Consider the following 72,089-nt stretch of genomic DNA (forward strand, 5'->3'; position numbering starts at 1 on the left):
TTAACGGAGTGGAAGGGGGAGCGGTGGCCAGGCCAATGGCTCAGAATGTAAAGGGCTACAGGGCGACTTTCTGGTGGAGGGCAGGGTTGGGCAGTCCAGTGGCAGAATGCGCTGTTTCTTTCTCCATCTGTGCGTGTCCCTTCAACTGCCATGTTGGAATCCAACAGGGTGGTAATATGGCCAGCTAGTGGCTACGAACTACAATTCCCAGTATCCTTTGCTTTTGGTTAGGTTCAGCCAATGGGAATGAGCCTCCAGTGGGGGGCGTGGCCGGGTTGGAGGATGGGCCCATGGGAGATGCTAAGATGTTCCCACACTCCGTGCTTTCTCTGATATGAGGGACTTTTCTGTGCCTAATGGTGACTCCAGCAGTGATTGTGTTTCCTACGTGGTTCCAGCTTTCTCTGTGTCCCTCCACGTCCCAACTCCCTGCACAGCCAGCCCCAGCTCCCGGGTTCTGGTAACGTCCCTTCCTTCCTTGGTCTCTCCCGTCTCAGATGTTAGTGACTCCCTACTTTTTTTTCACTAAGCTGAGTTGTCTCCTAGGCTGTTTGCCCTTTTAGTTCTTCCAATATTTCTGTCGCTGCTGCTGCTAAGTCACTTCAGTTGTGTCCAACTCTGTGCGACCCCATAGACGGCATCCCATCAGGCTCCCCGGTCCCCGGGATTCTCCAGGCAAGAATACTGGAGTGGGTTGCCATTTCCTTCTCCAGTGACCTATATTAAATTCTTTCTCCTGAACTGGCTGAGGAGGTCTCTTTGTCTTCCAGACTAGTGACTGACCAATAAACGCTGAGACTCGGCAACATTAACATGAATGCTGTCAAATGAATCAGTATTTAGAGACCACTCAAGGATCCAGTGACTCAGGCTAACTTGAACAGTGTAGGACAAGGACACAGGTTATTCCCGTGATTTGAAAGCGAAATGAAACAAGAGTGTAAACCCATCTAACATTGTTCAAAACAGTGTAGCGCCTGTCAAGGGTCTCTTATCAAGTCTCTTTCCAACACCCAAGGCCTGGAAAATTACTGAAGACAAGAAGTTACAGATTCTCAGAAAAACCACATCTTATAGAGACGTGCAGCCAGCCCAGCTACTGCTGGGAACCAGTATAGATATGAACACACCCCGTTTTTCCTGCACCTTCCCCTTTTTAGCTCAATAGAAGACCCACTCTATGTATTTGGCCCCTTTCCTCCCTTGGAAAGTGAATAAAAATTCTTTTCTTCCCTTGTTAATACTTCTGTGAATTCTTTCACAACCCACATTGGCTCACCTAACAAGTGTGTTAGTTGCTCAGTCATGTCCTACTCTTTGTGATCCCGCTGACTATAGACTGCCAGGCTCTTCTGTCCATGGAATTCTCCAGCCAAGAGTACTGGAGTGTGTAACCATTCCCTTCACCAGAGGATCTTTCCAACCCAGGGATTGAACCTAGGTCTCTTGCATTGCAGGCAGATTCCTTACCATCTGAGCCACCACTGCTGCTGCTAAGTCACGTCAGTCGTGTCCGACTCTGTGTGACCTCATAGACGGCAGCCCACCAGGCTCCCGTCCCTGGGATTCTCCAGGCAAGAACACTGGGGTGGGTTGCCATTTCCTTCTCCAATGCATGAAAGTGAAAAGTCAAAGTGAAGTCGCTCAGTTGTGTCCGACTCTTCGTGACCCCATGGACTGCAGCCTACCAGGCTCCTCTGTCCATGGGATTTCCCAGGCAAGAGTACTGGAGTGGGTTGCCATTGCCTTCCAGGACCCACACAAATAGAAAGCACAAGGTTTCTGCTCTCTAGGGAGCAGAAACTACTAGGAGAGTCTCCTTAGGATACAACCTTTGAGATAAATCAGCTCCAAATGCTTTCCTGGCCCTCATGAAGAGAGAGGTTCTCATGGTCTTAGCTTGGGTCACCTCGCCACTGGCTGACCAGAAAACCCAGGGCACCATGACTGACAGTCCCACCAAAACCTGAACAAGTGGGAGAGGAACTTGTATTCATTGGGGAGCCCTGTGATCTTGTAGGGGACACAAACCTTCTTTCTGTGGTAGTTTCCTTCCTTCAACTACAAGCTCAGTGTACCTTGAACATGTACTCTGTCCATGGAATTCTCCAGGCAAGAATACTGGAGTGGGTTGCCATTTCCTCCTCCAGGGGGATCTTCCCAACCCAGGGATTGAACCCGGTCTCCTGCATTGCAGGCAGATTCTTCACCAACTGAGCTATGAAGGAAGCCCATCTTGAAAATAGTAGGTGTTTTTAGTAAACTGTGTTGATCTGGATGCCCACCATCTCCTTTAGATAGCAGCACCTCAGTTTTCTTTGAATACTATCTGTGGTTAAACTACAATTTTTTCCCAGTGTTTGTTCTCTTTCTCTTCCACAACAAGGAAACAATTACGTCCATAAGAACTCTGTAGTTATCGGGAACAGAGAGTAGAGCCGAGTAAGGAAACAGAGTGAAGAGTGCAGTCCAGGTCAGTTTGCCTGGGAAGGTAGATTCAGCAAAGACCTGAATGATTTAAGTGGATGAGCCATGCAGATATCCCAGGCAGAGCATTCTAGGCCAAGTATACAGCAAGTGCAAAGGCCTTGGGGTAGGAGCATGATTTTCGTGCTGGATGAAGGGCAGAGGTCAGTGGTCTTAGAGCAAGTGGAGTGAATGGTGGGAGCCAAGGTAGAAAGATCAGCTGTAGCAGGTCTTAGAGATAGCAGGTGCTGTAGAGGTTGAGAATCACTGTTAGGACTCTGGATTTTACTCTGAGTGAGAGGACAGCCAGTGAAGGTTTTTTCATAGGAGAGGTGGGATGGGCTATGTTGTAGGTCAGGTTGCTGACCACTATATGAAGAACAGACTGTGGTGGGGAGTGAGACAAAAACATTATTCTGCACAGTGTATCATACATCTCTCAGGCAGAGGATGAGCGAATGTGAGAAGGTAAAAGAAAGCAAGGATATTGAAAGGTTAAACAGAAAGAAATTTAAGTAAGAGTTCCAGACAAGATTGGAAGGGTCATTCCAGGGCTGTGCAGGAGTCATTGCCAAATGCTGGGAGTAGACAGGATTTACTTTGGGAAATCCGAGGTGGGAGCAAACACTTCATCCTGGGGAGAGAAGGAAAGGCGTTATAAAGGAGGTGGAGTTTGAGCGAGGCTTGAAGGATGAGGTAGACAAACCCCAGTCCGTGCCACCGCAGGAATTTATAAGCAGGGGAAAAGCTTGGGGCCAGATGGGTCTACCAGTTGTTTTCTGGCCAACCAGGATTATTAATCCATCCAGTTGTCACAGGTGGGAGAGTGATGGATGGCTCTTAACTCTATTAGCACTGCCTGGGTCTCGGTCTCTTCCTCTGAAGGCTTGGGATTCCAGCCTCTCTGGCTGGCAGAGTCTGGGCTTGTAAATGGAAGATGAGTGGGTGAGTAGAGGGGGGTCTACAAGGATGAATAACACATACAAGCCCCTTCCCCAAGGAGCTTATAGACAGAAGTGCAATGTTAAATAAGCAAAACAGGGGAACTGTTTCTTTTTTTATTGGAATATAATTGCTTTACAATGTTGCATTAGTTTCTGCCGTACAACAACATGAATTAGGTATAAATATACATATATCTCCTCCCTCTTGAGCCTCCCTCCCACTCCCCCATCCCACCCCGCTAGGTCATCACCGGGCACTGAGCTGAGCTTCCTGTCCTGCACAGCAGCTTCCCACTAGCTGTCTGTTCTACTCTTGCCTGGAGAATCCCAGGGACGGGGGAGCCTGGTGGGCTGCCGTCTATGGGGTCGCACAGAGTCAGAAATGACTGAAGCGACTTAGCAGCAGCAGCAACAGTATATATATGTCAATGCAACTCTCTCAACTTGTCCCACCCCCTCCTTCCTCTGCTGTGTCCACAAGTCCAAAAGGAGAACTATTTCATTACAAACATTGGTGAATGTGATGAGGGAACACATCACAGTGGGGTCTTCTCTGGGAAAAGGGACATGTGGGTTGAATCTGATGAAGTCTCAGCCTTTGTGCAAAACTGGAAGGAAGAGCACTGGGGGCAGAGAGAACAGTGGGTGCTGAGTTCAGGGCAAGAGCAAGCTTCCTGGATTCAAGGAAATGAAAGAAAGCAAGCGTGCTGGGAAGAGAGTATATTAGAGGAGTTGCAAATTCTACAGCTATTCTTTTTCTATTTATTTGGAGGAAAGGCAGAAACAGATGCACAGGTAAGAGCATGGGGTGTCTGGGGATATTTTATTACACGAAAGAATGATTGTAATTTCTTATAAGCAAAAAAGAATGGTTCCTTAGAGCTGGAATAATGCAAAATGAGGGTGTGAGTGGTTGCCCATTGATGACGATGGTCACTGTACTGAGTTTCAGTACTCTCATGGCACCCTACTCCAGTACTCTTGCTGGGAAAACCCACGGACAGAGGGGCCTCGCAGGCTTCAGTCCACGGCGTCGCGAAGAGTCAGACACAGCTGAGCAACTGACCACAGCACAGCGTTAAGAAGTACGCACTTCTCAGACTGAGAAAGTCATAAAAACCCATTCAAAGCTTTATTTGGCCAAGCACAGGGTTTTCGTCTTCCTGGCTTCCTGGTTTGACTTGCTCCTTCGAAGGGTGTTTTATCCCCAAGGCTTCGATGGTGATCTAATTGCTACTGAAAGTTAGCTAAGAAGTCTTTTTCAGATGCAAAAGGACTACCCTGTGGCTTACTCCATGTTGCAAAAAAACAAAAACAAACAAAACCAGTCCCAACTACTTACCAGAAAGTGCCTGCGGTCAGTTCTGGAACAAACCTTAAACTTTAAAAATCCATTAGTTTCCAGGACCCGGACATTGCAGTCCTTTCTCATTCCAAAGCCATTTTGTGTTCCAAGGGATTTTAGTTCCCGTGATTTCGATTCATTTGCACCCAACTCATCAAAACAGATTTGTTTGGTTTCAAAAGCCACACAGCATCCTTTGATACCCAGGAGACTTCACCATCTTTGTAGCCTCACCAGACAGTTCTCTCCAGAATGAAGTTGGAGCCTGGGAGACAGGAGCCTCATTAATTGTTGGCAGCTGTCTTCTTTGTTTTTCATTTTGTTTCCAGTTTGAGAAAAGGATGGGTCCCTGGACAGTATTTTAAAGAGGTTCTTCCAAACCTCTCCATTCTCTGTGACAAGAATGATCTCTCATTCATTCAACAAGCGTTTAGCCAGTGCTTACTATGTTCCAGACTCTGAGCTAGAACTGGAAAAACAATATACAGCTTGACGATGACTCATGCCCTGCACTAAATGGAATTCCGAAACGGAGTTTGCAGTCAAGTGAGAGAGACAGACATTAAATTATAATGACTCGTAAAGTACTTTGATTGCAAATGCAATTTTTCAACTATCAACAAATGTCTATAGAGCATCTCTTCATGCCAGATGTCATTTGGCACTGGAGATTCAGTAGTGAGCAAAACAGACATAGCCAAAATATGGATATAAGTAGTACTGAAGTTTAAATGAGATCAGGCACTGTTATTATGAGTTTACCTACCTGGTTTGAAGTCTTCACTGGTTCCCCAAGGCTTAGAGGGTAACAATGTTCCATCTCTTTCGGTCACAAATAGCTGGGCTCTTCTTTTTTACAGTCCAGTCCTGGTTTTACCACTTAGCAGCTGTGCGGAAGTCACATGTACTTCTCTGAGCCTCAGTTTTCTCTTCTGTAGAATGGGGATACTGGAATCTATCTCAAAAGGTGGTTGTAAAGATTCAAAGACCAGAGTGAACGCTCAGTGAATGTAAGTTATTATTATTAAAATTGCTGTTTTTAAAATAATTGCTACTTCTGGCAGAGAGTCTTGATTATTTGATTTCTCCCCTTCATGATGGGGCTTCCCCTATGGCTCAGCGGTAAAGACTCCCCCATCAATGAAGGAGACACAGTTTCAATCCCTGAGTCGGGAAGATCCCCTGGAGGAGGAAGCGGCAACCCACTCCAGTATTCTTACCTGGAAAATCCCATGGGCAGAGGAGCCGGGCTGGCTACAGTCCAAAGGGTTGCATAGAGTCAGACATGACTGAGTGACTGAGCATGCACGCATTTCGTGATGGTAATAGAATCTTTAGCTGGACACACAGCTTCTCAGCATACATTTCCCAGATTCCTTTGCAGTTACTTGTGGCTATGTGACTTAAGCCCTGGCTTATAGGGTATGCGCAGAAGTGATCTGTGTAAATTTACTCTGTGTTCTTAAAGGGAGGGATGTACCTTAAGTTGGCTCCTACTGGACGTTAGGCTCTGTTTTGGGCTTTTTGGATCTGAAGGAGATGAGTAGATGGTCTCTGTTTTCAAGGAGCTTCCAATCCTCCATCCATTATTTCATTCAACAAATACTTTATGGTCCTAATGTGGGCCAGGGACAGGACTAGGCTCTGGGGATTCAGTGGTGAACAGAACAGAAAGGCCCCTGCCCTCATGGAACTTAGGTTCCAAAACATTCATTTATGTTTGGGTTGAGGGGCAGGGCAGAGAACAAACACATTGATAAAAGGGCAAGGTAAAGACACAATAGAGTAATATGATACAAAGTGAAGATGGGAATGCCAGGCTGGAAATGACCATCAGACAAGGTCTCTCTGAGGAGCTGACCCTTGAGCTAAGACATAAAGATAAGAAAGTCTGGGGAGATACATGTCCCAGGCAGAGGAACAGCAAGTGCAAAGGCCCTGAGGTAGCAATGAACTTGTTAAGCTTTGAGTCATGGCATAGAAGGCAGAAGGTTGGGCTTCCTGGTGGGCCAGTGGTTGGAGCCCACCTGCCAATGCAGGAGACATGGGTCTGATCCCTGGTCTGGAAAGATCTCCCATGCAGTGGAACAACTAAGCCCGTGTGCCACAACTACTGAAGCCAGCGTGCCTGCCCATGCTCTGCCATGAGACACCACTGCAATGAGAAACTGGGGTGCTGCAACAAAGAGTAGCCCCTGCTCACTGCAACTAGAGAAGGCCCGCTCATAACAACAGAGACCCAGTGCAACCAAAAATAAATAGAGAGGCTCTTTAACAAAAATATAGCAGCAGGTTGGAACAGGGCTGAGAGGTCAGGAGATGATGCTGGAAAGGTGAGCAGAGACCTGACTATGTGGGGGTCCTATGGCCAGAGTAAGGAGGTTAGATTATCTTCTTAATGAAAAGGGAAGCCACTGGGATTGAAATAGAGGAGTGAAAGAATGAGATTTGTACATTTAACATGATTCTGGACTTCCCTGGTGGCTCAGACGGTAAAGCATCTGCTTGCAATGCAGGAAATCTGGGTTCAATCCCTAGGTTGGGAAGATGCCCTGGAGAAGGACATGGCAACCTACTCAAGTATTCTTGCCTGGAGAATTCCATGGACAGAGGAGCCTGGGAGGGCTACAGTCCATGGGGTCGCAAAGAGTCAGACATGATTGAGCGGCTAACACACTGGGTCACAGGAGGGAACAAGGGAGTGTCTGGGAGACCACTTAGAAGCCTATTGTAGTCATCCAGGCAAGAGAGGAGAAAGTGGCTCAGGTCATAGAAAAGCAGAGAAATAGATGGATAAGGGGTATATTACAGAGAGAGAACTGACAGCACATTGCAGAGCTATGGCGGGCTCAAAAGCCATCCTCAGGCAGCTCATAAAGCTGTAGAGGAGACAGATCCCTAAACACATAAGTAGAATACGGTAGGCTACCTGTGATGAGAAAACTTCACCTTCAGAACTATTTCATACTGAAATTGCCCTTGACCTTGTCACAAACCAAACTTTTGTTTCCTGTATCAAATTCCTTTGAGAGCTGATTCTCCTTGGCATCACTGACAGTCCCCTGCACTGCATGTGGGGACTGTACCACAAATACTTGCTGGATGTCTTGAGGGTTAAATCAACCTACAACATTTATTATTTCTATCAATACAATGATAGTTAATGTTTTGTCGTTGTTGTTGTTCAGTTGATAGGTCATGTCCGATTCTTTGCGATCCCATGGACTATAGCACGCCAGGTTTCCCTGTCCTTTGCTATCTCTTTGAATCTGCTTAAACTCATGTCCATTGAGTCGGTGATGCCATCCAACCATCTCATCCTCTGTCGTCCCCTTCTCTTCGACCTTCAATCTTTCCCAGCATCAGGGTCTTTTCCAATGAGTCGGCTCTTCACATCTGGTGGCCAAAGTTTTGGAGTTTCAGCTTCAGCACCAGTCCTTCTAATGAATATTCAGGGTTGATTTCCTGTAGGATTGCCTGGTTTGATCTCCTTGCTGTCCTAAGCACTTAGATCATGGACCAGGCTTTGTGCTTCATCTTTATTATCTCAAATCATCTCTACAATGGCCCTTTAGGGTAGATTTCATTGTTACTCCACTGTGCAGCAGAGACAACTGACGCTCAGAGAGGGGAGGGAAAGTCTTTCTGATCACACAGCTTGTCTGTAAAGGGCGGCATCAGGATTCAAACTCAGCTCCGCACGACTGCCCAGGGTCTTAGCTGCAAAACTGTATTTGCTCTTCCTTTATGGATAATCGAGCCTCAAATCCACCTTTCGTAGGAGTCGATGGGTGTGCCACAGAACCCCTGGCCTGTCTCTCCATGAGGTCCCTCACATATTCCCACCTAAGTTAGAGAATCTGTAAATTATGGTGGGTTAGAGTGAAGAGATGGTCCCAGGTCGCAGGGGGCCTGATCATGTGTGTTCCTCTGCAGACCTGGAGTATGATGGATGGAGACTCTATCTATGGTCGGATGGGTCAGCTTTGCCACTTATTGGCTGTGTGGCCCTGGGCAAGTTACTTTACTTCTCTGAGCTTCATCTGCAAAATGGGGATAATAGTGACAGATCTATTTCAGTGAGTTTCTAGAAAGATTCAACGTGCCCATAGCAGGCACCCAAACCATGCTGGCTGTTATCATTGCCATCCTAGAGGTGGCAGGTTCGAGATTAACGAGGTGAAGGAGGAGTTACTTCAGGGACCTCTTTCTAAAGTTTCAGAAGGAGGAAACTGCGTGGTGGTCCAGTGGTTAGGACTCTGTCCTCTTATTGCTGGGCCCAGGGTTCAATCCGGGTATACAGTGGCCCTCTAAGGTAAAAAATAATAATAATAAAGTTACAGAAGGAGGTAACTGAATTCCCCAAAGCATGAATTATTTGCAAGTCCAGTGTCCTCCTGACCTGCCCCTCCTTTCCAGGGCTCCCCTCCCTTCCCCTCTTGGGATTTGAGAGATTGTGAACCCAAGGATTTTGGCCTGGGAACCAGCGCCCAGCAGCACTTTGGAATTATAAGAGTTAAGCATCTGTCCAGCTCCCAAACACAGAAAAACTCCACCAAGACACGGGAGGGAAGTACTTCCATCTCTGATAAGGAGTAAAAACGGAGCAACTCATTCCATATGGGCTGTCGAGAGAGGCAGGCAGGAGCAGGCAGGGCCTGCAGAGTGCAGGGCTCAATGGGACTGATGAATGAGCCACCGGCTGGGACAGGCCTCCACTTCATAGGGATCAGAAAAGAACGGGGACAGAGGAAGGGAATCTGAGTCCTGCACAAGGAAGGGGTGGGCTTCGCAGGAGCCATCTCCACTTTTCTTGTGGGTGGCAGCAAGAATGGGTGTCACTGTCTGTTTGGAAAGAAATGGCAGCTTTAACTAGAGAAGGATGTGGTGAAAGCAGCATTCACTGTGATTCAGCTTTGAGTCCATCTCGGTTAAGATCTGGATGAATTTTAGAGAAAAATCACCTGGTAGGCAGGAGACCCCGGTTTGATTCCTGGGTCGGGAAGATCCCCTGGAGAAGGGATAGGTGGCTCAGCTGGTAAAGAGTCTGCCTGCAGTGCTGGAGACCTGGGTTCAATCCCTGGGTTGGGAGCATCCCCTGGAAGAGGGCATGGCAACCCACTCCAGTATTCTTGCCTGGAGAATCCCCATGGACAGAGGAGCCTGGCGGGCTACATTCCATGAAGCCGCAAAGATTCAGATACAACTGAACAACTAAGCACCGCACAGCACCCAGGATGTTCTGGTGGGCTGTTTGGCAAGACCAAAGAATCTCAGTGGATGCCTGAAAAATAAATACTGCTTGGACTGAGTTTTGGTTAACGGGATACTTGGCTAAATACAGCTCGCGGATGTGGGTTATAGTCTGTGCTGTTCTGTTTCTGTCTTTTGGATAAATATTCAAGCTGTGTCCTTTGCCTGAGGTGCTGTTTCTCCTCATTTTTTTTTTTTTTTTTCCCAACCTGGAAATTTGCTAACACTTACCTAATACTGTTTTCCGGCCAGGCGTTTTCTAAGTGCTTTCTGAAATATTAACATCCCTCTAACATCAACTTTTTAAATCCTTGCAGTAGAGCTATCTGGTTGGTACTGTGATTATTCTAGTTACGCTAAAGAGAAAGCTGAAATAACCAACCCACCCCACTCAGATCATAGGTGGCAGATCCAGGATTTGAGCTAGGCCAGTGGAGCGCCAAATGCTATGCTCTTAATCGCTAAACTACATAATTCTTATACTTTTGTTGTACCTTCAGGTCTCTGCTTAGATTTTCCTGGCCAGAGATGCTATCAGCCTCAAACGGCAGATGATTTGATTCTCTTTGGATCTCTTTCAGTTCAGTTCAGTCGCTCAGTTGTGTCCAACTCTTTGCGACCCCATGAATCGCAGCACGCCAGGCCTCCCTGTCCATCACCAACTCCCAGAGTTCACTCAAACTCACGTCCATCGAGTCGGTGATGCCATCCAGCCATCTCCTCCTCTGTCGTCCCCTTCTCCTCCTGTTCCTAATCCCTCCCAGCATCAGAGTCTTTTCCAATGAGTCAACTCTTCGCATGAGGTGGCCAAAGTATTGGAGTTTCAGCTTTAGCATCAGTCCTTCCAACGAACACCCAGGACTGATCTCCTTTAGAATGGACTGGTTGGATCTCCTTGCAGTCCAAGGGACTCTCAAGAGTCTTCTCCAATACCACAGTTCAAAAGCATCAATTTTTCGGCGCTCACCTTTCTTCACAGTCCAACTCTCACATCCATATATGACCACAGGAAAAACCATAGCCTTGACTAGACAGACCTTTGTTGGCAAAGTGATGTCTCTGCTTTTGAATATGCTATCTAGGTTGGTCATAACTTTCCTTCCAAGAAGTAAGCGTCTTTTAATTTCATGGCTGCAATCACCATCTGCAGTGATTTTGAAGCCCCCAAAATAAAGTCTGACACTGTTTCCCCATCTATTTGCCATGAAGTGATGGGACCGGATGCCATGATCTTTGTTTTCTGAATGTTGAGCTTTAAGCCGACTTTTTCACTCTCCACTTTCACTTTCATCAAGAGGCTTTTTAGTTCCTCTTCACTTTCTGCCATAAGGGTGGTGTCATCTGCATATCTGAGGTTATTGATTTTTCTCCTGGCAATCTTGTTCCAGCTTATGCTTCTTCCAGCCCAGCGTTTCTCATGATGTGCTCTGCATATAAGTTAAATAAGCAGGGTGACAATATACAGCCTTGATGGACTCCTTTTCCTATTTGGAACCAGTCTGTTGTTCCATGTCCAGTTCTAACTGTTGCTTCCTGACCTGCATATAGGTTTCTCAAGAGGCAGGTCAGGTGGTCTGTATTCCCATCTCTTTCAGAATTTTCCACAGTGTATTGTGATCCACACAGTCAAAGACTTTGGCATAGTCAATAAACCAGAAAAACATCTATTTCTGCTTTATTGGATCTCTTTAGTACCACTTAACCGCCCTCATTAGGGTGTGGGAATCACAGAGTGCTGGGTTCGGACTTCCTTTCCCAGAGAGCTCCCTGTTCTGAGGCACAGAGCTTGGTAGCTCAGAGCCTCCAGCTGCAGCATCTTCAGGATCCTCCGTGGCTCTCAGCTGAGGCCACCTCTGCAGCCCCAGCAGACGCCTGTGGCAGATGCCTGAGGCCTGGTCAGTTTGCCCAGCTGTCTCTGCTCTGAAGCACCCCCTGTGCTGACCTGGACTGTCAACTTTGAGTCACTGTTGGAACCCTCTTCCAACCCACCTCCCATCCTACCCTGGACAGCTTCTTTGATCTGCTTCCTTCTTCATCCTTTTCCCCTGGACTCATGAAAGGGCAGAGCCTGGTCCTTGTAACTGCGGTGTTTCTAGTCTGGAGCTCTGTGCCTTGTAAGATACTCTCTCCTTGTGGTAGGGTAATATTTTTAAAACAAAAGCAAAGTGAGGAACCTCCCTGGTGGGTCCAGTGGCCAAGACTTGGCCTTCCAATGCAGAGGGTGCAGGTTCGATCCCTGGTTAGGGAGCTGAGATCCCATATACCTCTCAGCCCCCCAAAACCAAAATATAAAATGGAAATATTGTAACAAGTTCAATAAAGACTTTATAAATGGCCCACATTAAAAAAAAAAAACGGTCTTAAAAAAACCATGAAGTGTAGTATTTTTTTGGTATTTTGCTACTTCCATGTTTCAGATTGTGCCTGCTCCCCCTTTTGGTCACTTCCTACCCCCAATCTGAGCATGGTTCTGGATGCCCATTGTCTCGGGGAAAAAGTTGAGACAGAAACAAAAACAAAATTGAGCCTCATCTTGGTTTTTGAAATTCAAAATCTGACATCCTGTGACTCAGGTCATGGATTGTGTGTTTGGTATTTATTGTGAATAATAGTATGCTTTCATCCCCCTGAATTACAACAAGGATGGGAGGCAGGGGAAAGACGGAGAAGATTTGAAAAGAGAAAGAGAGAAGCGGGCTAAAGGGTATTCACAGGATGAAGAAGTTGAACAGATACAGGGGGCTGGATTAATCTCCTGAAGTGGCATCTATAAGCCAAGTAGGATCTGAGCAGCATGAACCTGGGGGCTGGTCTGTCATAGAGAATCAGAACAGGACCAACAGCCTAAGAAGTCAAGGTGGGCAGCATTAATGAGAATTCAGGGGGCCTTAATGAAAGTATATTTGGAACCCTATATAGTCCTGAAGTAATCTGTGTTTTTAAAATAAAAATAAAAGGGCACAGACAAGCCAAAAGAAACAAAAAAATATATGTGTGGATAATCCCTCTACCTAGACATAACATCATTAATGAGTTGTGGTTTAGCTTGCCAATAATTTCATTCATAAGTGTATATGCTTTTTATTAAAATGGACTTATCCAATGTATACTGTTGTGTAACCGGTCTCTCTTACTCAGCATTAAGTCAGGATATATTTCCTTGAAAATAAATGGAGAGCTACCTCATTGATTTTGATTGTTATGTAAGATTTTAACATATGGATGGCCTGTGATGAAGTAGTAGTTTAACCAAATTGCTATTGTTGACATTCAAGCTATTTGTAGCTTTTTGCACCTTGAATAACACTGCAGCAAGCATCCTTTCATGTCCTTCTTTTCATACATTTCTGCATATTTCTTTGTAATAAATGAATTTAATGGGAATTCCTGCATCAAGGATATGCACATTTTAAATGATTTTTTGATATATGCTGCCAAGAGGCCTTTCTTAAAAAAAGTATATCAATTAAATTCTCATGAGAAGTATATATGAGAAAATGCCTTGATAGAAATAACTTCAAAAGCAACGTGAAGTGAAGTGAAAGTCACTCAGTTGTGTCCGACTCTTTGCGACCCCACTGACTGTAACCTGCCATGCTCCTCTGCCCATGGGATTCTCCAGGCAAAAATACTGAAGTGGGTTGCCATTTCTTTCTCCAGGGTTTAAAGCAATATATACTTGTTAAAAAATACAAAAATGTAAACTGAAAGTTACTTGTTCAATTTTCCTTCCTAGAAAAGATCATATTTTTACTGAACTGATATCAGATCCAAATTTCCATTCAATCTTGATCCCGCCAGACTAACTCCACCCTCTTCATAAGATTTGCTTCTGAACTCTAAGTCCTGGGAGGGTCGAGGCTATATTTCTTTTGTTCATTTTTGCATGCTAGTATCTATTTCAGGGGCCTGGCACATAATGTATATTCACTGTATTAGTTATCAATTTCTATGTAACAAATTACCCCCAATTTAGCACTTTAAAGCAATAAACATTTATTATCTCACACAGACTCTATTGAGTCAGAAATCTGGGAGGTGCTTAGCCAGAGGGGTTGGCTCAGGGTCAGGGTGTCACTTGGGACTGTGGACTCATCTGAAGACTCGCCTGGAGCTGAAGGATCCAGTTCCAGGGCATTTCTTTCATACGGCTGCCAAGGTGTGCTTGCTGTCAGCAGGAGGCCTCAGTTCCTTGCCATGTGGATTTTCAAGGTGGCTGCTTGAGCATCCCCACAACATGGTGGCTGGCTTCCCCCAGAGAATCGATTGAAAAGAGGGGGTGAGGTGAAAGTTGTAGTATCTTCTATGACCTCCCCTGAGAAGTTGCACCTTTTTATTTCTCAGCAAATTTTATTTCTGTTGTTAATTCAGCAATACAGACAGACCTCAGAGATACTGTGGGTTGGGTTCCTGATCACCATGATAAACAGGTCACATGAATTTTGTTTGTTTCCCAGTGCATGTAAAAGTTATGTTTACATGATACTGAAGTCTATTAAGTATGCAATAGCATACAATCTCAGAGAAGGCAATGGCACCCCACTCCAGTACTCTTGGAAAATCCCATGGACAGAGGAGCCTGGTGGGCTGCGGTCCATGGGGTCATGAAGAGTCAGACACGACCGAGCGACTTAACTTTCACTTTTCACTTTTATGCACTGGAGAAGGAAATGGCAACCCACTCCAGTGTCCTTGCCTGGAGAATCCCAGGGACGGGGGAGCCTGGAGGGCTGCCGTCTATAGGGTCACACAGGGTCGGACACGACTGAAGTGACTTAGCAGCAGCAGCAGCAGCATGCAATCTAAAAAAAAAAAAAAAAAAAAAGCACACACCTTAATTAAAAAGTACTCTAGAAATTTCCCTGTCAGTCCAGTGGTTAAGACTCCATGCTTCCAACGCAGGGGACACAGGCTCAATCTCTGGTCAGGGAACTAAGATCCCTCATGTTGTGTGGCAAGGTCAAATATTTTTTAAAAAGAAAGAAGTACTCCATTACTGAAAATTGCTTATTATCATCTGAACCTTCAGTGAGTCTTAGTAGTAACATCAAAGATCAGTGATCACAGATAACTGTAATAAATATGTGGATGATGAAAGCATTTAAAACATTGCAAGAATTGCCAAACTGTGACTCAGAGACAGGAAACAAGCAGATGCTGTTAGAAGAAACGGCACCGATAGATTTGCTTGACTTGGGGTTGCCACAGGACTTCAATCTGTAAAAAATGAAATATCTGCAAAGTATAAGAAAACAAGATCTGCCTGCATTTTACTGGTTACTAAGATCAGCTCTATTTCATGGGGGAGGGTCCTACAGAAGGGCATTCATTTCAGGCAGCAAGGCTCATTGGGGACTGTCTTGGGTGCTGGCCATCATGTTTTTAAAATAAGCTGAAAACATGATTAAGAAAATGAATTATTGCCTCGGATTAGAAGAGACTAATGGCGTTTCCTTTGGTTTCCAGACTGTTCTATGTTCATGAATGGATAATTATCAAAGAACCCAGTTTGAACTGAGCTCTGTAGTTGCTGCGGAAGCTGCTGGTCTGAACTATTTTTGTCTTGAGTCAGGACAGGCAAGCAAGGTCTGACAACTCCCAAAGCCCTCTGGGAAATTCCCAGAGGGTTGAGGTCTTGAGGTTCAGACCACAGGCCCAGAGGAAGGCTGGTTCTTACATCTCTAAGGAATGCCAGGCCTGCTTGTCAATCAAGGCAGGGTGGGTCATTTGGCCAAAGGGAGGTCACGCTCATCATTGAAATACTCAGTAGTTTATGACCTCCATAAAGCTATTAGCCCCGGCAGATGAGGGGAAAGTGGTTACCAGCACCCTTTGCCTCTCTTGGGTCCATTAACATCAGGGTTGTAAACGCGGTCTTAGGCCATGGGTGACTGGTTTTATTATCAATCAATTACTGTGCTTGTCAGCAAGTCCGAGCATCCTGCCAGCATAGGATCTAGCCCAGATACTGCTGGGCAACTCTGGGCAACTCACCTTCACCCTCTGGGCCTCAGTTTCCCTATCTATAAGGAGTTGGACCAGATCAGAGGATCCTGCACTTCTCACTACCAAAGTCCACTTCCTTTATTTCACTTTGAATGTGTTTAGTTTTTGTTTTGAAACGATTTCCTAAGCCATCCTTTAAATGCCCATTTCTCTTCCCTATTTAATACTATAAAAGACAATTATCTTCATATAAAGGAATACACAGGGAATTCCCTGGATGTCTAGTGGTTAGGACCTGGTGGTTTCACTGCTGTGGCCTGGTTCAGTCCCTAGTCGGGGAACTAAGATCCTTCCAGCCCCATGGCACAAATAATAAATTAAAAAAATAAATCAAAAATTTAAAATTTTTGATCAAAAATTCTAACCACAGGTAGAGCTGTACCCAGAGTATATAGAGTCCTGGGTAAATATGTTTTGCAGGGCCCTGCCTATATAAATAATTGAGTTACTCAAAATCAACATGTCAGGACCATTCTGGTGGCATGATTCCATGAAAGAAATATCACACAGGTCTGCAGGGGGCAGTGGTCTGTACCCAGGTTGCCCTCCTTGCCCTGTGATAACCCTAGAAGTGCAAGTTCTGGGGTTCCTCAAGGCATCTTCTTGACCTCACGCATGGGTTCAAGGGTCAGAGAGAGCCAAAAGGGCAATATTAGAGACTAGGACCCAAGTGGGTCCCGTCCAGACTCAGAGCCATCTGCTCAGACAGCAGAACCAGTCCTGGCTGGTCCCTGGCATCAGGGGGCACTTAGAAATATTTCAAGGAAGGGGGTCCAATGCTGGGGGAGTCTGGGTCAGGGTCTCCTCTTGATCAGCTCTAGGGACCATCCTCACCATGGGATCATCAACGTTCCCGTGATGAGTTGTAAACATTCTGCCCCAAAGTGAAATAAACACATTTTTTGTTCATCTGTGAAGCCAAGTCACTGGCAAAGGAACAATTCTGTTCTTCTGTTGGAAATACAGAACAAAGTTGAGGCTCAGCCTTGGTACCTTCAGGCTTCCCAGGTGGAGCAGTGGTAAAAAAAAAAAATCCAACTGCCAGTGCAAGAGACTTGAGAAATGCGAGTTCGATCCCTGGGTTGGAAAGGTCCCCTGCAGTAGAAAATGATAGCCCACTCCAGTATTCTTGCCTGGAAAGTCCATGGACAGAGGAGCCTGGCGGGCTACAGTCGATGGGTTGCAAAGAGTTGGACACAACTGAGAGCGCATGCATGCACGCACTTGGTACCTTTGCAGATTTACAGAGGATAAAAACTCCAGTCATTTTACTCACTTATTGTATTCATTTACTGAGCAGCAAATCTGCCCAAGACCCTTTACATATACTATTTTCTTAACCTTTATAAGAATCCTATAAGGAGTCCCTCTATACAGATGCATAAACTGAGATTTACAACACTTTCTTCTCGCTGAGACCTGTAGGAGTAATTCATCTCCAGCAATTATTCTCTGATAATTTCATCCAGTGTTTATCGAAGATTTTCTGTGTACCAGGCATTGCTTCAGCATTTCAGTCCTTAGAGCTATACTTGGAGGTAGGAACTGCCCCCATTCTCCCATTTTACAGATAAGTAGACTGAGGCTCAGAGAGGTTACATCACAGGGCTAATGTCACAGAGCTGATAAGTGATCAACATGAGTTTGGAGCTCAGGTTGTCTAGCACCATGACTGAATTCTTAGCCATTAAGCCACACTACCTTTCTCTGACCTCACTTTCCCGAGATTCTACCCCGAGGAATATCTGTTGAGCAGGTCTTCTGGAACATGTGCTCGGGCACCCATGTCTGGAAGCAGAAAACTAACCTTTTGAGGATAACTCACTCCACTTCTCTGAGCCTCAGTTCCCTCCTTGGTAGAATGGGGATAATCGTATCGTGCTGAAGGCTACTGTGGAGATAAAATGAGGTTGGGTGTGCAAGGTTCTGGGTTAATAGGGTCTTGCTATGGGACTTCCCTGGTGGTTCAGTGGTTAAGACTCAGCCTTCCAATGCAGGGGATGCAGGTTCAATCCCTGATCGGGTAGCTAATATCCCACATGCCTAGTGGCCAAAAAATCAAAACATAAAGTAGAAGCAATATTGTAACAAAGTCAATGAATGCTTTAAAAATGGTCCACACTTAAAAAAAAATCTTAAAAAAAAAAGATAGGACCCTGCTAGCTTTACTATTCTTAGCCCAAACTACCCAAGAAATCAATGCCTGTCTTATGACAGTGACAATCTTTCTGACACATTCAAGATGGAATTAGCTCCTGGGTAAACAGCCAGGTGATGCATACTTATGTCAAAGGAAATACTGGCACATCATTTGGCAAGGGCTGGCATACAGAAAAGTAGGATTGGTTGGAGATTAGAAGAATTTAAGCATCCATGTTGCAGGTGTTCCGGAAGCACACATTGAGTGGCCTGTATCAGGCCAAACTGGCCAGGCCTATATAAATTTCCGTCCTGCTCAGTTGCCACTGGAAGCTGTCCCTAGAAGGGCATGACCTTGGGAGAGGTGGCAGCTGAGAGAGACCTAGGGACTGACTGCTGGGGGTCATTTGTTGACCCCATTCCCTACAGCTGGACAACAAGTCCTTCTTTGAAGAAGGATCTGGAAGGTGCATCTTCTTGTCTACCAAACCTGCCAAGCTGGTGGTGCCAAGGGCATTGGGAGGGAGGTGATGAGGTCATTGAGCTGAGCAGACAAACTGCATGTCTAGACTACTTCGGGTCCCCTCCGACTCCCCCTGCCTGAGGCTGGATACATTGTGTCTCATTGTCCGAGTCCTGCCAAGCCATCAACAGTGTCCCCATAACACCTCCCTATGTGGCTGCCAACATGCTCTCATCTCCACAGAAACCAGAGTGCTGGTGAGACAGTCATCACAGAGCCAAACTGGAAATTCCAGGAGTCCTCGACTAGCCTCCCCATGGTCCAAAGACTTGAAATGAAAGCTTCTGAGGCTGTTTGTCCTTCAGTGCTCAACATGCAAGGATGTAAGAGGTCAACCCATGGCCGAATAAGGCTCGCAAAAGCAGGCTGCTTCTGGGGAACCACAGAGTTGTTAAGTCACTCAGTTGTGTCTGACTCTGTGCAACCCCATGGACTGGAGCCCACCAGGCTCCTCTGTCTCTGGGATTTCTCAGGCAAGAGTACTGGAGTGGGCTGCAATTTCCTCCTCCAGGGGATCTTCCCCGCCCGACCCAGGGATGGAGCCCACATCTCCTGCGTTGGCAGGTGGATCCCTTATCACTGAGCCACCAGGAAAGCCCAACCACAGAATGGGAAGAGCTGAACCCAAGGACTTCAGGGACCCGTTGGCGTCCACCTTTATCCGTCGTCTTTTGTCCTCTGCAGTGAAACAAAGCTCATCCCTTCTGTGTGCGTGTGTGTGCTCAGTCATGTCTGACTCTATTTGACATCGTGGACTGTAGCCTGCCAGGCTCCTCTGTCCATGGAATTTTCCAGGTAAGAATACTGGAGGGGGTTGCCATTTCTTATCCCAGGGGACCTTCCCAAGCCAGGTATTGAACCCATGTCTCCTGCACTGGCCGGTGGATTCTTTACCACTGTGCCCCCTGGGAAGCCCTTGGGACCTAAATTGCAGCTAGAAATGTAGAGCTGTCTTTGGAGCATTAACTGGAAACTTGGGAGTCTGAGACCTGGATTCAAATCCAGCCTCTGCCAGATATTTGCTGTGTGACCATGGGCAAGCCACTTCCCGTCTGAGCCTCCACTTTCTCCTCTGTAAGATGGGGCTCATAACCCTACCTTTCTAGGTCACCGGGCGATTGTAAGGATGAAAGGAGACAGCAGGGTGTCACCTGGCCTCATGAGTGCTGGCTTCCTTAACTAACACTATTCTTATTCTCCTACTATGACAATAGAAACTCTTTTTTTTTTTTTTCTCCCTTCCCCGCTCTGCAAGTTATAGAGGCAGGGAGTGAGAGTGATGCATTGCAACCCCGTAATCCATGTATGAGCCATAAACAGCCATTTCAAATCCCATTTCCTCCTGTTGGGAGGATAACGAAGACACTTACCTTCTCAAAACCAGAGACACAAGACAAAATAAATAATAACCAAGTGCAATATTTAACCTCATGATGCCCCTGAGAGGGGGAGACCGGTAAGAAGGATTAGAAAGCGATTCAGAAATACGAGTATACTGTCTGCAGCCACTTCTTTGGCCAGCTTTTTTTTTTTCCTCTCTCCTTCCCCCACGCAGATCTCAAGAGTAAGCAAGCCAGACCAGAATTTCTTAAAGTACCACAAGCCACATTTGAGGGTTTGCTCAGGATTAAAGAAAGGCTGATCTGGCCAGAGAAGCTTGTGCCTGGATGCCTTCCAGCCCGGCTCTGCGGCTCTGGCAAATGGGGGTGTGGTTCTGATCAACACTCCAGCTTGGAATCATGTAGCCCAGCTCTGCATTGGGATGTGCAGATCACGGGGTCTGATGGTGCCCAGGCTGGGGGGAGACAGGGATGCGTGTTTCCACTGGCCCAGACTTTTTAGCACAGTTTGGAAAATGTGCCAGCTCTGAAGAGCCTTCCCGAAATTCCTGACCTTTCCCAACTTGCTTTTTGCTGTCTGGGAGGCTGGGGTTCAGCACAAAGCTCCCTTCTTGGACAGGATCAAGTGTACTACCTTTGGGGCAGGGGAGTGGATGGAAAGAATCTGGCCTCTGTGGCTGGCTGATTGTGAGCTCTGGACTCCATCTGATCCTTTCCACGCAGACAGGTGGATGGAATAAGCTTTATTCTTCTCCTTTTGCCAGATGGGAAGACTGACATCATGATGATGGCGTAGATGATAACAAATGTTGGCTAAGCCTTTTCTCTGTGCTGGGCGACATACTAAGTATTTCAGATGCTTTTTCTCCATCAAGCTCATTCATTTTTTCCATTTTACTAACGAGCCCACTGAAGCCCAGAAAAGTAAAGCCACATGCTCTAGCTAGTAAACAGCACGATGAATGTGCTACGCTATTATTCATAATCACAGGCATTCTTTTTAAACCTTAGGCACTAGAGGTTCTGATTGCCCAAGGAGAAGACGATTCCTTCCTCCAATGACATATCCATGTGGCTTAGACTAGCAAGATCTCCAAACACTTTTTTCTTTTAAATAATCTGTGCCAGTGATGCAATGCTGTTCTTAAAACGCTAACTACCCCCAAGCTTATGCACACGTGTGTGTTCACTCACTCAATCATTTCTAACTCTTTGCGACCCTGTGGGCTGTGCCCACAAATCTTCTCCCTAAATGGAATTTTCCACGCAAGAATACTGGAGTGGGTTGCCATTTCCTACTCCAGGGGATCTTCCTGACCCAGGGATTGAATCCAGTCATGGCAGAGTAAGGATGGCTCACTCACATTCCAAAACAACTGAGGTCTTAGCTGAAGTGACTCAAATACTTGAAATGGCTGGGAAGGTTTGCCAGGAGCCTTCTGTCTGGGGCTTTGGATCTGACTGTCGGCTTGGTTCCTTGTTTCTTCTTCATATGGTGTCTACTGGGGTCAGAAAACCTGAGATGGTTTCTTCATGTCATGTGTTTAAGACTAGAAACAGATGAGGCTGCTGCCTGCTCATCTGTCTTTCCTTCCATGTATCTCTGCACGTGGCTAACTTGGACTTCCCCACAATATGGCAGTCTCAGAGCAGCCAGGAAGCTCAGGTTTCCAAGAGGCCTTGTTCTAAGAGTCTCAGGCAGAAGCTACATGGATTCTTAGGTCCTAACCTTGCAAATCCCAGAAGGTCAGCCAAGGTCCTCAGTATAGCTGCCATGGACGTGTGCCATTTGGAACTCCCTTCAAGAAAGAATGTGCCCTTCTGCTGGAAGCAGGGGCTCCCATGGCATCCTCCAGCTTGCAGCGCCTAACGGAGCCCTGGCAACCCAGCCGAGGGTGTGTCCCTATGGGCTGTGCCCACAAGGTTCCTCTGTCCATGAAGTTTTCCACGCAAGAATACTGGAGTGCTTGCCATTTCCTACTCCAAGGGATCTTCTGAGGATGTGTCAAGGGTGTGTCCCACCAGTGACAGAGTGTGGTGAGGGTTCTAGGGCCTGGCCATTTCCAGGCAAATCCAGACTCCTCTGATGGGTGATTTTTGCTCTGAAACTCCACATTGAGTCACCCAAACATTATCATACCATGTCCAAGGCGTGAGGAATTAGAGCTTATCATTCAGTGGGGAAAGTAACAAACCTATGCAGGCCTCTTCTGTCTATGATGGACACATCAACCTTTTTTATCGATGCATAGCAATACTTATATATAAAACGTTCACACGGCACCAGTGTATACCTCCATGAACTATCACAAAGTAGGCTTACCCAAGTGTTTGCCATCCAGATGAAGAAATAAAACTTTACCACACCTCAGATGCTCCCCCAGCATCCCTCTTTCCAGTTTCCACCCACCTTCCTGCCCAAAGTTAACTGTGATTCCAACTTCTAATGCTAGAACTGCGTTTGGCCTGTTTTTGTATGTTATATAAATGGTATCATAAAGACACTATTTTGCATCTGGTCATTTTTTACTTTATATTACGTTTGAGATTCATCCATGTTGTTTCGTGCAGCAATATTTATTAATTTGCATAGCATTCTGTTAATTAATGCATATCACAATTTAATTGTCCAGCCTGTTATTGATAATATCTATACTTTTTGATCATGTACCTAATCATTAAGAAATCTTTAAACATGTCCAATATAGAATATATATGATATGTAATGGGGTATGTATATGAACTGTTGTAGTAGTAAACTTTGTACATTCTAAAACATATACAGAGATAGGTAGAAGTTTTGAAAAATGAGCTAATCTAGAAGTTTTATGATTTTCTTTTTGCATTCAGTAGATCATGCATGCCTCACCCCTTACTTTTTGGCTCCCGGCTTGAGGGACAGAACTCGCAACATACATATACTTAAATGGGCTTCACCGGTGGCTCAGACAGTGAAGAATCTGCCTGAGATGCAGGAAACACAGGTTTGATCCCTGAGTTGGGAAGATCCCCTGGAGGAGGGCATGGCAATCCACTGCAGTATTCTTGCCTGGAGAATCCCATGGAGAGAGGAGCCTGTTGGGCTACAGTCCACAGGGTAGCAAAGAGTCAGACATGACTGAGCAACTAACACTTTCACTTTTCACACTTTCACATTCTTAAATAAGAGGTCGTGGGATAGGGGGACTATCATAGGCTTTGAAATGAGTTGGATCTGGACTGGCCTCTGTGTGATTCTAAATCGATAATGGCAAGTCCTGGTTTATGGAGGGCAGAGTCTCTGCCTTGTTTTCATCTGGTAAATATTTCCCATGAATGTACCACGTGGCAGGCACAGTTCTAGGTACCGGGAAGTCAGCGGAGACCTGCAGAATCACATAGCAAAGAGCATCACTGTATGATTCTGATTCTGGCAGAAAGTGGAGAATTGGATGCAAAGATCCTATTTACTGGACAGGCCAAAGGGACTGGCGTGGGCATGCATGCGTCCGTGCTAAGTCGCTTTCAGTCATGTCTGACTTTGTGACACCATGGACTGTAGCCCATCAGGCTCCTTTGTCCACGGGATTCTCCAGGCAAGAATGCTGGAGTGGGCTGCCATGCCCTCCTCCAGGGCATCTTCATAGCCCAGGGATGGAACCCATGTCTCTTATGAAATGGACCTGTGTGTTTTGGTAATATTTGAAAAAGATTTGTATTGGAAGCAGACAGCAGAGCCTGCCCTTCTCTGATTTTCCCTGCGTTGGTCCCTCCAGTGCAGCGCTCTTTCTAACCAGGGCTCTCCCCTGCCCACGCTACCACCTCTCCACCCCTCAAGCCTCCCCTCCACTGTGTAGTGGAGGGGGGCTGTCTCTAGTGGCAGTGGGAGGGAGTCAGAGGAGATGAGGGAGGCATGGATGGAAGGGCAAAGGGCAGAGCGGTGGAGATTTCAGAGACCCCGTGTTTCCATCAACCCGCACACCCCCGCTGCCGCATGCCCACCTAATACTGCACTGCCTCTCCCTCCCCCTCTCCGGGTTATCTGGACAGGGTTTCTAATTGAAATTGAAGACCTGTTTAGCTCTGTGCCTACATGGTCTGCTCTCAAATGTGGGCTACCACAAAGTATGTGCTGGTACCTCATATTCTCAGGAATCTGACAAAGTGATGGATGCCCAGCAAAGCTATTTCTTCAGAGGTCTGGAGCCCGTCTCTTGTTTAAGTTGAGGAATTGAAGAAGATTCATCCGACGCAGTCTTGTGCTAATGAACCCAAGACAACTGAGGCAAAACGGGTGCCCAGATGGCCCTGAGAAACACTCAAGGCTTGCGTGAAAGCTTGGGTTTGAGCTTTAAGGCTCCCTTGCAAAGAAATCCTGAGGTTTCATTTTAGTTTTTTTTATTTTTTTTTTATTGGAGTATAACTGCTTTACAATGTCATGTATGTTTCTGCTGTGCAATAGCAGTGAATCAGCTATCAGTTCAGTAGCTCAGTCGTGTCCGACTCTGTGACCCCATAGACTGCAGCACGCCAGGCTTCCCTGTCTATCATCAACTCCTCGAGCTTACTCAAGCTCATGTCCATCGAGTCAGTGATGCCATCCAACCATCTCAGCCTCTGTCGTCCCCTTCTGCCATCTTCATCTTTCCTAGCATCAGGGTCTTTTCTAATGAGTCAGTTCTTCGCATCAGGTGGCCAAAGGATTGGAGTTTCAGCTTCAGCATCAGTCCTTCCAATGAATATTCAGGACTGATTTCCTTTAGGATGGACTGGTTTGCTCTCCTTGCAGGCCAAGAGACTCTCAAGAGACTTCTCCAACACCACAGTTCAAAAGCATCAATTCTTGAGCACTCAGCTCTCTTTATAGTTCAACATCCATACATGACTACTGGAAAAATCATAGCTTTGACTAGATGGACCTTGGTTGGCAAAGTAATGTCTTTGCTCTTCAGCGTGCTGTATACATACATCCCCTCCCTCGTGACCCTCCCTCCCACTCACCACCCACTCCAGGTCATCACAGCACAGAGCTGAGCGCGCTGCGCTGCACAGCAGCTTCCGACTGCCTGTCTATCTTACACGTGGTAATGGACACATGTCAGTCCTACTCTCCCATTTCGTCTCACCCTCTCTTCCCTGCCCCAACCCAAGTTCTCTACATCTGCATCTCTATTCCTGTCCTGTGAATAGGTTAAGCCCTGAGCTTTTTACCGGCCCAGAAAGACTGCAAGAGGACTGAAACTTTCTTGGAGCCAACTGTGGGCAAACCCCTCCTCCCTGCACGTGATCAGGGTAGGTCCACACTGGGGGACCATTGTCTCAAAGGAGCAGGGAGGTTTTTCTCATCACAAATCCCTTGGGAAATCTGAAAAAAAGGTATGGATCCTTTAACCGGGAAAAAATGCATCTTTATGGATGCATAAATTTGCACATACAATTTTAGCAGGAAAAATAAGTAAAACATAAAACAGCAGAGGTTCTCTTCTACGCTCTTCAATCCTTATTAATCTCATAGATAAATCCTGCTGTTGAAGCTGCTTCCCCAAGGTAGCCCAGTGCCAAGTGGGGCAGCCAGAACACGGACCTGAGTCTGAGGTCAATGGCATGTTTCTGGTCTACCCCGCACTGCTGTACAGGGACTCTGGTGGCAGTGACCTGCGGATCATTCACTGCGGGACTGATGATAACCTCTCACACTTGACAGTAAAAAAATTCACATTTTACACTTTCAAGTGGCTGCATACCTGTTGGTTTTGCCTGTCTGATATCTTTTCTTTGATGGGCCACCTCCCTCAGCTCCCCTGCCCCGCCTGTTTTAGTCCTGGTTGTCCACATAGGGTCAGCTGTAACCATTGTCTCCCAGGATAGGAAGATGTGTGTCTTGGACTTGCTAATGAGAGCCAGCATTCCCCTGGCTAGGAGATTGGTTTCATAGTTAGTCCATGAAAAACCCATGGAGATTAGTCCATGGATTTTTGATGATGCTACTAGGAGAGAGAAAGTCTCTTTTCTGCTGAAGTATCTAAGAGGTAGGTGTTAACATTTTGGAGCAATTAAAGGAACGAGTTTGCTTAAGAAGAAACCTAAAACCAAGGAAAACAGAGGCTGGAGATAAAGAGAATTCTCAGCAGATGAATATATAGAGAAGACGTGGTATATTTATATAGAGGAATACTGCTGCTGCTGCTGCTAAGTCGCTTCAGTTGTGTCCGACTCTGTGAGACCCCATAGACGGCAGCCCACCAGGGTCCCCCGTCCCTGGGATTCTCCAGGCAAGAACACTGGAGTGGGTTGCCATTTCCTTCTCCAATGCATGAGAGTGAAAAGTGAAAGGGAAGTCGCTCAGTTGTGTCTGACTCTTCGCGACCCCATGGACTGCAGCCTACCAGGCTCCTCCACCCATGGGATTTTCCAGGCAAGAGTACTGGAGTGGGGTGACCATAAAAATGAATGAAATAATGTCATTTGTAGCAACATGGATAAACCTAGAGATTATCAGACTAAGTGAAGTAAGTCAGACAAAGCAAGTGTCATAAAATATAACATATATAGAATTTTAAAAAATGATACATATGAACTTATATACAAAACAGAAATAGACTCACATACAGAAAACAAACTTATGGCTACCAGAGGGGAAGGGGGGAGGGAGAAATTAGAGATAAATATCCACACAACTATGTGCAAAATAGATAACCAACAAGGACCTACTGCACAGCACAGAGAGCTGAACTCAGTGTTTTGTAATAACCTGTTAAGGGAAACGAATCTGAAAAAGAATAGGTATATATGTATAACTGAATCACTTTGCTGTCCACCTGAAACTGACGTAACATTGTAAATCAACTATGCTTCAATTACAAAAAGAGAATTAGAATCTGGATGAGCACTTTTCAGCAGTCAGATGATCGCCTTGATCCATCCATGCCTGATTTCCTCCTTTTTTTGGTTTGTTAATTAATTTTAATTGGAGGCTAATTACTTTACAATATTGTAGAGGTTTTTGCCATACATTGACATGAATCCGCCACGGGTGGACATGTGTCCCCCATCCTGAAACCCCCTCCCACTTCTCTCCCCATCCCATCCCTCAGGGTCTTCCCAGTGCACCAGCCCTGAGTGCCCTGTCTTATGCATCAAACCTAGACTGGCGATCTATTACATATGGTAATATACATGTTTCAGTGCTATCTCTCGAATCATCCCACCCTCGCCTTCTCACACAGAGTCCAAAAGTCTATTCTTTATGTCTGTGTCTCTGTTGCTGTCTCGCATATAGGGTCATCATTACCAGCTTTCTAAATTCCATATATATGTGTTAATATACTATATTAGTGTTTTTCTTTCTGACTTACTTCACTCTATAATAGGCTCCAGTTTCATCCACATCATTAGAACTGATTCAAATGCATTCTTTTTAATAGCTGAGTAATACTGCATTGTGTATATGTACCACATATGTACCCATATGGACATCTAGGTTGCTCCCATGTCCTGGCTATTATACACTGTGCTGCAGTGAACATTGGGGCACACGCGTCTCTTTCAATTCTGGTTTCCTCGGTGTGTATGCCCAGCAGTGGGATTGCTGGGTCATAAAGCAGTTCTATTTCCAGTTTTTTAAGGAATCGCCACACTGTTCTCCATAGTGGCTGTACTAGTTTGCATTCCCACCAACAGTGTAAGAGGGTTCCCTTTTCTCCGCACCCTCTCTAGCATTTATTGTTTGTAGACTTTTTGATGGCAGCCGTTCTGACCAGGGTGAGATGGTACCTCATTGTGGTTTGGATTTGCATTTCTCTGATAATGAGTGATGTTGAGCATCTTTTCATGTGTTTGTTAGCCATCTGTGTGTCTTCTTTGGAGAAATGTCTGTTTAGTTCTTTGGCCCATTTTTTGATTGGGTCATTTATTTTTTTGAAATTGAGCTGCATGTGCTGCTTGTATATTTTTGAGATTAATTCTCTGTCAGTTGCTTCGTTTGCTATTATTTTCTCCCATCCTGAAGGCTGTCTTTTCACCTTGCTTATAGTTTCCTTCGTTGTGCTGATTTCCTCTTGTATAGAAATAATATTGTGCGAGACAATATTATTTTTGAGGGGAGGGGTGGTGGATTTCTGTTCTGTGCAATTGAAAAGGCCGTGGTAAATATACAGACATTTCATCATTTCCCCCTCTTTCTACCTCCAAACACGGTCTGTCTCCGTGATACAGATGACAACACAGTACAGCATTGTGGCTTAATGATGACTACATAGCTTCATAGTATGCTCATTCGCTATGAAGGCTGGAGACACCTTGCCCCCTCAGTTATGTTTCAGACCCTTGGAGTAGGTATGATGTCTCAAATATCTCTTCTCTACATGCTCAGCATGCACAGATTCTTAAACAGTAGGCGTTCAATAATTGCTCACCAGTGTAACGCGATTATAAAAAAGGACTCCTCTATCTTGGAATTTGACCCAAAGTTCAAAGCTGAAAATAGCAATGGCTGTTGAGTGCTCACACATGCTAACGGAGCTGGAGCCTGTTGGCAGCATTTGCCACAGGAGGCCTAAAACTGATTCTTATCATCTGTAGCAGAAGGTGATGAACACGGAGCAAAACTGAGTGTGAGAATTCCCTTAAAGGAAATTGTTAACAGTTGTATCTTCATCCTTATGCTGTTCTCTCTTCTGGCATCATGCTTCCCACTTTATATACGAGGTGAATTCCAGTTATCCTTTAAAATTCAGCTTACGTGTTGCCTCCTCTAGGAAGTTCTCCATGGTTTCTATAGCTGGACCTGTTGTTCTTGTCCTCTGACCTTCATCCCAGAGCTCTCAATAGTTACTTAGGCTCTAGTACTTGAAATACACACTAATCCTGTAATAATGTGACAGGTGTCATTTCTCTGTTAGCCTGGCCCAGACATGTACTATTATTCATCTCTTTACCCTTGAAGGATAAGGAGATTAAAAAGGATGAGATGGTTGGATGGTATCACGGGTTCGATGGACATGAGCCTTGGGCAAACTCTGGGAGATGGTGAGGGGCAGGGAAGCCTGGAAGGCTGCAGCCCATGGGGTAGCAAAGAGTCAAACACGACCTGGCAACTGAACAACAGCAACAGCAACAACCCATGAAGGCGGGGAACAGGGTGGACTGTGAGTGACTCTAGCAACCTTCCTGCCAAAAGTAAAGCCTTTTGTCTTGCTTAGAACTTGCCCAGCTTTGGATATGCAGAAATGGAGCTGGATCTGAGAATGGAAGTAAAGCTAGAGAGAAGGGCATCCTCAGTGAAATGGACTATGGAGGCTTTGGAACTCCAAGATGTGGAGCCTAGAGCGGGGAGTGGGGCAGGGATGAGGAGAAGAGATGGAAGGGGTAGAAACAGAAGGAGGAGCTGGGGAAAGTCTGGCACACACAGCAAAGGGCTAGGGAAGGGCTAGGGACGTGATCCTCCAGTGGCGGGAGGTGGTCAGAGATATCGGACATCAGGGATGTCTAAGTATTAATTTTAACTGTTTTGCGTGTCTGCAATGTAAACCCTGCTAGTATCTTTTAGTTCTAAATAAAAACTGTAATGTAACCAGAAACCTTATGAGATCTTTTTTTAATTTTACCTGATCTGAAATAAGAAAAAGGGCAAAATTTATACAAGGGTGGACTGTATTAAAAAAAAAAAAAAAAAGAAGAAAACAGAGTGATTAACAAACAGTAGAAGTTAATCCCTGACATTCAAGGTGACAGTGAGATCATAAGTTCCCTGGAAGTGGCAGATATCCTAGATGGGGTTTAGGTTTCTCTGAGGCATGGATGGGAGCTTTGAGCCTGTCTTGCATAGCACTTATGGGGTAAGAAGATTCCAGGTGACACTGTTTTCCATACTCCTGGCAGAGTGGTTCTCAAAGTATGGTTTGTGGCCACACGTGGAAACTTGTAAGAAATGCAAATTATTGGGTTCTACCCCAAACCCACTGAGTCAGAAACTGACAGTGGAGCCCAGCAACCTGAAATGTACAAGCCCTACCTGTGATTCTGATGCATGCTAAATTTGTGAATGGCCTGGCAAGCCCTCAGTAGCTTTGTCTGAAATTAATGAATAAAAAGCTTGTGGAAACACAGTGCCCTCATGGTAAGCCTCTATTTTTACATCTTTAATTTTTTTTCAAACTCTGTGCTGAATCATAATTCATCAACAGCCAGGCTTTGAGCTGTGCTTGACTGGCTTCCTCTCTTACAACCTCCAATCGGACAACTCACATCCCAGGGTATAGGTTGAGTGTGGCTGCCTTTGGGTAATGCAATGAAAGTGGATATTCCGAGGCCTCCCTGGGTCCACAGCCCAATGGCAGACTGCCCACCAGACCCCAAAACTGTTTTTCTGTTCTTTGCTGGGTAAAGTGAGGATAAACATGTCCAGGGACTTAGGAAAAAAAAAAAATCATTCACCCTGGCAGATTCTCCCAGAGAGGTACAGTTCTTTGCCTGTCAAGCTAGGATATTAAATGAAGCAATTTTCATCAGATAACACATCTTCTGGTTCATGTAAACGTCCCACAAATCGCTGAGCTTGTAACTCAGCCTGATTGAAAGTGAGCCGCTAATCCATTTCCCTTTGTAGGCGGGTTGTGGACTAGCGGGGGGCTTGTCCCTTGACCAAGAGTCTTGTGACATCCATGCTAGTCACCCCCTCTTTTCCCTCCCAACTCTGTCTGGCTCCACATCCAGTCCCCCTGGCCTCAGACCACACGGGCACAGGAGACCTGGCTCCCTGACATCGTAGAGGAGAAAGTGCCCAGTGCCCACTGCAGGACATGCTCGAAGGAAAGTTGGGATGTGGGTGGCGTTTGCTATGATGTCATCCACCTCCCTTTTGACAGTTTTCCTCAGGTCAAGTCCAGGGCCCTGATCCTTCCTCCTATTCCAGCCCCTCAAATGTAAGCATGATGGTGAAATGAGTATGGTGTGTGTGTGTGTGTGTGCGTGTGTGTGTGTGTGTGTGAAGCAGAGATGCATGCCCTAGTATTACTGCTCCTTCCTTCTGGTGTACCTGGAAATCTATGGCCATGTCATCCTCAACATGCCCAATCTTGTCTGAGAGTACAAGGAAGAATGGGGGAGTGGGAGCCCCTCCTTAATAAAATGGAACACAAACATATCCTGAAAGATTGACTAGACCCCCCCCCCCAAGGTGGTCAGATTCACCTAAACACACCAACTGTCCTATTTGTCACTTCCATGCTCCCACCTCAGTATCCATCACTGTGCCCAGTACAAAGCAGGTGATCCACAAGGTTTGTTGATTGAATGAATGGGCTAGAGGTTAAGAGCCCTAATTGCAAAAGGAATCCTACTTTCCCAGGTGGAGCTACATACGAAACTGATTAAACCCAGCCTCTGCCCACATTTGTGTTGTAAAAAAAAATGGAAAAGTATCAAAATCAATCTGCATGCTCACCTGGGACATCATCTTCCCAGGTGATTGCTTGGCACATGCCCACCTCTGTAGGGTTACCAGGTAAGAAATAGGATGTACAGTCAAATTTGAAATAACCAATATTTTTCTTAATATAAGCAATTCCAAATGTTGCGTGGGATATACTCACCTAAAAATATGTTTTTGAAAACCACATATATATAATATATATATTTCAGATACTAAATAAACTTCTACAGTGCCATAAAAACATGATGCAAGGGTATTTCTTCTGTCAGGATCACTCCATTACATATATTGTCACTAAGATATTTGCAATCACATAGTCAATTTCTGTGGGTTTTATTAGTCTCCTTCTTGCTCCAATGCAATATTAATAATTTTCTTTTACAAATGCAAAAAATTCAATGACATAATATTCAATTAACTGAGGGTCTTATATTTTTATTTGCCAAACCTGGCAAGCCTATCCTCTAATAATATGAAAAAACTATGAGCTGACCTTTAAGGAATCCCTAGCTCCCTCATCTCCCTCTTCTCAAACCACAATTAGTATTTGTTGACACTGTAATTCTGTAGCATAATTAATTTAATCTGGCATGCAACCCCTCCCTGTTAGATGAAACTGTATGCTGTAAACTGCAAAATCAATTTTCTTCCAAACTTATGCTTCAGTTCAGTTCAGTTCATTTCAGTCGCTTAGTCATGTCTGACTCTTTGCAACCCCATGAATCGCAGAACGCCAAGCCTCCCTGTCCATCACCAACTCCCAGAGTTCACTCAGACTCACGTCCATCGAGTCAGTGATGCCATCCTGCCATCTCATCCTCGGTCATCCCCTTCTCCTCCTGCCCCCAATCCCTTCCAGCATCAGAGTCTTTTCCAATGAGTCAACTCTTCACATGAGGTGGCCAAAGTACTGGAGTTTCAGCTTTAGCATCACTCTTTCCAAAGAAATCCCAGGGCTGATCTCCTTCAGAATGGACTGGTTGGATCTCCTTGCAGTCCAAGGGACTCTCAAGAGTCTTCTCCAACACCACAGTTCAAATGCATCCATTCTTCGGTGCTCAGCCTTCTTCACAGTCCAAATCTCACATCCATACATGACCACAGGAAAAACCATAGCCTTGACTAGACGGACCTTAGTTGGCAAAGTAATGTCTCTGCTTTTGAATATGCTATCTAGGTTGGTCATAACTTATGCTTACTATAAAAATCTAAATGCGTGAAGAAAAATGTGAAATAAATCATAATTCAACTATCCAGGGATACGCTCAGTTAATCCATATTGCTTTCTTTATTTTTGTCTGTGGACACAAGCAGTTTTTCATAGTTAAGAAATAATACATAATACTGTTTCACAATTTTTACTTAGCATTATACCATCGGTATATTCTGTGTCATTAAGAACTCTGACATTGCCTTTTTAAATGATTGAATAATATTCTATTCTATGGATATACATGGGGTTTTAAATTTTTTGGTAATATAAGTGACACAGAGATGATCATATGCATTAAACTGCTTTCAGACTTCTGAATAGGTTCAGAGGTGTTAACCTTGAACAATAAAACGGAAGTTATTTTTAACCAGACAAATGGATTGATTTGGAAGTAGCAAACAATTGAAGAAGAACTAAAGAGCTTCTTGATGAAAGTGAAAGAGGAGAGTGAAAAAGCTGGCTTAAAGCTCAACATTCAGAAAACGAAGATCATGGCATCTGGTCCCATCACTTCATGGCAAACAGATGGGGAAACAGTGGAAACAGTGTCAAACTATTTTTCTGGGCTCCAAAATCACTGCAGATGGTGACTGCAGCCATGAAATTAAAAGACGCTTGCTCCTTGGAAGAAAAGCTATGACCAACCTAGACAGCATGTTAAAGAGCAGAGACATTACTTTGCCAACACAGGTCCACATAGCCAAGGCTATGGTTTTTCTAGTAGTCATGTATGGATGTGAGAGTTGGACTGTGAAGAAAGCTGAGCGCTGAAGAATTGATGCTTTTGAACTGTAGTGTTGGAGAAGACTCTTGAGCGTCCCTTGGACTGCAGGAGATCCAACCAGTCCTTTCTAAAGGAAATCAGTCCTGAATATTCATTGGAAGGACTGATGTTGAAGCTGAAACTCCAATACTTTGGCCACCTGATACAAAGAGCTGACTCATTTGAAAAGACTCTGATGCTGGGAAAGATTGAGGGCCGGAGGCGAAGGGGACGACAGAGGATGAGATGGTTGGGTGCCATCACCGACTCAATGGACATGAGTTTGCTCAACTCTGGGAGTTGGTGATGGACAGGGAGGCCTGGTGTGCTGCAATGCATGGAGTCACAAAGAGTCGGACACGACTGAGCGACTGAAATGAAACAACTGAAATATAAGACAGGCAACTATGGAGAACCACATGCAAGCTCAATTCTCAGAGGAAAGGAAACTCTTTTATAGAGGAGAAGGGGAAACTGGGAGGAGCTCTTATAAACAAAGATTTCATTGGAGGAAACTGGGAGTTTGAAATATAGTGGCTTTCCATTGGCTGAGCTGTTGCCAGGCAAGGAGAAGATTCCCCCCCCCCCCCCCCCCCTTCTGCTGGAGGGAGTAAAGTACAGTAGTGTCACTTCCTGCTGGATTCCTGTTGGGATCTGTATTGACCTGAGTGGTAAGTACGTGAGAGCTCCCCCTTCTGGCTTTTTGACTTCATTTTAGCGAGATTTCCCTTTATTAATTTTAACAGAGCTGAATAGCAACTATCTACCTATTTACACTTTGGCCACCTAATGCAAAGAACCGGCTCATTGGAAAAGACTCTGATGCTGGGCAAGATTGAAGGCAGAAGGAGAAGGGGATGACAGAGGATGAGGTGGTCTGATGGCATCACAGACTCGATGGACATGAGTTTGAGTAAGCTCCAGGAGTTGGGAAGCTCCATCAGGACAGGGAAGCCTGGCGTGCGGTAGTTCAAGGGGTCTCAAAGAGTCCGACAGAACTAAGCAACTGAACTGAACTGAACCTATCTACATATTTATTTTTTTATCCTGCTGGTTGTGAAAGAAATTTATGTTCTATGGGTAAATTTTGATGTATATAGAGAAAGTGTAAAAGTGAAACTTCATTCATAAAACCCTGCCATCAATCAATGATCTGGCCTTGTGATAAGCATTGCTCTAAAAGGAGATTCCCTAAAATGTGTTCCACTGAACTAGTTTGGTGAGATGTTATTATTTGCCAGGTACTCCTTTTGTAGAAAGTGCTAGGTTAAACAAAGGGCCATCACTCTTTTTTTGTAGTACTTCTCAGAGCCTTTATTATGCTAATATACTTTTGAGTTTCCGGAAGAGTGAAGACAATGCACATTTCTCAGACTCAGTGGACCACAACACATCTTTTCTCCTGGTTTTTTTTTTTTTTTTCTTATTTTGCAAAACCTTACATGAAGTTGGGAACATCCTTTGGGTCTTGGTGTTTCATATTCCTTTTAACCCATAGACTTGTGCATAATGAGTTTGTGTAGATATGTTGGTATTAACACACAATGAAATTAACGATGCTCACCGATCTCTAAACTTAAAAGTGAGAGGGGGAGAAAAAAACAAAACAGGAATTCTTGAATAGATGCTTGGCCTAAAGATTTACGCCTGATTCCTAAGAGGTTGCCTAATTGAGTAGCTATAAGACTGAAGGTTAGACTTAATGGTTTGTGATTAGTTTCCTAATCGAGAGAGGGTTTAATTTTGACATTTACACTTTATGGTCACTTCCTGTCATCAATTGGGTGAACTGACTAGAGAGAAACAGCCATCCTACGGTACCTCTTGCCTTTCCAGGATTAAAAAAAAAAAAAAAACCCATGCTTGGAAAAATGTAAGCAAAGGCTGCCACCTGACCCTCCCTCGGAACTTTGAAACTCTCAGCTGGCTTTTGTGCACAAGATCCTCTCCAAAGTTCTAACCCTGCCTCTTTGGGCAATAAATTAAGAGAAGGCGTGGGGACTTTCTCCTGCTTGGCTGCAGAGAACTGCTCAGAGGCTGATGGTGAGAATAAAAAGTGCATATGTGAGTTGGGGTCGCTGCGAGTTCCTACTGGATGTGAATGAATCTTTCTGGAAGTTCTCCACTGGGCCCCCAGGGGCTGTGCTTCTAACTTTGATCTCTGAGACCAGAGCTTCACAGACAAGCACAAAATCTTTACATCATTGGGTCTGGGGCAGGATCATTTTTGGAATTTATTGCTGGAGTGGATAAGGAAGGGACTGGAAACAGGGTTTGCAATCTTCGCCAGCCGGGCTCCGAGAGGCACTTCCTGTGTGTGCAGTTTAACCTGGAAGCCAGAAATCAGAGGGTTTGCCCATCACTGCTGCTGTCCTTATAAACCAAGACTTAGCAGTTTGTCCCAGGGTGTTGAAGAATGAAAGGTGAGAGTCAATTTGGAGAAAAGGATTCAAGAGGTTGGGAGCAGAACGAAGAAGGGATTAGGCTTCCCTGGTGGCTCAGATGGCAAAGAATCTGTCTGCAATGCAGGAAACCCGGGTTCAATCCCTGGGTCGAGAAGATCCCCTAGAGAAGGGAAAACCCATTCCAATATTCTTGCCTGGAGAATTCCATGGACAGAGGAGCCTGGCAAGCTACAGTTCATGGGGTTGCAAAGAGTCAGACACAACTGAGCAAGTAACACTTTCACTTTTAGGCAAGATGAACAGGCAGTTGGGGAGAAGTGCTGGTGAGCTCTGACCCAGCCATGTATCTGCTTTGTAACCCTGTATGGTCTTCCCATCTGCAAAATGGGTTTAATACTCGGGTGTACCCCACTAGAGTCGTTGGGAGAATAAAATCAGATTATTCAGATTATTCAGAAGATTCTCTTAGAATGGGGCCTGCCATTCAGTGCACTGGGATTGGCAAACTATGGCTCCCTGGCCAAATTTGCCCACGACCTATTCTTGTAAGTAACACTTTATGGGAACACAGTCACAGCCATTTGCTTATGTTTGTCCATGGCCACTTTTCTCTGGCAAGGGATGAATTGAGTAGTCAGGACAGAGACCATAAGGCCTGCGAAGCCAAAAACATTTACCATCTGGTCCTTTATAGAAAATATTTGCTAATCCTTACTGTAGAAGATTAGCCATTATCGTCTGCATTTTTAATACCAATTCCACAGGGATATTATCAGAATAAAATGAGGATAAATATGCCAAAGAATTGTAAACATGTTTTAAAACGAGCCTATGTTTGACAGAAAGGGATGGTTTATTAAACCAGTGATCTATACAATAGAACTTTACGTAGGATTTTTTAAATGACGTGGAAATTATATGGAAACATGAACACGGCACATATATAGGATTCACTACATCCTGGGCATTTGCCAGCTATTATGTAGTGCCTAACGTGGTGGATGCTATTTTTATTGCCATTTTTAGAGATGAGAAAATTGAAGTTCAGAGTGTTTAAATTAAGTCAGGGCTCCCCAACCCCCGGAATCTAATGTCTGATGATCTGAGGTGGAGCTGATGTAATAATAATAGAAATAAAGTCCACAATAAATGTCACGTGCTTGAATCATCCTGAAACCATCCTCCTCACCCCCAACCCATAGAAAAACTGTCTTCCATGAAACCAGCCCCTGGTGCCAGAAAGGCTGGGGACTGCTAAATGAAGTGATGTCTCCCAGTTAACATAGATATTAGAAGACAAGACATCTACCTATCTACTGGTGTTTAAAAAGGGGGGGGGGAGAGAATAAAACAAACAAGTCAGTTGGCGAAACAGTACCTGTGATAAATATCTGACTTTTGTAAGGATGAGTGTGTGTATCCAAGCACCCTTGAATATGACAGGGAAGACATATGTTAAAATGTTAAAAGTTCTTCTGGGGTTGTAAGGTAATAGGCAATATATAAAAACTTACTTCTTTATAGCTAATCATATAGTGTCTTGAACATGTGTAACACAGAAGGAAAAAAGATTTAGAAGAAGAAAATGGTTTAGGTATTAAGTGTCAGGGGTCCTTGGCCAGTCTTCACACTCCAGACCTCATCACCAGCCAGGTGACCACAGTTTAAAAGCACGGTTAACTCTGGTAGCGCGTGGCTCCCAAGGAAAAGTTGGTGGTACCAGGAGTCAGTGCATCAGAGCTTCTCAGTTTCCCTCCATGCCTCAAACCTGATTCTCTTTCCCATCCGCTCCTTGCCAGAGATTGCAGAGCAACTTTCCTCTCCCTCCCTTTCTTGGAGGTCTGTGATTACCTCCCAACTCTGAAGAGCTCTGCTGCTTTTTATAAATCTGTTGGAAGCATTTCGAACCTTTTTCTTTGTTAAAGTCACTTAGAAGAGATACATCTTGACAAATCGAGCAGTCCATGAGCTCATCGTCCAGGTTTTTATTGTATTTCCCTTTACTCCAGAAAATGGGAAGACATCCAAACCAGAATGTGGACTGCCCTGTTATATTTCTGGGAGAAAAAAAAGGAATCTGGCCGTGTCCTGCGAAGCATCCGACATTCACATATTTTTCTGGCTGAGACCTTTTTTTTTTGCCAAATGTCAGCGTTAACTTGCAGAATGTGGCTGTTTTTATTTTAATCTGCAAATATCACTCCTGTGAATTATGACCTTTCCCTGCTTTGGGTATTAGAGCAAGAATTGGGAAAGCAGTGAAAGGTGATCCAGGCAAGGGAACGAGGTTTTGGAAAATGCAAACTTAAGAGGTACCTGTCAAAACATTCTTTGTGAAAACTGTTTTTCCCCCTTCGCTCATTTTTAGAAACTTTGTTTTTAGAGGCTTGGAACCAGCAAGCCTCTTCCCCTTGGGGTTTTGTTTTTACGACAATAAATTCATACAGGTGGGACTAGAAATGTATGTTAATTGAGCAACACTTTAGGACAAACCTTGCTGTGTTCCGGAGATACGTGATACGTAAATACAGAGGCAGACAGGGTTCCTGTTGTTATGGATATTATGAGTGAGTGAGGAACACAGACTATTAAAGATGTTAAGGGTCCTCAAAGCCCCTTTTGGAGGATGTACTGGTTGATAGGGCTTCCCAGGTGGCTCAGTGGTAAAGAATCTGCTGCCAGTGCAGGAGATGCAGGAGATGCAGGAGATGTGGGTTCGATCCCTGGGGTGGAAGGATCCCCTAGAGGAGGAAATGTCAACCCATCCAGTATTCCTGCCTGGAAAATTCCATGGACAGGGGAGCCTGGCGGGCCACAGTCCATGGGGTTGCAAGGAGTCAGACACGACTGAGCAATTGAGCACGCACCTGCACGCACACTGGTTGCTATGGCGCACAGAAGGTTTTTAGTGTGGACTAAGGGGTTAGGGGAGCCTTCTAAGAAATGATGATGATCTGGCTAAGTTACCTGAAGGCTAAGGGGATGGAGATGATGTTTGAGGGTGGACAAATTATCTTGGCCAGAAGGAACAGCCTACCTGTGTGCCTGGGGGTGGGCAAGCATGTGGCCCATCTGAGAAACCAGGCTTGTAGGTAAGGAAAGGGCAGTGATGAATAATGAATCCGTGATGAATCTTTTAGAAGGGCTATGCCACTTCAGTACCTACATTGTGGAAAACTGTCCCTGTGACTATAGAAGTCATAGCCCAGAATATATTCAGTTTAAAATCCAAGCAGAACAATCGAGCATCTTCATGAATTTTGATTCATTTGTATTTCTGTTCTCAATGCTAATGAAATAACAAGACACTGGAAAATCAAAGCCATAAGGTGGGTTTTTTTTTTTCCTGGTTTTTCCAAGAGGAAGTATGTACTACATACATATCCCATGTGTTTCTTCTATTATTCCAGGAGCTGAGGGGACCCCTGTGAACGGCAGAAAAAGGCACACAGATTGGTATTATTGCTTGGGGAAGTCCAACCCTCCAGCTTCCTCCCACCTCCATAAATCCTAAAAGATTTGACTCTCTGTACCCCAGACTTTGGCCTCAAGGTATTTGGGATTGAAATAAAAAATGCTTTTAATGAATTTCTTCACTGAAAATCTGATCACAGCTCTCCTCTCATTGGAGGACGGGAGCATACAGAAATAAGCATTTATTGAGTGCCTCCTGTACACTGAAGATTTGTATACAATTCCCCCTTTATTCTCATTCTGCCATTATCATTTCCATTATACAGATGAGAAAACCGAGATCAGAACTCTAAAGCTTGCGTTTTGTCCCCTCAACACTTTAGCCTTTCTTTTTTCCCCCTAACGGTTGCTCTTTGACTTAGCTCTAGTCTGATTTTATTTTTAAAAAATTTCTTGGGCACACCACACAGCATAAGGGAAATCTCAGTTCCCCGACCAGGGATCAAACCTGTGCCCCCTTGCATTGGAAGGGCAGCATCTTAACCCCTGGACTGCCAAGGAAGCCCTCTTTGGCTTCTCTCTGAAGTGGATTATCCACTGCCTCTCTTGAGAAAGGCTGAGCTTTCTTGTAGGCATTTCGAATGACATCTTCTTTAATCTCCTAATCATCTTGGCTCCTCCACACACACACTAAATTCTTTCTCAAGTCAGAGGAAGAAGCAGATGGATGTTTTGAAACCTACGAGATGCAAGTGGGCCCCAAGGTGGGAGTCATCATAAAGCAGCTTTACTTTTGGCTTCTCTTTCTTTTGTTCCTTCTGTCTTTCACTCTGCTGGGTCTCAGTTGCAGTGAGCAGGATCTTTTTAGCTGCAGCATTTGGAATCTTTTAGTTTCTGCCTTTGAACTCTTGGTTGCGACATGTGGGATCTAGTTCCCTGACCAGGGATCGAACCTGGGCCCCCTGCATGGGGGAGCTTGGAGTCTTAACCACTGGACCACCAGGAAGTCCCTTGTCTTCCACTTCTGTCAAATGTATTCATCAGAAGTTTCTCCCACTGTCCCCAGGTGAAAGCCGGTGCTATCTTAGGCTTTTTCTACCTACTCGTTAGTGATGCTGGTGGTGCTTAGTCACTCCGTCGTGTCCAACCCTTTGTGACCCTGTGGACTGTAGCCTGCAGGGCTCCTCTGTCCATGGGATTCTCCAGGCAAAGATACTGGAGTGGATTGCCAAGTGATAAAAGACCCTGTTGTCCCTTTACATCACCAAGTCTCATTCCACGAGTTAGGATGCCCTGTCCGACTGCAAACTGAATTTAAAATTAACTCATCTTCCATATGAAAGTGAAAGTCACTCGGTCGTGTCCGACTCTTTGTGACCCCATGGACTAGATAGTCCATGACATTCTCCAGGCCAGAATACTGGAGTAGGTAGCCTTTCCCTTCTCCAGGAGATCTTCCCAACCCAAGGATTGAACCCAGGTCTCCCACACTGCAGGTCGATTCTTTACCAGCTGAGCTACAAGGGAAGCCCAAGAATATTGGAGTGGGTAGCCTATCCCTTCTCCAGGGGGTCTTCCCATCCCAGGAATCGAACTGGGGTCTCCTGCATTGCAGGAGGATCCTTTACTAACTAAGCTATGAGGGAAGAACCATCCAGGTAGGACCTGCTAATTGGTTTCTTTTTTGTTGGTCACTTTTCTGCCCCCACTGGCCAACTTTGACTTTTGGGTTTGAACACGTGAGGGTAGAGAAGGGAGAGCACTGTGTGGAAGTTCTTGCTTGACTGACTCTATTGACGGTTCCAGCCTCTCTAGACTGACCGGCCCCAGCGTGGGCACTGGAGCAGTGGAGATGCCCGGTGGCTGAGACCCCTTCACCTGCCTGTCCTTGACCTGGGCTAAGAGAGCACCACTTTGCTCATTGCTTAACCTTCCTGTAGCTTCCCGGAATCTTGCAGTGGCATTGGTGCCTCTCTGCTGGGATCCTCCCACCTCTCAAAGTTTCTCTTCTGACTGAGGGTGACACCTACTGTGCTGTCACACACGGTGCTCACGTTGAGCTGTGAGACACGCTCAGAACCATTTGCTCCCACAAATTCTGAGAGCGAAGCCTTTTCCTAAGGGAGCCACTTCTCCTTGAGCTAAGCAGATAACCAGTCTGATTTTGTGTTTTTTTTCTCCTGCGTGGATGGGAGCCAGATAAAAGCTCAGCATGTATCCATGCTGCAGCCTCCAAGGGCTTCTAGGAGGCTCTCTGGGTAGTTTCCTTCAAGTTCCTGTTTCTTGCCCTTGAATCAAATGATCCGCTGCCCCTACTCCTTGGGGAGTTAGGACTTCAAGTATACATTTATAAAAAGACATATATTCCTCTTAGCTCTGCTTTCAGACCCCTTTCATATACTTGATGACGGCAAGAGGAACGAGTCAACTAATTAGTCCTTTGGCATCTACTTTTGAACTTTTGTAGCGCAATCGATGTCACGATTTTGCATTGTTATTGGCGATCATGTGTGTGAATGGCCCTGCTTCTTCGCCTTTTAGTCTGCAAGCCCTTTACAGGTTCTCACTAAAGGGGAAGAGTTTATTTCCCCACCTCTTCCAGCTGGACGGGCCACGTGGCCTACTTAGACCTGTTGATTGTTGTAGGAATGACGGTGAGCTGAACCTTGGCATCAAGAGTCCTTGTGGGTTTCTTCTTTCTCCCTCTCTTCCCATCCATGTCTGGCGGTAACCGTGAGAACATGCCCACGCTAGCCCACTGGAGGAGGAGAGGCAAATGGAGGGGAGCCAAGCCACACTGGTTGCCCCAGACAACAGCCAGCCAACTCCAGCGTTGTGTGATCAGTCCCAGCCAAGACTGACAGCTGCCTTGCTGCTCACTCAGACACACAAGCAATTATTGTTGATTATTCTAGGCTCCTGGAGCTTTGTGTTGTTTATTAAAGAGCACTGTGTTGCCATTAGATAACTGAGAAGTAGCTGAGAGCTATAGTCTTAGGGTTCCATCTGAAAATTCCATTTTGTCATAAAGATTACTCTTAACTATTGAATCTCAAAAAAAAAGAAAAACACACACAAAACACTCATCTCCTCTTTCCAGTCCTTTCTGACATTAAAAAAGGAACCTCATGGCATTTTACTTATTTTAACTGTGTGTGATGATAAAACAAATTTCTCAGGGTGTTCCCTATATAATGTTACTTCCTTGGCATTGCTCCACGAGGAATAATGTCCTAAGTCATATATGTTTAGAGGATGTTTTGTGAGGCCAGGACTAAGGGAAGGTGAATGAGGCACTTGCTGAGGGTGCAGAATCCAAGGGGGTGCCCCAAATCTCAGTAATCAAGATAGACAATAGTTTAATAAAGTATTATTAAAAAGAGAAATGCAAAAATCCATGGTGAGCAAAATGTTACAATTTATTGGTAGATCATTTTTTGTAAGACTCTTAACAATGCCCTGTCAAACTGCCTGAGAACCTGAGGAAAGAGGGAAAGTCAATATTATTAGCAGCTGGATACATCATCTTCCCACTGCTATTTATAATGGCTCTGGCTATCATAAAGGCTCTGACAAGGCCCGCAGAGAAGAGAGCTATTGAGTCTTACTGCCTTTCTTAAAAAAACGTGGGGAAAGGAGATACACAGAGTGCCAGGGAAGCTGGTGGGTGTGCACCCAAGTCATTGCTATGCCGTCCCTAGAAGAGGGTTGTACAAGACCTGCTCCTGATTTGCCCTGAGATCTTTTTCTCTCCAGCTTCTATTTCTCCAAGTGGAAATGAAAGGAGAGGGATAGATCTTGGAAGACTGTCCAGGCATAAAATTCAGTTTCTATTGTGTAAGTTCCTGAATTATTACATGGCTCTAGGTCTTCAGAGCCTCAGAGATGGGCACCCTGTGATGAGGGGAGTCCTCTACCCTGTATGAAGGATGTCTTGTCCTTGGATTGCCTTCTAAGACAGTGGTCCTCAGGACATGGTTCCTGGGTTGGCAGTATTGGCATCATCTGGGAACTTGTTAAAAAGGCAAATTCTCAGGCCCCACCCCAGAGCCTGGTAATCAGAAGCTCTGGGGTTCGGGGTCCAGTGACCTGTGTTTTAAGGAGCCCTCATGGCGATTCTGATGCATGTTGAAATGTGAAGACCTCTGCTCCAAGGCACCAGAGCATGTTGCCGAGAGCTCATGATCAACCATCATCTGTTACCAATAGCACTGCCCATGGCAGTGCCAGGCAGCTGCAGAAGGCTTTAGCTGCCTATCTCAGTGAATCCCCACAACACCTGTGAAGTGGGTGCTGTGATGTTCACCCCCATTTTCCTGATGTACAGAGCTGTTCACTTGCCCAGTGTCACAGCGATTCAGTGGCAGAGCTAGGACTTGAACCTGGATCTGTCTGTTCCAAAGCATGCCATAGACTTGCCTCTCCTGGAGAGATTCGCTTTTCAGCCCCAAAGCACAAAAACAGTGGGAAAGGATTGGATTTAGCAAGGTGAGGAAACCTTAGTTACCGAAACCCTCCTTTGTTTAAGCATCAATATTACTTGGGGAGTTTCTTTTTAAACTTCCTAATACCCAAGCATCATCATCTCTGGGCATTGGGACCTCAATACCTTCTTTTTTTTTCTGTTTTTTGGCCACCCTGCAACATGCAGGATCTTAGTTCCCTGACCAGGGATCAAACCTGTGCCCCCTGCAGAGGAAGCATGATGTCTTAACCAGTGCACTGCCAGGGAAGTCGCAGGACCTCAACACTGTCAATGCTGGCTTGGTGATCCCAATGTGCCCTTAAATGGGAAACCACTGGTTTAAAGAGTTTCCTTCCCTGAACAACAAGGACCTCCTGTATATAGCACAGGCAACTATGCTTAGTATCTGTAATAATCTGTAATGGAAAAGAATCTGAAATGTGTATGACTGAGAGCTTCCCAGGTGGCACTAGTGGTGAAGAACCCCCTGGCAATGCAGGAGACATAAGACACGGGTTTGATCCCTGGATCAGGAAGTTCCTCTGGAGGAGGGCATGGCAACCCACTCCAGTATTCTTGCCTGGAGAATCCCACGGACAGAGGAGCCTGGCGGGCTACAGTCCGTAGGGTCGCAAAGAATCGGACACGACTGAAGCAACTTAGCACGCATGTATAACTGAATCATTCTGTTATATACTTGAAACTAACACAGCACTGTAAATCAACTATACTTCAGTAAAAATAAATAAATAAAATAGTTTCCTTCCCAGTTAGGAGACTGGCTCCCACCTCCCCGCTTTTATTTCCGCTCCATTCTGTACCCATCATCAACTTGACGCTGCTTCTGGTATCCACAGGAAAAAAAATCACAGAATAAGTCATCTTGGGTCCTCAATGGATCATCTGTGGTTAATAGAATTCAAAATATAGAGCACACAGTTGTTGGTTTTTTTCTTTTTTAACCAAGGGAGAAACAGAGGCTCAGAGGTTGGGGGGGTGACCTTCCCAAGGTCGCCCAGCACAGCGGACCCTCGTGGGGGAGGGTCTCTCAATACTCCCCCTCCCCCCAAAGGGCTCCCCCCTACCTGCCCCTGGGCTAAGCAGTCTGAAGCCTTAAACCCTTTCACTTTGAGAGAAGCCCTCAAGTCCTCTTGCGGTTTTGATTCCTCTTCTGCAAACGGCACTTTGCTTTTGCTCCTAAATTCCTTCCAGCTGTCAGATATGGAGCACTGCCTGATAAGGGTTTCCCCAGTGTGGGAGGGAAACGTTTACCAGAGGTAACGGAGCGCACCAGGCTCCCTCCCCGACCCATTCGGAGCATATGGAATATATTGTGGTTGGAGGGAGATATATTTTAAGAATTTCTCCTGCATCTTTTCAGAGGCATTCCACCCAGGATTACTGCAGGTGTCATGAAAAGTGGGCTTTTTGCTCTCCGCCCTCCCCGCCCCCAGCAAAGAGAGGGCAGCCTCTGGCTGTGGAATCAACTCCAGGGGTGTGAGGATCTGAAGGAACCTCTGCCCAAGACCAGAGAAAAAGCCCATGGGACCCAAACGCTCCACGGTCCCAAGGTTTTGCTGCTTTTCTGCTTTCCCTAGAGTGTGTGTTCAGGGTGGGATGTTAGTGAGAATAATAAATATTTATTGAGAGCGATCTTTAACTGCTTCCCCTTGCCGTGTCTTATACTAACCTATGATGTATGCTTCTGGATCTTTCTTTGTTTGTGGTCTGCCTTCCCTCATGGGACAGCAACTTTCCCATAGACATAACTAGACCCTGGCTTCTAGAATATCGCCTTTCCCAGAGCTCGTACACAAATACATATTTTTTAAAAAATCTATTTATTTGGGGCTGTGCTGGGGCTTTCTCTACTCTTCCTTGTAGGGTGCGGGCTTCCCATTGTGCTGGCTTCTCTTGTTGCCAAGCGTGGGCTCTAGGCCCATGGGCTTCAGTAGTTGCAGCACGTGGGCTTAGCCGCCCCACGGCATGTGGGATCTTCGCAGACCAGGGGTTGAACCCATGTCCCTGCATTGGCAGGTGGACTTTTATCCACTGGACCACCAGAAAAGTCCACACAATACATGTCTGATGAATGAATGGGCTGATATTTTCATATTTATTCTGTGAGCAAGAGCTCACAACCAACTGATTAGTGTAGGAAATGTTATGAACCCCTGTTTCATAGGTGAGAGGAATGAAGCACAGAGGGGTTAATTAACTTGACTCAGGTCACACAGCAAGCTTGGTATGTAAGAGACCCTAGACACGCATGCTGGTCTACATTATTTCAATAACAATCCATGGGAGAGGCAAGGAAAGTGCTTCAGGAGGCAAGTTTTTGGATGGGTACCTTAGTGCCCAGTGTGTGTCAAACTCTAGGCTGGGCACCAGAGCTATAGTGGTGAATAAGATGCAATTGCTGCCTACAAAGAGTTTATTGTCTGCTGATGGAGAGAGATGAGTCAGAAGTAACGACAATGCCATATAAGTGTCGTGATAAGGGGAGGCTCAGGGGACCATGAGAGCGCTGAGGATACATCTTCGCTGGTACCAAGGAAAGCTTTCCAGAAAAGGGGACGTATCACAGCCACTACCATCCTCAGCTTCATCTTCCCCATCATTGTTGTCATCCTCAAAACTGCAGTTTGCTAAGATCTTTCTTTGTTCCGGGGCTTCCCTGGTAGTTCAGCTGGGAAAAGAATCCGCCTGCAATGCAGGAGACCCTGGTTCAATTCCTGGGTAGGGAAGATCCCCTGGAGAAGGGATAGGCTACCCACTCCAGTATTCTTGGGCTTCCCTGGTGGCTCACATGGTAAAGAATCTGCCTGTGATGCGTGAGACCTGGGTTCAATCATTGGGTTGGGAAGATCCCCTGGAGAAGGGAACAGCTACCCACTTCCAGTATTCTGGCCTGGAGAATTTTGTGAACAGCAGAGCCTGGCAGGCTACAGTCCATGCGATCACAGAGTCGGACACGACTGAAGTGACTTAGCATGTGGGACAAAGAATAGGGTGTGAAAGTTGCTTGTGACCCCATGGACTGTAGCCCACCGGACTCCACTGTCCATGGAGTGCTCCAGGGAAGAATACTGGAGTGGGTTGCCATGCCCTCCTTCAGGGATTTTTTCCTAACCCAGGGATCGAAGCTGCATGTCGTATGTCGCCTGCATTCTTAACCTCTAGTGCCACCCGGGCCAAATTCCATACATTTAAAAAGTGTACTCGAAGAACGCAAGAGGTTATGAGACTCGTTTTTGGCCGTGTTGTAAGACATGTGGGATCTTAGTTCCTTGACCAGGGATGGAACCCATGTCCCCTGCAGTGGAAACCTGAGTCATAACCACTGGAATGCCAGGGAATTCCCTAGATTCATTTTATAAATAAATGAGCCCGAGGCTCAATAAGGTTACATAACTTGCCCAGGTTCCTGGGTAAGAGGCTGCATGGAGATTGGATCTTAGTTCTTTCTGGTACTAGAGTCATTGCTCTTCCTTTGAGAAGCAAAGGGTGTGTGTGTGTGTGTGTGTGTGTGTGTGTGTGTGTGTGTGTGTGTTGGGGTCAGGGGATCATTTGGACAAAGACAAGGAAGAGTGTTCTCCACAGAGGGAATTTCATGGGCACAAGCTGGGAGCCAGGAGAGGTGGATGTACAAAGGAGAGGTAAGTAAGGGGTTTTGAAAGCACCACCCCAAGCCCCAGGTTACCAGTGACCTGACTGAAGACATAGGAGGATCCAGACCCACGCCTGGGCCCTTAGATCTAATCGACAGAGCCATGAGGTTAGCATTGCCTGGCACAAAATGTGGTTTGTCAGGCAAGAGGATTTATGAGCAGGGCTCCTGCCTATGGCCAGGGTGGGCAGAGGTGGGCGATGGTAAAGCAGCACTCAGGCCAACCGGCTTCCCAAGACCCATCGTCCGGCTTGGTCGCAGAAACAGCATCATAATCCCAGGCTTGGTTCCCTAGGGATCTCCCTAGTCTTCTCTTCCACTGGATGGATGGATGGGTCATCCCACTGTGATGATCAAGAGACACTCAGATGGAGCTGTCTCTTCCTTCTCCTTATGGATCTGGCAGGGTACGATTATCTGTCCCCTTCCCCTCGCCAGGGCACTGTGTCCCAGTCCCTCACAGAAACCATGGTTTTGTGACATTCGGTCTGGCCACCTCTTGTGATGTGTTCAGATGCTAAACTCATATCCCCTTCTGGAGGAATCCCATCCGCAGTTCGTCTAAGCAGCTGTGAGCCATGTGGTACCTTTCTGATGGGCCAGCTGATTTAATCATCCTCAGCTGGTCATATCAAGCGATCCAGCAGCCCCGCTGATTATCTGAAGGACAGCAGCCTGTTGTCTGAAAAAATACCAGTGGCCTGTGAGGACTGGCAGACAAGAGGAGCTGGCTCCTCTGTTTCTACCTTCTTTTTTATAAAATAAATATTCTTAGAGGACCACTTTAATCCCTTGGTTGAGATTTTTCCTATATTTATTTGCTCAGTGGCAGCCCTCAGGGTTACAATATGCATCTTTTGAGGGGGGAGATGTGAAACATTTTTAAAAGTCTTCATTAAATTTGTTACAATAGTGCTTGTTTTATGTCTTTGGGGGCTTCTTTTGGTCCCAAGGCACATGGGAATCTTAGCTCCCTGACCAGGGATCCAACCCCTACTCCCTGAGTTGGTCAGCAAAGTCTTAACCACTGGATCATCAGGGAAGGCCCACGATATGCGTCTTCATTTATCACCATCTCATTCAGATCCATACTAGTTTAGTTCTGGTGAAATATAAAAACTTTACTCCCATATAGCTCCCTTTTCTCCTCCTCCTTTACCCTTGACTCTTTGGAATCTGCTTGTTACAGAAGGCAAAATATATATAAAACCATCATAAGGTTGTTAAAGTATATTGAGTATTTCTGTGAACTGGGGCTCTCTGTCAAGCCCTTCTCATGGATGATACCACTTATCCTTAAAAACCAAACCATAAGGTAGTGCTATAATTATGTCCATCTTAAAGACAGGAAAAACTAGAGCTTGAGAGAGTTCTGAGTCCCTTTCTCACTGACATTGCTAGCAAGTGGTGGAAATGGGAATCTAACCCACACAGCATGGCTCTTGCAACCTGGATAGTGAGCCAAACGATTTCAGACAGTCAGGTTAAAAGGTGATGCATCCTTTTATGTACAAACGAATGAGAACCTACTGTATAGCATAGGAAACTCTACTCAATGCTCCGTGGTGATCTAAATGGGAAGGAAATTTTAAAAAGAGGGGACGTGTGTATACATTATCTCGGATTTATTTTACTGTACAGCAGACACTAACAACATTGTAAAGCAACTATATTCCAATAAAGTTTTGTTTAAAAAAGGCGATAAATCCATACTACTCTAAGGACCTACTATATAGCATAGGGAATTATATTTAGCATCTGGTAATAACCTATAATGAAAAAAAATCTGAAAAAGAATACATATATATAAAACTGAATCAGACTTCCCTGGTGGCCCAGTGGTTAAGCATCTGCCTACCATTGCAGGAGACACAAGAGATGTGGGTTTGGTCCCTGGGCTGGGAGGATCCCCTGGATAGGAAATTGCAAGTCGCTTCAGTATTCTTGCCTGGAGAATTCCACGGACAGAGGAGCCTGGTGGGCTACGGTCGAGTCAAACATGACTGAACACTCACACCTGCACGCTAGTGCAGAGGACACGGGTTCAATCCCTGGTCTGGGAAGATCCCACATGCCTCGGGGCAACTAAGCTAGAGAATAGCCCCCACTGGCAGCAAGTCGAGAAAGCCCGCATACAGCAATGGAGACTTAGCGCAGCCAAAAATAAATAATTTTTAAAAATCGAATCACTTTGATGTACACCTGAAACAAACACAACATTGTAAATCAACTATACTTAAAAAAAGAAAATGGTGATGAATCCAGCTTCACTTTGTGGGTAGGAGACGGGAATTCAAGGCTGCGTTCTGGAGTCTGAGCTAAAATGTGGCAAAGATTTGTTAGCCTCTTCTTTCCTAAGCAGCTTGCTGTTCAAGACTTGACCCATACACAGTGCCCACTGTGTCACCAGGATTTGGGAAAAGGATTTCAAGATGCATCTGTCAGAAGCTCGCCAGTGCCTGGACCACCTCTCACTTAGCACTCCCTGCTCCAAACCCCTCCTCCACGCATTTGTTTGGAAGATGTTGGATGTCCTAGTAAGGGATCATTAAAAATGTAGCCAAGTGCGACTTGCATATTTCCCACCTTCTCAGTGAGCCCGAACTAATGGGTCAGTCCATAGTGGCTCAGAGGAAATCAATACTTTCCCCCTGGTCCCCTAGCTCCACAGTGAGCCTGACTCAATTGCCTCCTCCTGTTTAACCCTTCCTTGTAATCCTGGCAAGAAAGCATCTCTGATAACTCATTAAACATTCTTTTTTTCTCTCTTGGGGAAGAAACTCCCTCTGTGCTTTCTCTTCCCTGAGCGCTAGCTGAGACTACTTTTCCCTCTCTCTCGCCATCTATCTCCCAGACATATCTGCTTTGAATCATTGCATAAGCATATCCAGGAAGCAAAAATTCCCCTTTAACAAAAGGCAGAACTTGACTTCAGGGCTGATTCCAATCTTGGTGTAATTCCATCCCTCCTTCCTCACTTGAATCTAGTGGAAGTCAATAAATAGAATGGTGAGGAAGGTGTTGATGGCTCTGACCACCCCTCTGAGGACTCTCCACACACCCCATCATCTTTTCCCGGGAGACAGATCTGTGTCATTTAACCTGCTTTCAGAATGCGAAAGCACTTTCTTCTTTGGCTCTCAAACCATTTTTTCAATTATGATCAAACAGATCCCACTAATCTCTCTTAAAAGCGAGTGCGTGACTGAGCCAGGATTCGAACACAAGTTGTCTGACCCAAGCTGTGTCTTGCTGGTACCCATTACAGCTCATCATGGGGCTCTCATGTCTGCTTGTGATGTTGATGACTGCTCTGTAAAGCCCACCCTGACAGCAGGAAGGTCATTGCACTTTACAGGAGGATCAAGTGAGGTGCAAAAGGGAAGGGAGTCAGAGCCAAAGCATCCCAAGATGCAAGAGACAGAAATGGAGGTCCCTGTCCCCTCTTCTCCTGCTTACCTCTCTCCATACACAGATGTTTTGAGGACTTTCCTTTTCCTTTCTCAACACAAACATCCCGATTGAGTCTGACACCTGAATTAATTAAGATGCAAAAGACTCAAATTGATTAAGATAGTTCATTTCTCCCTTTCATATCAGTTCAAGCACAAGCCATCCAGGACTGAGATGACAGCTCTGTGGTTGCCATGTACTCAGGCTTGTTCTATCTGTTCACATCCCATTGGTTTGAACATAGTCACATGACCATAACTAACTGCAGAGGAGACTGGGAAATGTAGTCTTTTAGCTGGATGATCATATACCTAGCTAAAATTTGGGGGGAATCCTTTACTAAGTGAAGAAGGAGAGCATAGATAGTTGAGAGACAATGATTTCTGTCACAAGTATTCAAATAATTGATATGTGTTTGATACATGCATAGTTATGTGTGTATATAATTAAATGTCCTAGATACTCACTGTCATACAGATAATCACAGATGATATTTTGGAGTAATTTTTTTCTAGATATTTTATATTAGTCAGGTCCTGGTAGAAAAATATATTTGGCACACTGAAACAAGTAACTGAGGAAAGTTTCATAAATGAACTACTTACATTATGTGCACAGGATGTAAAACCACAGGGCTAGCGATAGAGGTGACTCAGTCCTGTTCACTCAGAAAAGCGGAATCACATGAACTTTTGTAACTTGTCTGTGTATCTCTCTGTCTGTTTATGCATCCTGTATCTATCTGCCTACCTATTGTCTGTCTTTCTGTCTATCTCTCTGTGTTTGTACTCACTTGCTCACTTGCGTCCGACTCTTTGTGACCCCGTGGACTATAGCCCACCAGGCTTCTCTGTCCATGGGATTTCTCAGGCAAGAATACTGGAGTGGGTAACCATTTTCTCCTTCAGGGGATCTTCCCGATCCAGGGATCAAGCCCGTGTCTCTTACGTCTCCTGCTTTGGCGGGTGGATTCTTTATCACTGAGCTACCTCGGGAGCGCATGTATAGATATGTGCATAAAATACAAGAAAAAATGGTGCTTCCTGATTAAAGGATGTCGTCATTATTTTTGTTCCTTTATCCTTGGGCCAAAGTTCTTGTTGGAAGTGTTCTGAGATAGATTGCTGTGAAACTGAAGACAGGTGACCATCTTTATGCTATAGCTTGTTAGGTGCTTGATCTCAGAATAGTCACTGACCTCTGAGCTGCACCATGCTGGTTTGTCAGCTGCAGTTACCCCCACTTGCGATGGTTTCTCCTGAGAGCTCTGATGGGAAAGGGATGGTGAGAAAGGGGGGCAGTGTTTTCTCGGGGCATAGAGCAACCTACAAAGCGGACCAACGTTATTTGCTCTTTCCGCTTCAAAGTCACAGCAACTTCTGCAAAGTCAACTTAGCCAGGGCAGACTATGTATTTGTTCTTGCTCAGAGGTTGCTGCTGCTGCTAAGTCGCTTCAGTCATGTCCGACTCTGTGCGACGCCATAGACGGCAGCCCACCAGGCTCCCCCGTCCCTGGTTAGAGTCATAGAAAACTCCTTCTTCTGCTCTCCGACGCCCTGTGTGATCTAATCCTTCCCTCCTCTCACTGTTCTGTCCTGAATGTCTTTCTGCTTCTTTTATTTAAAAATGAAGTACATGGGACTTCCCTGGTGGTCTAGTGGTTAAGACTGCGCTCCCAATGCAGGGAGCTGGGCTTCAGTCCCCGGTTGGAGAACTAAGATCCCACATACTCCCACATACCGAATGGTGTGGCTGAAAAATAATAGCAACTAAAAAGACATCAATTTAAAAAATTTTAAAAGAAGTACAAATTATTATTTCTTTCTTTTCCTTTTTAATATTTATTCATTTATTTGCCTGCACTGGGTCTTCGGCGTAGCACAAGGGCTCTAGTTCCCTGATCAGGGATGCAACCCAGGGTCCCTGCGTTGGGAGCACGGAGTCTTAGCCACTGGACCACCAGGGAAGTCCCCTTTAGCTCTGACATTTTCCTCTGTCCCCACGACTTCACACAGCAAGCTCTTTTATACAATGCAGGTCTCCACTTCAATGTCACCTCCTCAGAGATGCCTTCCAGGATTATCAGCCTAAAATCCTCCCTATGACACTGATTCCTGCATCTACATCACCTCGTTCCATTGTCTGAACAGTGCTCAGCAGTCTTTGAAAATCTTATTTATTTGTTTACCTTTAGCATCCACCTGCTAGGATGTGCACTCAGTGAGAGTAAGAGCTTTGCTACAAGAATAGCATCCAGGATGTATTCAGTTCAGTTCAGTTGCTGAGTCGTGTTCGAACCTTTGTGACCCCATGGACTGTAGCATGCCTGGCTTTCCTGTCCATCACCAACTCCTGGAGCTTACTCACACTCACATCCATCGAGTCAGTGATGCCATCCAACCATCTCATCCTCTGTCGTCCCCTTCTCCTCCTCCCTTCAATCTTTCCCAGCATCAGGGTCTTTCCCAACAAGTCAGTTCTTCGCATCAGGAGGCCAAATTATTGGAGTTTAAGCTTCAGCATCAGTCCTCCCAGTGAATATTCAGGACTGATTTTTTAGGATGGACTGGTTGGATCTCCTTGCAGTCCAAGGGACTCTCAAGAGTCTTCTCCAACACCACAGTTCAAAAGAATCAATTCTTTGGCTCTCAGCTTTCTTTATAGTCCAACTCTCACATCCATACATGACTACTGGAAAAACAATAGCTTTGACTAGATGGACATTTGTTGGCATAGTAATGTCTCTGCTTTTTAATATGTTGTCTAGGTTTGTCATAGCTTTTCTTCTAAGGAGCAAGCGTCTTTTAATTTCATGGCTGCAGTCACCATCTGCAGTGATTTTGGAGCTCCCCCAAAATAAAGTCTCTCACTGTTTCCATTGTTTCCCTGTCTATTTGCCATGAAGTGATGGCATTGGAAGCCGTGATCTTAGTTTTCTGAATGTTGAGTTTTAAGCCAACGTTTTCACTCTTCTCTTTCACTTTCATCTAGAGGCTTTTTAGTTCTTAGGCACTCAAAATTTATTAAATAAATGAATCAAAAGCATCTACCTGGTGACTGGGGGGACTGAGATCTGAATTAGGGGTTGGTGGGAATAATGAATACATATAAAAGATACCATCAGCTGGTGACCAGGGCAAACTGTTAAATATCTCTTATTGCTCTTCTTCTCTCCCTTCAGTAACAGAGCCTCCAAATTTTAGCTAGATACTTGGCTAATTAGAATAGAGATTACATTTCCTGGCCAGTCTTTTACAGCTGGGTGTGGCAATGGGACTAAGTCAAAGCAGAGAGGATGTGTTTTTCAAGGTAACACCCTTGGAAAGAAGTGTTCTCTCTGCTTCCTGCTACACCCTTCTCAGAAAGAAGGTTGGAATGCAGACTCGATGTCAGGATCTGGGGCAGCCATCTTGGATGCCACGAGACAGCAGAGTCAGAAGATTGCAGGAGGCTGGGTCCCCAATATCAGTGAACTCCCAAACCTTGACCACTGACCCAGATTTCTACTTCCATGAAAAACAAGCTTTCATCACGCTCTAGTCACTGCATTTAGACGTCTCTTTGTTAACATGGCTAAATCTATATCTTAGCTAATAATCCTACTTTCCTTCTAGTTTCATAGTCCAGTCATTTGATGTGGCTGTAAAATATTTCATCAATCTCTTCAGCCACCATCCTAACAAAAATTGAAAAGGCTTCACTTTGAGATGATGTATTCAAGAGACTTGACCATTTCCCTTCATCCTCGTCTCGCTAAGCTTCTGACATAGACAAATGTTTCTTGAGGTTTGGTTCTTCCTAAGACACAAAAACACACATTGGAGACAGATTCTTTCCTCTCAGTTATCTGAGATCCCCTCTTTGAAGCAACTGTATTGTTTTCTGGTTTGCTACCGTCCCAGAAATAATTTATCTTCTCTGTGAAATCCAAGAAACAGAATCTGTGGATGGTTTCTAATCCAAGAGGGAGAACTTGATTTTTCCTTTGACTTTCAAACCCCATCAGAAAAAAATAGCATCTAAATTTAAACTAGAACTTGAAAAACTCTATGCTTCTGGGATGGCAAGGGGGGGGGGTGGGGACATTGATGACTCTGGCAAAGGGTTTGTAGGAACAAAGTTTGAATTGTTTTTAGCAAAGTTATTTGGCTTATTAACTTTTTTTGCCTTTAAAAATGGACACATAAAAAATTTCCACAGGGACTGCTGGAAGCCAATGCAGAATTACTTTCTCTGCACAACCCCAGTTTTGTTACCAAGTGTGAACTGCTCAGATTTAATTTCTTTGGGAAAACAGGGCCTGCCATGGGACTGTTTGCTATTCCAGCATGGAGCATAAAGCTGTTGCAAAGGAGTCTGGGAATCTTGAACTCCTATGCTCATTCTAGCGAGAACATACCATATGCTAAGCACAGTAGTACTTGAGTAGGTTTACCAGATGCTAAACTTTAGGGCTCCTCACTCCCCTTAGCCCCTTCCCCTGCAAGTATGCACAGTGATAAGTTTTGTAAAATTTGCAAGAGTAAAATTTAAAGCCCCTTTCTGCTTCTAGCCCAACTTCTTCTTTTTAATGTTTATTTACTTATTTGGCTGCGTCAGGTTTTGACTGTGGCACCTGGGATCTTTCATTGCAGCTCATAGGTTCTGTAGTTGTGGCATGCAGACTCAGTTGCCCCATGGCATGTGGGATCTTAGTTCCCCAACCAGGGATTGAACCCACGTCCCCTGCATTGCAAGGTGGAGTCTTAACCACTAGACCACCAAGAAAACTCCATCTATTCCAACTTTTTCTCCATTATGCTTTCTCTCATGTCATTTGTGACCTCAGGCATTTTGGGGACCCATCTAAAGGAGAGTGGAATTGGTAGTCTGTTTAATTTTGGTCTAGTGGTATATTTTATTGTGGTTTGCACTTGGATAGTTATTGCAAGGTTTTCCTAGTGGCTTCTGGGAATATGCCTATGACTCAGGCTGTGGCATGAACATGTCCAATGTCCCCTGACCCTGGGACTATGCGGGGAGTGGAGGAAAAATTTTGCCAGAAGAAAGACTTATCCAGAGTGAATAATATTTAAAAAGAATAGTTTATATGAAGAGGTGGAGTATGCATGCCTTGATTATATCTGCCCTCTCCTGCTCAAAGACTTCTGATGAATGGCTTGCCAGTGCCCACAGGACTCTTTAGCTGGGCATCTGTGCTCTTCTGTGTGGGGCTCCATCCCATCATTCCGAAATCCGCCCCCTCCTCTCCTCCATATTGTCTCTTCTGGGTTGCCACTGGGTTTATGTGGATTTTTCTACTTCAGTGATCACTGACCACAGCAAGAAAGTTGGGGATCTGTGAGTCAAACCCTGGACTGCCTGCCTCTAAAATCTGTGCTTTTAATGACTGTATTAGACTGTTCCACTGGCAAAGAACTATTTATGAACTGCCAAGTTGCAGCTGGTCATGCAGATAAAGACTACATTTCCCAGCCTCCCTTGCAGCTGTTCATGGCCATGTGACTAAATTCTAGCCAATAGGATGTGAGAAGGAGTGACATATATGACTTCCTCCTTGTGCCATCAAAGGGTAGGGATGTGTCCTCTACTTCCTCTTCCCCTTCCCCATTGGCTGAGTGAGCAGCAGCCTTCTTGGCCCATGATGAAGAAGGCTCCTGTTGACTATGGTAGAGAAATCCAGTGTGAACAGCCCTCACTCCATGGAGCCATTGCAATAGCCCTGGGTCACTTGTGCTCAGACTATCACCAAGAGGAGAAATAAATTTGTATCTTACTGGAGCCCTATTTATTTTGGCCTTTGCTCTACTGACTTAAGTTCTATTCTGACTAATAAATTGCCCTCCCACCACAACTTTTATATTTTGTGTTTCTTTTTTACTTGCAGTGTGTGTAGGGAGAGGCTGGTGGAATAATACATTGTGGGCTGGTAAGCCCTTGGAACTGGAGAAGGCAATGGCACCCCACTCCAGTACTTTTGCCTGGAAAATCCCATGGGCAGAGGAGCCTGGTGGGCTGCAGTCCATGGGGTCGCTGGGAGTTGGACACGACTGAGTGACTTCATTTTCGCTTTTCACTTTCATGCATTGGAGAAGGAAATGGCAACCCACTCAAGTGTTCTTGCCTGGAGAATCCCAGGGATGGGGGACCCTGGTTGGCTGCTGTCTATGGGGTCACACAGAGTCGGACATGACTAAAGCGACTTAGCAGCAGCAGCAGCAGCAGCAAGCTCTTGGAAGTCACTCGCAAGGCAAGGAAACAGATACCCCAAATTCTCCTGGTACCACAGAGTAGCCAAAGCCACACTCTCAGATCCCAGGCCCAGAGCTCACAGCAGCTGCCTTTGGAACACAGCCTTTTCTCAGGACTCATTCCCCTGGCCGGAGCTATATTACAGACAAAGTAAACAAAATTGACTGTTTCCATCATAACCTCACACTTTGCAGAAGGAAGTTGGAACTTGGACAAAGGACAGGTTTTCCTGGAAAGGAAAAGCGAAGGGCATTATGGACCCTTCTATGAGTAGATTCAGTTGACCCCTTCTCAATGGGATTTATAAGTGTCATGCTTTGGAACCAACAGGTTGAGGATTTGCCTCACCGATTCTCCATCCACTTCTGCTTGCCTGTTCTGGAGCCTTCCTCCCTCTGGGGTACCAGGCAGGAACAGAGGTAGGTGGTACTATGAAGGCTGGTGGGGGGATGGTGGCTGTAGCTCCATGAGATGCTTTTCCAACCCAGGGGTTACACTGCCCGACACTGCACCCGCAAGAAATGAATAACTGTGGCTCAAGCATCACCCTCTTCCTCCCCAGTCCCCATTTATGGGGGAAGAACAGCTGGTCTCATAAAAATAATTGGAGCTACAATTTATGTTGACTGGGTTTCAACTTCTAAATTCTGCACAGCGCTCAGCGGAGAAAGCCAAGAACACAATTACCCCTGTTTCTCTTGCCGAGTTGGGGAATGGAAATGCCTTTGAAAGAAACAGCAAATGGGTAGCTCATTAGCCTCTCTGTGTGAAATGAACTTTCAGGTCCTGTCTTCCCAGGTGGTTGAATCCGCTCTTTGCATCCACGCCCAGGGGTGTGAGGACCATCTTTGCTGTTGGAGGGCTGAGTTGACTTAGGCTCATGAGGTGGTCAGCATGTGGTTTGGCTTACCATGTGGGCTCAGTGAAGTCTGTTGAATGAAAAATAGTCTAACATAAATAAGTTCCAAGGAGATATTGTGCAATACAGGGAACAGAGTTGATATTTTATAAGAAATGGAGTACAACCTTTAAAAACTGTGACTCACTTTGTGCTATATCTGTAACTTGTATAATATTGTATATCAACTATACATCAGTAAAAAAGAGGGCAAGAAAAGTAAAATAATATGTCATTTGGGGTCCCAGAAGGAAGACATTTGGGGTCCCAACTCATGGTGACATGAACTGGGTAATTTGAAGGGAGTTGGATAAGGAGACCATTTATAAAGTTGTGGGCAGGAGCACAGATGCTGGTAAGGGCTAGGGGATGTTTTGTGAACTGTAATAGCAAATTTGGGCTTCCTAGGTGGCTCAGTGGTTAAGAATCTGCCCACTTATGCAGGAGACAGTTGGAGATGTGAGTTCGATCCCCGGGTTGGAAAGATCCCTTGGAGGAGGAAATGGCAACCTGCTCCAATATTCTTGTCTGGAAAATCCCATGGACAGAGGGGCCTGGTGGGCTGCAGTCTGTTGGATCACAAAAAGTTGGACACGACTGAGCATGCATGCATGCCTAGGTTTAAAGGGATAAGAGGAAGTAGTAGTCATTGGAATTCAAAGTTGAAACTTACATGGAGATGGCTACCTGGAGAAAAGCCGTGACTCTATGTTGAAGTCACATCCAATCCAAGGAAAAAACCCTGGAGTAAATACTGAAACCCAACTCTGCTCCCTACTTCCTACCTCCTCCTAGGGGCCCCAATGGCTGAACCCAACCAAAAGGTGGCAAGTATAGGGGCCAAGGGTACAGTCCACACGAGTTCACCTCCTAAGCACAGAGCAGGCTGTAGAATGGTGGGGAGCTGGCCCAGGATACACAGAAAATATCTACCTCAAGTAGATACGGGTGATGCCCAGATAGAATTAGAACTAGAAATGACTATCTTTCAGCAGAACCCCTCCTAACATGCTCTTATGTACAGGGGTTGAAAATTAAACTAAACAAGAACAGGTAACAATAACTTTTGGACACAGTGGGAGAAGAAGAGGGTGGGATGATTGAGAGAGTAGCATTGAAACATATACACCACCATATATAAAAGAGATCACCAGTGGGAATGTGTAGTATGACTCAGGGAACGCAAATCTGGTGTTCAACAATCAGGAGGAGTGGGAAGGGGTGGGAGGTGGGAGGGAGATTCAAGAAGGAGGGGACCTATGTACCCCTATGGCTAATCCATGTGTGTGTATGGCAGAAATCAACACAATATGGTAAGGTAATTATCCTCCAATTTAAAAAAAAGATAAAATTAAAAAAGAATGGGTAATAATAATTGAGTGCTTGTTGCATGCTAAACACTCCTCTAGACACTTTGGACATATCAGATAATATATGATAATTTAATGTTCACAACCAGTTTATGAGGTGAGCATCATTCCTATCCCCATTTTACAGAAAAGGAAACGAGGCAGAAGGAAATCACTCCACCCAAGATCAATACCATTAGCGGAAGGCACGCGGGTTTGATCCCTGGGTTGGAAGATCCTCTGGAGGAGGAAATGGCAACCTGCTCCAGTATTCTTGCCTAGGACATCATGTGGGCAGAGGATCCTAGCAGCTATAGTTCATGGGGTTGCAAAGAGTTAGACAAGACTGATCAACTGAGCACAGGCAGACACTGGCAGGTTCCTTGGGAAACAGGCTCTAAGGTCAAGCTTGGGATGCAAGCGGTTTATTAGGGGATGCTCTTTCTAGCTGTGGAAGGGAGATGAAGGCTGCAGGTGTGGGCATAGGGGAAGGTGGAGCTGTGGCTGAGGCTTGGTCCTAGGTAACAGCATGGAAAATTCTGGAATTAGAATGGCCCTCTCAAGTTGTCTCAAGTTGGGCCAGCATGGCGGGAGGTCTTGGCACTGCTGCTACTATGAGCCATTAGCCACAGCTCATGGGGCAACCTCTTCTGCAGGGTCATTCCCCAGCTCGGCAGCCATTGGAGGTTTATTTCCATTTCTGGCTGGCAGGGGAGACTGTGGGTGCCTTACTCCAGGATTCATCTCTTCTGCCTCCTTGGGATGCTGTTGCCTGGAATACTTCCCAACAATTTTACAAATCCATCGCCAGTTACCTGCCACTTTTCTCGCCTTATTGAACCTGTATACTAGTCTCTTCTGAGGCAGTGGGGACCTTCTCAAGTCAGAATGACTTGGGAAGTTCCTCAGACAGTGCCAGTTTTGTGACCAATGTACTATCTCCTGATATATTTCCCCTTTCTTCTCACACCTTTTGTTTAGGAAAAACCCTGAACTCTGGGGGTATTTAGCACATTGTATTATAGTCATCAGTGCATTTTAGAAGTCTTCTTTGTACATTCCAACAGTTTAAACTCTTTCCTTGTCATTTATGTTATTGAAAAACATTTATCCTGTTTACAAAAATACTATTTCTAAAGTTATACCCATGCCATGCCCCAATATGGGAAAATTTGGGAAGAAAGATAGACTAGTAACATGGAAGAGAAGGACAGATTTTTTTTTCTCTTTTTCCCATAAATAATGTTTTTTTTTCTTTTTTGCTTCCTCGCTTCTTTTCTTTCTTTATTTTTCTTGTGAACAGTCAAGAAATAGTCTTGACTTTTTAATTGAAGTATAGTTGACATGCAATATTACATTAGTGTCTAAGTATATAACATAGTAATTTGAAAACTAAATACATTATGAAATGATCACCATGATAAATCTAGTAACTATACAAATGATTACAGTATTATTGATTATATTTCTTATGCCAGGCTGGATGAAGCACAAGTTGGAATCAAGATCGCTGGGAGAAATATCAATAACCTCAGATATGCAGATGATACCACCCTTATAGCAAAAAGTGAAGAACTAAATCGCCTCTTGATGAAAGTGAAAGAGAAGAGTGAAAAAGCTGGCTTAAAACTTAACATCCAAAAGATGATGATCATGGCATCCAGTCCCATCACTTCATGTCAAATAGATGGGGAAAAAATGGAAATAGTGACAAACTTTATTTTCTTGGGCTCCAAAATCACTGCAGATGGTGACTGCAGCCATGAAATTAAAAGGTGCTTGCTCCTTGAAAGAAAAGCTATGACCAACCTAGAGAGCATGTTAAAAAGCAGAGATATTATTTTGCCAACAAACGTCCATCTAGTCAAAGCTATGGTTTTTCCAGTAGTCATGTATGGATGTGACAGTTGGAACATAAAGAAGGCTGAGCGCCGAAGAATTGATGCTTTTGAACTGGGTGTTGGAGAAGACTCTTGAGAGTCCCTTGGACTGCGAGGAGATCCAACCAGTCCATCCTAAAGGAAATCAGTCCTGAATTTTCATTGGAAGGACTGATGCTGAAGCTGAAGCTCCAATATTTTGGCCACCTGATGTGAAGAGCTGACTCATTGGAAAAGATCCTGATGCTGGGAAAGATTGAGGGCAGGAGGAAAAGGGGACAATAGAGGATGAGATGGTTGAATGGCATCACAGACTCAAAGAACATGAGCTTGAGCAAGCTCCGGGAGATGGTGAAGGACAGGGAAGCCTGGTGTGCTGCAGTCCATGGGGTCACAAAGAGTCGGACATGACTGAGTGACTGAACAACAACAAATACATTTTTGTAATAACTGGAAGTGTGTACCTCTTAATTCCCTTCACCTGTTCCACCTAATCACCCGCCCTCCAGCCCCCACGTTGCCTGGCAACCATCGGTTTGCTCTCTGTGTCTGTGAGTCTGTTCCTGTTTTGTTTGTCCTTTTGTTTTATGTTTTAGATTCCACATAAACGTGAGCTCCTACAGTAATTGTCTTTCTTTGTCAGACTTCGTTTACTCAGCATAATACCCACTAGGTTCAATCACGTTGTCACAATGGCAGGATTTCCCATTTTTATGGCTGATTAATATTCCATTATGGTTTTTCCAGTATTCATGTATGGATGTGAGAGTTGGACTGTGAAGAAGGCTGAGCGCCGAAGAATTGATGCTTTTGAACTGTGGTGTTGGAGAAGACTCTTGAGAGTCCCTTGGACTGCAAGGAGATCCAACCAGTCCATTCTGAAGGAGATCAGCCCTGAGATTTCTTGGGAAGGAATGATGCTGAAGCTGAAACTCCAGTACTTTGGACACCTCATGCGAAGAGTTGACTCATTGGAAAAGACTCTGATGCTGGGAGGGATTGGGGGCAGGAGGAGAAGGGGACGACAGAGGATGAGATGGCTGGATGGCATCACTGACTCGATGGACGTGAGTCTGAGTGAACTCCGGGAGTTGGTGATGGACAGGGAGGCCTGGCATGCTGCGATTCATGGGGTCGCAAAGAGTCGGACACGACTGAGTGACTGAACTGAACGGAGTATTCCATTGTATATACACTACATCGTCTTCATCTACTCATCTTAATTCTCACAGGCCACTTCCTTACCTTGGCTGGCTACTGTACGTAATGTAGCAATGAGCATCGGGGTGCACATATCTTTTCAAATGAGTGTTTTTGTTTCCTTTGGAAAAATTCCCCAGGAGTGGAATTGATGGACTGTATGGTAGTTCTATGCATACTTTTCTGAGGCACATCCATACTGTTTTCCATAGTGGCTGCACCAATTACGTTCCCACCAGTAGTGCACAAGTGTTCCTTTATCGCTACATCCTCACTAACACTTGTTATTCATTGTCCTTTTGATGATAACCGTTCTGACAGGTGGGAGGTGAACTCTCACTGTAGTTTTGACTTGCATTTCCCTGATGATTAGTGATTTAGAGCATCTCTTCACGGGTCTGTTGGCCATCTGTAAGTCTTCTCTGGAGAAATATCTATTCAGGTCCTCTGTCCTTTTAAAAATAGGACTGTTGTTGTTTTCAACTGAGTTGTATGATTTCTTTAAGTAACTTTATTATGTGCAAATATGTTTACCGTTCTGCAGGTTGTCTTTTAATTTTGGTGATGGTTTTCTTTCCAAAAGCTTTTCAGTTCAGTGTAGCCCCACTTGTTTATTTTTGCTTCTGTTGCCCTTGTCCAAGGAGATAGACTCAAAAAAAATATTGCCAAGACTGATCCGAGAGTCCTACCTATGTTTTCTTCTAGGAATTTTATGATTTTAGGTCTTACATTTAAGCCTTTAATTCATTTGGAATTTATTTGTGTATATAGTGTAAGAAAATTGTCCAGGTTCATTATTTTATATGTGGTTGTCCAGTTTTCCCAACAGCATTTACTAAAAAGGTTGTCTCTCCCCCATTATGTATTCTTGCCTCCTTTGTTACAGAGTAACTGAGCGTTTAAGTGTGGGTTTATTTCTGGGCTCTCTGTTGTGTTGCATTCTGTTGATCTATGTGTCCATTTTTGTTCCAGTACCATGATTTTCGATTGCTATTATAGTTTGATTTCAAACTATAATCTTTATAAAAGATTATATAAAGGGAGCATGATACCTCCAAGTTCATTCTTTTTTCCCCCATTTTTGCTTTGACTCTTGGGATCTTTATGGTCCCAAACACATTTTAGGATCAGTTGTTCCAGTTCTGTGAAAAATGACATTGGGATTTTGATGGGGATTGCATTGAATCTGTAGATTTCATTTGGTAGTATGAACATTTTTACAATATTAAATCTTCCAATCCATGAGCATGGCCTTATCTTCCCATTTATTTGAATTGTCTTCACTTTCTTTCATCAATGTCTTGCAGTTTTAGAGCACAGGTCTTTCTTTCACCTCCTTGATTAAATGTATTCCTAGGTATTTTATTCTGATTAATGCAGTTGTAAATGGGGTTGTTTCCTTAATTTCTCTTTCTGATAGATTGCTTTTAGCATATAAAAATGCCACAGAATTGTGTGTTTTAACTTTGTATCCTGCAACTTTACCGAATTTATTTATTAGTTCTAATAGTTTTTTGGTGAAGTCTATTGGAGTTTTCTATATAGCATCATGTCATCTGCAAACAGTGATAATTTTACTTCTTTCTTTCCAATTTGGATACCTTTGTTTCTTTTTCTTGTCTGATTGCTGCAGCTAGGACTTTCAATACTTTGTTGAATAAAAGTGGTGAAAATGGGCATCCTTCTCTTGTCCCTCTCAGAGAAAATACTTTCATCCTTTCACCATTGAATATGATATTAATAGTGGGTTTGTCACATACGGCCTTTATTGTGCTGAGGCATGTTCTTTTTCTACCCACTGCTGCTAAGTCGCTTCGGTCGTGTCCGACTCTGTGTGACCCCATAGATGGCAGCCCACCAGGCTCCCCCGTCCCTGAGATTCTCCAGGCAAGAACACTGGAGTGGGTTGCCATTTCCTTCTCCAATGCATAAAAGTGAAAAGTGAAAGTGAAGTTGCTCAGTCATGTCCGACTCCTAGCGACCCCATGGACTGCAGCTTACCAGGCCCCTCCGTCCATGGGATTTTCCAGGCAAGAGTACTGGAGTGGGTTGCCATTGCCTTCTAGCAGTGCCTATATCCAATTCCTTGCTTGATAACTGGTCCTCACTCTGTGCTTCCTTTTCTTCTCACCTCTTCCTCCTTCTTATCTCTTTTCACCTTCTCTCTTCTCTCCATCTTTTGTTTACCTCTCTTGTGCCTTTAATTGGCCAAGAGCCTTGCAGGGACAGGCTTGTGACCTCCTTCTGAGGTCACGGATTTCCAGGAGTCTGGGATCTCCCTAGACTAGAGCAGATGTTCCCAAACTTCCAATCAGGAGGACCACCCAAGCAGCTTGTTAAAATGTAGATTGCTGGCCCCCAAGCTCAGAGTTTCTGAGGCAGCAGGTCTGGGAGGGCCCCAGATTATGCATTTTTAACAAGCATTCCCATTGCTGCTCAGGAGGTCTCAGTTGGGAATCATTGACCTAGAGCACAGCTCCTCTGGGTCGACCACAGTCCTTGCAGATGAGGTGCAAAAGAGGCTCAGCCTCTAAAGCCAAGCTCTACAACCATCTTGATGGGCTGCCTTGGGCAAAGGAGCACCATCCTTTCTCCTATACAGAGGCCAATAATGAGACCCTCTTGATTAGGATATCTGTAAAGACACCATTTGAAAGTGCATTTGGGAGATTTCCCTGGTGGTCCAGTGGCTAAGATTCTGTGCTTCCAATGCAAGGGACCCGAGTTTGATCCCTGGTCAGGGAACTAGATCCCATATGCTGCGAATAAGAGTTAGCATGCTGCAACTGGAAAAAAAAAAAAAAATCTCATATGCCACAACAAAGATCAAAGATCTCAGGTATCTGAGATTAAATAAATATTAAAAAAGAAGAAAAGGCCTTAGGCAAGTGGCTGGCACATGGATGAAGCTCACCATATATTGTAATGTCTTAGTCTGTTTGGGCCCCTGTAACAAAATACCGAAAACCGGGTGGCTTACAAACAATTTGTTTCTCATAGTTCTGGATCATGGCGCCAGCGGCTGGATTTGGTGTCTGGTGAAAGCCCACTTCCTAAACATTTTTACAGAGGCTTCAGCCTTTGTCCAGAAACCACAGGGTTTTTCAGAGATCGAATGAGAACCTCATGTGGGGACCATCTCTAAAGACGGCGGGAAAGGGGGTTCAGGGGACCCAGAGGCCAGAGAGATGGCCCCAGCCTGGCTGGCTCTCATCTCTGGGGACTATCCACCCCCCTGACTCGAGGCAGACAGCAGCCGTGAGCATGGGGAGAGAGGTTGAAAGTATAGAGATAAATGCTAATCTCTAGTGTAAACATTTCTCAGGGCTGGACGCTCTCTGAGTGTGCCCCAGTCCCCCACCCTCACTCCCATCCCGGGGAGGGGATGAGATAGCTTGGGAGGCCAAGGCTGGTGTGGGATTGAGGGCAGGGAGACTGGGCAGAGATGGGGAGAGACAGGGGCCAAGGAAATCCATCATTTATGTGCCTGACAACCCTGGGAGCAGCCTGATTGGAGACACAGGGAATCCTCTGATGGGACGAGGGGTGGAAAAGAAGGACTGGTCACGGTGAGGCAGATGGGAGCTTCAGGGACCCTCCCCTTACATATTACAGGGAGGCCCGGCCTAGGTACTGTTCAAGGTGATGTGCAATCCATGAACAGATTGGTAATTTGAGCCGGGGAAACTTGAGTGTGACTTTGATAAGTTCCTGTCTCTCTCTGAGGCTTGGTTTTAGAAACTTTTTTCTTTTTTTTAAACTTCTTGGCCACACAGTGAGGCATGTGGTATCTCAGTTCCCTGGCCAGGAATTGAACCCACACTCCCTGCGGTGGGAGCTTGGAGTCTTAACCACTGAGCCACCATGGAGGTCCCATATTTTTGTCTCATTTCAGTGTCAGAGAGTAGCCTCTGCTTTATCTATGAAAGTCAAGATGAGGCTCTTAACCTTGATGTATCTTGATGAAATCAGAAAAGGAAGAGCAGGACCTTTTTATTTTCCATTTTTTAATTAAAAAATTTTTAGCTATCCATTTTATCTGATTTATTCATTTTTTGGCCACATTGCATGGCTTCTGGGATCTTAGTTCCCCAACCAGGGATTGAACCCAGGCCCTTGGCTCTCATGCACAGAGTCCTAGCCACTGGACTGCTAGGGAATTCCCAGGGCCTTTTTTGAAAAACAGAAGACTTTCTCAAGGACAAGCAGAGTGGGAACAGAGTGGAAGAGGAAAAAGGAAGTTGTAGGCAAAACAGCAGAAGAGCCTGGAGGGCTATAGGCCATGGGGTCACAAAGAGTCAGACATGACTGAGTGACTGAGCACACTCGCGTGCACTCAGTGTGCACGTGGAGCAAACCAGCATGGCATGGAGCATGCAGCTAGATTCACGTAGGCCCGGGTTCAAATCTCAGGTCCTCCACTTGCTAGCTGGGTGACTTGGGGCAAGTTGCTTGCCCTCTCTGAGCCACAGTGTCCTCCACTTTTATACGAACATAAAGATAGTAACTGCCTCATAGAGGCAGAGAGTGTTGTGAGAATGCAACGCCATCATGTATACAAACTGCTGAGCACCATACTTCACACCTAATAAGTGCTTAGTAAACACCGGATGTTATATCCACCTTCAGTACAGCGGCAGTACCTGTAGGGCATGGTGGATGATATTTTCCAGACTTCTTTGCGGTGATGCCTCTCATCCATCACACTCTTCTGCCATGTTACCTGCTGCTCTCCCACCAAATGGTGGAATCTTCTTCCCTTCCCTTTAAATCTGGGTGGCCTTAGGGACCCATTTGGAAGATGGCATCAGTGAGGCTGCCTGATTCCCAAGGTTGAGTCCCAGAAGCAGGTCATGCAGTCTGCACCTCATTCTCTGGGAATGTTTCTTCTCTAAATGTTCCCTCTTGGAACTCAGCCGCCATGCTGGATGAAGCCCGAGCTGTATGGGGAGGCCACATGTCTGAGGCTCCAGTTGACAAGCCTGGCTGAGCCTAGCATTCCAGTCATCCCAGCCCAAGGACTGGCCATGGTTAAGCAGCTTCAAGATGATTCCAGCTGTTCAAGTCACTGCTGTGCATTTGTCTTCCAAGCCGAAGCTCCAGCTACGATCAATCAGAGCTAAGTCAGCCTACTGTACCTTTTCTCAATTCTTCACCCACAGAATCTGTGAGCCTATAAAATGATTGTTGTTTTCCACCCTTGATTTGGGAACAGTGTGTTATTTGGCAACAGATAACTGGAACGTGGGGTAATGAGGTTTGGGTCCCTGATTGCCCAAGCTGGTTGTGGACTTAGCTGCAATTGCCTTGCTGCAATTTCCGAAGCATCAATAGCCCCGAAAGTGTGTTGAAGAGTATTCAAGCTTGCAGATCCACTGGTGTGATGCTAGAGGCCTTGCCAAGAGACTAGGCATTTGGACAGTTTGCCTGGCAGGATACTGTCTCCTCCCCCTCCCTCGTCAGCCCTGTTAGACCAGAGTCCTCACACCCATCCATGATGTGGCAATGATACTGATGACAAGACGTACCGCAAAATACTACAAATTACAAAGCTGAGTGGATAATATCATCTGAGAAGAACAAATCCCAAAGGGTACCATCTCAGAAAGATGTTTATGTACTGGTTAAAAAACAGGCTGTTCTGACAAGTGATCTTAATAATAATGACAACCATAATCGTATTAGAATTTTCCACTGCAAGTGATAGAAAACCTAAGACTGGCTTAAGTCCCAAAGGATATTAATTGGATACCGAGGCTGAAAAATCCAATGGGTGGAGGAATAGCTTGAACCAGGGACTGGCTTTCTTTCTCTCTCTCCCTTCTCTGTTCAAGCTCCCTCCATCCTGGCTTTCCTCTAAGTAGAGGCTGATGGAAACTCTAGGTCTCTATGCTCACCTGCGATATATAGCAGGAGCATGCTTTTTGCTGAAGAGACCCAGTGAAAGTGTACTGATGCACCCTGCTTCTAACAGGGTCACGTGACCTCTGCAACTCAGTTTCAAAGGCAGGAAGGGGATGTGATTGATCCTCCTGGGTCACACGCCCATGACCATGGCTGGGAGTGGAGTCAACACCACCTAAGCCACACAGACTCTAAAGGGGAAGTTGGGCAGTTGCCCAGAGGAAAATCACAGAGCCTTATTATTAGAAAAAGGGGCTTCCTCGGAGAGTGTCGAAAGCTCACGCATGTGGAAAATGCCAACCACTCAATGCCTGGGTTGTGCCAGGCAGCTTCCCTGTGTTGTTATCGTATAATCCTGTCAAATAATTCTTTCTCTCCATTTTGCAGATGAAGAAACTGAGATTCAAAGAGGTCAAGCCACTTGCGTAAGGTCCACAGAGACTGAACTGGGAGGGGAAAACTGGTCACATGACTACAAAATTCATGCCTTGCTGTTGTATGCCAGAAATTCCTGCATTCCTTTGGTTCAGAGAAAAAACAAACAAACCCCCCCCCCCCAGACATTTGTCATGAATGACATTCTTACACACAACATGTACTGTGAGGTTACACTCGATTCTTGCCATGAGATATTGATTCTATTCTTTTCTCCCTGTCTTCAGTAAGCATTCGAGAACTCCAAAGAGTAGAGATGAGGTCATTAGAGAATTAGCCTTAAGTTTTTTTTTTTAAGTCTTTATTGAATTTGTTACAATATTGCTTCTCTCTTAGGTTTTGGGCTACATGGCGTATGGGATGTTTGTACCCCAACCAGGGATCGAACCCTCACTCCCTGCACTGGAAGGCGAAGTCTTAATGGCTGGACCACCAGGGAAGTTCCCCAGCCTGAACTTTTTTCCTTTATTATTGGGGAAACTTGCAAACATTTACGGTCAACAGAATAGCACGATGTACCCCACCTAATTATCACCAATTGTCCAACAATTATCCACATTTGTGACGTGGTTTCACCTCTTCCACCACCCCTCCCTCCAGTCTGATGATGTTCACAATAGTTTCCATAGATTTTTAAAAATCGACTTGAATTTTTTTTTTTAAGTACAAGGAGTTGTCTTTTAAGGGGAAGTTAAGTTCTAAAATTCACAAGAAGAACAAGAACCACACGCACCCCAAGTGCTCCTTTACTCACCATCAGCTCTCAGGAGTGGAAACAAGTTGGCATTTCTTCTATTTTAAGTGGCCAGAGGAAGTGGCTGCCTGGGTACATGTTGTATTAACACAAAACTCTATCATCTGCACCCCTGGAGTCACACCCAACACCCAGGAGCCCAGAAGAACCCAAGAGACCTTGTTTGCATCTGGCACCTTACACCCACGTTGGAGCAAGTATTTTTTTTAAAAAACTTATATCCCTTAATTGTTTTTTAAAAAAGCTGTTTATTTGTATGGGGGTATACCTGATTAACAATGTTGTGATAATTTCAGGTGAACAGTGAAGGGAATCAACCGTATATATACATGTATCCACTCCCTCCCAAAATTCCTTCCCATCCAGGCTGCCTCATTAAGTGGCATGGCAGGCAGATGGAGAGACTGAGACAAAACAAGATCTTCCCACTATATAAATTCTGTTCTTCTCTATAGTTTGTTTCTTAATTCATAGAAATGTGTGATACCACGTCAACTGCCTCGGTCTTCTGAATTACGGTCTTTGAATTTCTCCCATTGCCAAGAGCCTGTGACCTGGGCTCTGGGCTTGAGCCAAATGTGCACCGTGGGCATTCCAGCTGGGATAGCCCCGAGGCAGAGGTGCGGTCAGAAGGAACAGGTTGCAGCTTCCCCTGCATCTGTGTCCTGCAGCATCCCAGGTTCCCGCTGGCTGGTACCCTCTGGATTGTCCTTCCTTGTGGAGCATCCTCCCCCGTGGATGGTGAGCCTGGGAGGAAAGTGGTGAGTTCACCTCCCACAGCCCGCCTTCTGGGGCAGGCTGACTTGCTGGGCCATTAACCAGCAAAGCCACAGCGGTCATAAAATTAATTTCCTTCCTAATATATACAAGACTTTCTCTAGGAGAATTATGGGCCGATTTGATCAAAGTGTGTAAGTGGTGTGCTTACGCTATCAGTTTCAACCCCTTAATGCCCTCCTGTCAAAACAAAATCCTCAAGAAAGGCTTTGAGGGAAATCACATGGGCATAATGGCTTTCCAAAAGAGAGCCCTAAGTACTTGGTAACATATACAGAGCCGACTATTAGATCGGCTGGTGTAATTGTCCTTATATTTTAATGTAAACACGCTTATATTAGCCGGGCACTTCATCCCTCGGCAGACACGGAGGTGCAGGGCTGGCGGGGGAATGGAAGATGGCTTTAGTGGGAACATCACCCAGGGGAGGAGGCTGGCCAGGCTGAGCCGTGGAAGGGTCAGGGGGCGTGAGAGGGGAGGGGGATGCCGAGGCAGATGGAGGAGACCTATCTGGCTTTTATTAATAACACTAATGCCTGGCTCCTGGGTGGCACTTTGAACTTTTTGTTTTTCCCCAGGGGATTTTCCCATCCAGGGTCTGCTTTGCCCCTGAGGCAACCTCTGCAAGGTGATCTGGGCAGGAGCCATCCCATTTCGCGGATGGAGAAACTGAGGTTCAGAGAGGGGTTTGACATCCCGGCAGGAAATAGCCAGGAAATAGATGCACACTTGAGGGGTCAAAGAGAGTTGAAGGAAGAGTTGTTTGCAAAGGCAGAGGTTGGGTTAAGGGAACTCAGAGGGGTGGCAGAGAGCCTGGAGGCTGACGAAGGTGGGGAAATTATTGCTGGCTTCAGACCCAATGAGGCAGGTGACGTAGAGGTTTCTGGTACCTAGAGAGAACAAGAGTTTACGAGAGCACCGCCTGGAAGAAGCTGCAGGTTTTGGTAGAGAAAGACAGTGGCTGCCAAACCCATACTGGGCTGGCATGGGGAGGGGGTGGCGGAGGGGCAGGAGAAGAGATACCCCCATCTCTCTCTTTCCTCTTACCCTCTTCCAATCTTTTCTTGGCAAAATCCAAGAGGAGGCCAGAGGACAAAGAAGCATACCGTTTCAGAGCACTGATAGAGAGAGGGAAGAAATTCCAGCCTGAGGTTCAGAGGGACCATTGAAGGTATCCTGGGTTTCCTGCTACTCAGGCTTATTCTTCTCCTATGGTGAATGACCTCGGTGGCCCAGAGAGTAAAGTATCTGCCTGCAATGCAGGAGAGCCGGGTACAATCCCTGGGTCGTGGAAATCCTCTGGAGAAGGGAATGGCAACCCACTCTAGTATTCTTGCCTGAGGAATCCCATGGACAGAGGAGCCTGATGGGATACAATCCATGATATCGCAAACAGTCGGACATGACTGAGCAACTAACACACACACACACACACGCACACACACACACACACACACACACACGGTGAGTGACAGCTGCTGATGGAGGTATCCGCCCATCCTTCTCAAAGGCAACCTTGGAAGGCTGGGGAAAGGCTAAACTTCAGTTGTGTGACACCCAGTGGGTCAGATGGCAAGATCCAGACACTTATTGAAGTTTTAAATTGACTTCGTTTTCCAAATCCACCAGCGCTGTGTGCTGAGGTTTCTCTGCAGGGAGAGAGCATAGTTTCACCAAGGGAGCAGAGATAAGAGGCTGGCTGCCTGAAGCCTGGGTAATAATAGAATGACAGCTGATGGCTCATCCATGCTCTTCATAGCCAGCTGATGGCACAGCCCTCCCCTCTTGGTTCAGGCAGAACCTCTTCCCTTCATTGGAGATGACCGTGAAC

Source organism: Ovis aries, chromosome 17 (genome assembly GCF_016772045.2).
Source record: "Ovis aries strain OAR_USU_Benz2616 breed Rambouillet chromosome 17, ARS-UI_Ramb_v3.0, whole genome shotgun sequence".
In the NCBI taxonomy this organism is placed as follows: Eukaryota; Metazoa; Chordata; class Mammalia; order Artiodactyla; family Bovidae; genus Ovis; species Ovis aries.